We start from the raw sequence: 72,089 nt of genomic DNA, 5'->3' as shown, positions 1-72,089 counted from the left end.
GAACTGCTGGTCTTATTGTATCTCTCTTAGAACAAATCCTCATTTGCTAGACATAATTTTACAGAAACAAGTCCTATAATCCGCCCTATTACCGCTCATACCAGGTCTTATGGAGAGGGTCCCTCTCCAGATCCTGCCCTCTTACCACCGGTGTCCCCCAGGGCTCAGTCCTGGGCCCCTTACTTTTCCTTCTCTATATCAGATCTCTTGCCCATGTGATCTCATCTCATGGCTTTTCTTATCACTGCTATGCTGATGACACCCAGCTTTTCCTTTCCTTCCCCCCCTCTGACACCCAAATCGAGGCTTGCATCTCTGCATGCCCCCCCGGAAGAAAATTTTGTACAGTTTCAAGTAAAAATGGATCAAACTGGCGCACTTTGAGATCAAAATGAAGAGACTAGATCTATGAAGAACTACACACATCAATATCTTCTTTACCGTTCTGTGGTTTTACAGCGATGAAAAAATAATTGTTTCCCTATATATACTATATATTCTGCATACAGGTTACTATATGGTAGAATTATGCTTGCATAAATAATACGAAAATCACTTCAGGGGAGTTTCAAGTAAAGTAACATTTTGCTTTGTAGGCAAAACAAAAGTAAAATTAAATCAAAAGGGAACTTCCTAATTTATTGGCTGGAATAATATTCTGACAAGATAATAATATACTGTAAGCACTAAAGCAGGAGTTTGCAGTCAACTAGTTGAAATTAATATGTGGCAGTATTTGTGAGGGTCAAAATCTATGTAGGGTGTACCACCACAAATAGATCAGTGTATGGGAAACACTGACTATTAAATTGTGTGACTAGAAAGACACCAATAAATCTGAGAAAATGTACTTTAATTTTGAACAACAGCAATACAACGGTGGAATTACAAATGGTATTATGAAATTATTGTGGGGAAAAACAAGAATGCCACTTTTTTTAATTAACTTTAAGCAGAAAATTAAAAAATAGTTTTAAAGCAAAAATAAATAATAAATAAAGATAATTTTAACAGAAACTGCTACTAATGACCACCATGGATTTGGAGAGAATTTTTTTTTTTTTTTTTTGGATGGGCAAGATGGAGGCATTGGTGACAGCACTGGTGACATGATTCCTGAGTTTTTGGGCCGAGGTCACAGAGCATGTCAGCAGAGACTAATGTCATCAGCAGGGTTCATTAAAGGGGCGGTCATGGGCGTCGTCAGCCCTGGGCTTCCGGGTCTAGAGCCCCGGATGTTTCTTTCCTAGCCCCGGAGGTTATGAACAGCCTCTCAAGTCAGCGAAACCCCCCTCTTTCCCCCATCGAGTTGGTTTTCCCCCCAGTAACTCCTGTGAAGGTATTTTATTAAGGTACACGCTTCCTGTAAACCTAAATTCTGATGGTGCCGTTTTTGTATCATATGGTACTTTTATTTTGAAACTTAGAGCGGACGTAGTGATGTTATATCTACGCTACTTGACGTAAGGTGTGCTCACCGGCCGGAAGTGAATTGACATGAAAAAGTTAAACAAACGGTCGCAAAACACATGTCGCTCTTCAACCTACGGTTCTTTATCTAATCAAAAGCGCCTAGCTGGAATTGGGAACAAGGTATTGTTTGTTGTAATGGTTTAATGAAGCAGTGATGTGTGGTTTTGCTTAATGTAACTGTGAAGTGAAGGCATTGTTATTGTGACAGTCATGCTAACGTTAGCTTCTATAGACATTGGAGTGGATGGCTGTGGCTTCATGCTGATGCTAGCGTTGTAGGTTGTAGGTTGTATGGTTAATAATATTCTGTGTGAAGATATTTTCTGAGATAAATGGGCCTTGAGCATCAAGGCCCATTTATCTCAGAAAATATCTTCACAACTAAACAACTAAATAACATAAGATAATTTCATAGTTGTAGCTACTGTGATGCTGTGCATGTTGGTGCATGTCATTTGTTTGAATAATTTCATAGTGAGATGATGAGCTCGTGTGGAGAGGAGGTGGTGAGGAGTGAAGCAGAAACATTATGTAATGACACACTATGACAATAGTAACTGATAATTTGGTCCTGCATAGCCTACTGATATTTTCTGTTTGTTTTTTTCTGGAGCAGAGCAAAACAGAGGACACCAGACCACAGCAGAGGAGAGGAGAGGAGAGGAGAGCAGAGTTGAGGAGACCAGACCAGAGGATGAGGAGGGGAGGTGGTGAGAACTTCTTGTAAGTGAAAGAGGCTAATGCTGACATTTATCAATTCATGAATTTGCTAAGTGGACTCCCGCCAGAACCCTATCAAGGACCTCTGGTGGTCCCTGGACCTCTCTTTGAGACCCACTAATCTTGTTCTTCTGTATTCATCTCAAATGACTCACAACATGGGTATTTACGGATTGGAAAAAAACATTTTTAGAATGTTACCCCCCCTCCCCGTCGGGGTACCTGGCTAAAGCCCCCAATGTCTTCAGGACCTAGAAACGCCCCTGGGCGGTATGTGATTTTTTAAATAAGACACAGTGTTATTGCTCTACATTTCCACAGCCATCACTGATATAGAGTGTTTCAGTAACATGTGTCTCCCAGTCCCTCCGCTCTGTCAACAGAAAATACATTTGTGGAATCCTCTCTCCTGATTGGATAAAAGTGGGAACGGGATACGGGATGTCTTATTCGGACAAGCTTTCAACGGAGGTGGTCGCATTTCTTCTCTCTCCAGTCCTCCCTCCCTCTCCCTCTCCCCCTCATCCCTCTGCTTCTGCTACCTGGAGCCAATCTTGCATTTGTCTCTTCGAAACTACAAATATGGATTATATGGCTGGTCTCTCAACGAATTCGACAAAACTATTGTGGGGTCCGGAGAACCCCCCCTCTGCCCAGTCGGGACCGCCGCGGGATACGGGAAGACAGCAGTCATTGACCCTAGGCTGCACGTCACGATAAACGAGATGAGCGGGGCAGTGAGTACTTGGACTATTGCGATTTCTGATCTGAATTGTAAAAATGGATTACTTCTTGGAGATATCACTGCCGCTGCGCCGAAGTGTTTTAAAACCGAGGATCAGGACTGACTCGTGTGAGGAATGTTGTTGATCCTACACCCACCGGGGAAAACCAAAACAAACAGATTTAATCTGGCCACCTGCTAAGCTGTCAAGGACACTAGCAGCTAAACTCTCCTGAAGCCCTGAGTGTAATCTGCGTCTCCAACGTCACCCCTCCGCCCCGACAACTGACGCCTGAACTCTGGTCTGAATTGACGAGGCCATCTCCGCAGCAACGCTGTGTTCAGCCGAAGAAGGCTCAGACTACACACACACACAAACACCCATGGACCCTAAGGACTCACAGGCCTACACACGGTCACGCACGCACTCCCCCTAACCCCCCCCCCTCCCGCCCCCCTCCCCTAAACCCCACCCCCGCCTCCAGCAACTTCCCCCCGCTTTGCAACACCCCCCCCCCCCCCCCCCTACCCCCCCTTCCCTCCCACGATGAACCAAACCGGCGCTGTAATGGCAGCCTCCCTGGTGTCGTGGTGTGGGTTGTCTTTGCTGGTAACCCTGTACATTTACAACAAATGTATCTGTATTGTATAATATTGAAGTGTGCCTTTATTACTTTTTCTAACTAGTAATAATGTGAATTCTGAGTTATTTATATGCTTTGTCCAATCCAAATTGCTGGCGCTGTTCAATGGCGACCCGGTTTTGCTCTCCGACTCTGAGAGCGAACCAAGCAGAATTTCGCTCGTGATACTTGTACCATGAAGTGACAATAAAGTTAATCTCATCTCTCATCATCATCATCTCATCATCATACCAGAAAATGTATTTTCTGTATACTGCAGAGTGGAGGAGCCATGTTACTGACCAAACACTCTATTGCTGTGTCTGAAACGCAAGGAAGCTGCCTATATAGGTGGCATTTCTAGCTAGGAATTGTTGTAATTAGGCTGAAACAGTGTCTGAAAAAATATGAATGGTGGTGAACGGAGACAGATGTTACTCTTTTTGATCGAATGTCAAGAAAGTCGCAGTTTGTCCTGAAACGTTTGTCAATCGACTACATCTGTCGTGTCGCACATTATACGTCACACCATCAACAACATGGACTGGCGGGACAGACGTCACTTATGTGACTGGTTGTGCGTAGTCTTTCTGATTTATAACTTATAGTGCCACAGTTTTACCACAAACTGTGACTTTCTCAACTTGCAGAGTTATCTTTTACATCAACAAACATGATATGTGTACCCCGTGGCACAATTCAAACTGGATCAAAATGAGTCATGTCTACTGTATCTCCCGTTCACCACCATTATTTTCTCAGACACTGGTATGCTGAGAGAGGCAGGAAGTGACGTTCACTTTGGCTCCCTATACAGGAGTGAGCCCAAAGCAAGACATTGAATACATGTTGAACATTTGAGCCATGCAAGGCTGAACTAGAAAGGTGGAGGCTGGGGTGGTGGAGGCAAAGCTTGCCAGAAGCAGCAGCAGCGATGTGTGGCAGCAAAGGTGAAGCGACAACACGTAGCAAACAAACCGTTTAAACGAAAACGATGGTGCTTTGAACACCCTGTTGTGTGACACAAGCATTGCACCTATCTGTTGGATCCACTGTGCCTCTTCAAACCGCAGGTTTTATAGAAACCTGGCTGCTGATTGGGTAACACCTCTGACACGCCCACCAAACAAGATACAACGTACCTCAAAGCACCGTTACACACCATTTCGAGTAAACGTCAACCCGAAAACCGTATTACACAGTGCACACTGTTTCGCAGATTGAATACCCCAGTGTAAAAGGAGGCCATTATTTAAATTGGCGCCCTGTTGTGAGAATAACACTGATTGGTGAATGACTAAACACTGGTCCAATCAGCGGCTGTCAGCTGATTACAGCTGGGGTGCAGGCCTATGACTTCTGTGTCCTGCATGAACTAACTTGATGCTTCATTTTTAGGCCAGGTTCTGAGCTGTCCTAAAGTTCACACACACACACACACACACACACACACACACACACACACACACACACACACACACACACACACACACACACACACACACACACACACACACACACACACACACACACTTTAATACCTTTATTTGTGTTCATATTTAGACAAAAAAACAAAAAACAAAAAAAACAATAATAGATGCACAAACAATGGGAAATATCATAATGACAAATGTATCTAGTCTGAATCTATGGATAAAGGAAACAGCGCCTCCTCCAAATGTGGCGACTGCCAAATATTGCAGAAATGGAGCAGAATTTGGCCAGAGCCATGGCTCTTGGTCTGTGCAGTCCTGCCCTCTGCAGCAGTAGCGGCTGGCCACTAGAGGGCGCCAGGGCGCTGCCCCACCTACTGAATCCACATCATTGACAGTAAATATCCACATGAAGAAGAGGGAAATAAAACGTTATATATATTTTTTATGAGCGAGGTGAATATTAGATAGTGAGTATATAATCTGGAATAAATATGTAGATTCATAATTATCTACATGTGTACTGTTTTTGGGTCAATATTTTCTTGCACCGAATTGCCACGGACGCCGTCTGGGGACTTCCGGTTTACTTCCGGTTTCCACCAGTGCAGAGTATCTGTGTAGTTGCACATGCGCTGTTCACTCTCAAAAACAAAGGGATTTGGGTGGGCTCTGGGCGCACGTATCTAGCGACCGGGTGGAGGTGGGGTCAGGTAGAGTGAGGGTCGTGACGTAGGCTAGGCTGCTACGTAGATGGGTAGCGACGCAGTATATATAAACACTAGTAGAGAGTAGCAGTCCCAGCCGACGGCTTTGTTGTCTCCCTGCGGCACGCGCGCGAAGCAAAGAAGTTTGTTTTCAACTGCCATAAAACACAAAAGACTTTTTGCAAGAATGGAGAAAGAAAATTCTGTGAAGTCACTCAAAACGACGCCGTTTGAGAGACAGACTTTACAGGAGAAGCATCGAGTGAAAGAGCTTGGACCAGATCACCCTGAGCTCGCCATTAAACAACAGGCTACAGACAGAGGAAGAAAATACACTTTTTCAGACGTTTCTAGTAGCTAGTAACGTCCGTTACTACTTGCTTGATTTAGGGCTGGAGTGGACGATAATTCAATAGCCTATTATTGTTGTCTTTCAGTGGAATCATCGTGATGATATGAAGTTATTTTAATAGTGACATTTTTGCTGTCAAAATTGATGATGACAAGCAAATGTTACTTAAAAACTGATCAAATGAAGTATGGCAGGAATATTATTTGAAAATATATTAGGTTTGTTTGACATCACCATTCAGTTCAATGAGATGAACACTGATTTTGCATACGTGAAACATATTGATATTGAGAAGAATCCTTATGATTATATTGATTTCAACCCCATCGTCCAGGCCAGCAGGCCTATATATAGCCCTCCCTGGACAAAAATGCAGGAGCCGCTACTGCTCTGCAGGCCACTTACGACCAGCCTATGGACATTACCAAGGCTTCCAAATATGAATACAAGCAATTTACAATTGTACCCAAGCTGTATAATAACATCCTTGAGCAGTTGGTATTTCAACACACACACACACACACACACACACACACACACACACACACACACACACACACACACACACACACACACACACACACACACACACACACACACACACACACACACACACACACTTTAATACCTTTATTTGTGTTCATATTTAGACAAAACAAATAAATCCTTGAACACAAACAATAATAGATGCACAAACAATTGGAAATATATTGACAAATGTATCTAGTCTGAATCTATGGATAAAGGAAACAGCGCCTCCTCCAAATGTGGCGAATGCCAAATATTGCAGAAATGGAGCAGAATTTGGCCAGAGAGTTGGCTCTTGGTCTGTGCAGTCCTGCCCTCTGCAGGCCACTTACGACCAGCCTATGGACATTACCAAGGCTTCCAAATATGAATACAAGCAATTTACAATTGTACCCAAGCTGTATAATAACATCCTTGAGCAGTTGGTATTTCAAACACACACACACACACACACACACACACACACACACACACACACACACACACACACACACACACACACACACACACACACACACACACACACACACACACACACACACACACACACACACACACACACAATTTAGGATTTCCTTAGGACCTTCTGTAGTTTCCAAATCCTAAATGCCTTTGAGATAAGACAAAGGATCTACTTATAAAACCTGGTTCTGTCATGGCAAAAGTCTACTTTTCTAAAGTCAGGATTTCAGACTTTGTACGTTTCTGCAATATTCACCCAGATGAACATGCTTACCTCACAATTTGGATATCCAGCTGTATAATTCCACGGTTTGGTCTGATGTACCATACACAGTCTGCGTTGTCTGGGTAGTTTCCTGGATAGTTGGGGCTGTCAAAGCCGCCTGTGGGGTTGTCCAGGAGGCCACCACAGGGTGCACCTGAAGAGACATAACATTTCTGATCAATTCAAAATCAAGTAGGCCTACTGGAAATGAAAACGCGGACACAGATTAAAACATGTTGTATGTTACTGGTCAAGATGTGTGGTGTGACAGTGAGTCATTTGCTCATAGGGTTCATATACTTCAACACATTATTATATCAGCGACAGCTGAAATTAGTTACACGCTTGACAAAAAGCATCATCAGTAAGACAGGCATATTGCTGACCAACATTTGATCAGAAGTCACAAATCAGAAGCTTCAGAAAGAATGAGACGGACCAAAATTCCTCCTAAAGAATAAAGAAAAATATATTATATTTGTTTTAAATGGATACACTGTGAAAATAAAGTTGGAAGAATGTGTGAGAGAGAATGTCGGCTGTAAGACTCCAAAAAGCGCCGGCTGTAACATCTGTTGAGCAACGATACCAGCGCCTGCCTTAAGACACCGAGGCCAAGTTGAAGGCCAGAAATAATAGTCAAAGCACCGGCTTCCTGACTGGTCGATCAGGAAGAAGATGTCTGCTTCATATGTTTGTATACAGCCTGGAAAGGAAACATAACAATAGTTTTTTTCTCCACACATTCTTTCATTCACTATAGACGGTTTTAACTTGACAACAAAAACATTTGAAATTGAACCCCAGCTCACTTCCTGTTACAGGGTGAGTTGTCACTTCTACTCGGCCTCTGATTGGCTCAGAACAACCTCAACCACAAATCAGAGGCAGAGTAGGGTAGGGTGACCAGACGTCCCCGATTTTCGGGGACAGTCCCCGATTTCGGTGCTCTGTCCCCGGCTGGAGGTGTCCCCGAAAATGTCCCCGATTTTGGCCACAAACTCAAATAATAATACTGGCAAGAAACTCGATAACAGAGCATTTGCGGCACCACAAAAGCCTGTCGTTGTGCGCACGTTGTGCAAAGTGCTGCCTGTGTGTGACAGAGTAGATCACAGAGTAGATGTTCTCCCTCTGCCCGTGCCGTGGTTTTCCCAGGACCCAGCCGCCCGCAACCGAAGCCCCACAGGTGGCGAACGAGAGGCGGCGTCTGCTTGCTGCTTTTGCTACCGTCCTTGTTTACCGGACCCCATTCAGCGGGTTATCCATCCCAGTTGTTTTGAATAGTTAAAAGTACAGTAAAACTATCTGGTAAGTGCAGTAACTAACTCAAAACGTTTTTGCAGAGAAGTCAGTAACGTTTTTATGTACACCAAACTTCATGGAAAAAAATGTCAATTTTTAACATGATTGGCGATGGATCATTGTTATCTAGTCATTAGCCTACTGTTCCCTAAATTGGCCTTCAGCCATCAAAACTTTGATAACCCCTGGTTTAAATTAACACAATAGGTCATATTTATCTCTAGATTACAATTTTAATCATTAGAATTGCCTTTTAGTATTAACATGATCTTTTTTTTTTTTTTTGTCAGCATTTAATATTAAATTAACAGTTAATATGGTCATGTGGCCATTGAATACTTGAAACTGGTGAGCGACACCCTAAACTCAAGGAAAGTGTTTACTGAGGTAATAAATCATTACTGTAATGTTTTTGTTTTGTAGAAATAAATTATCCACCAGTTGGTGAGGTCAAAGAGAGAAGTTGTCCCTCTCTATGTTCCTGCCACTCTACACAATACACCAGTAGCCTATTTCCCATGAATTACCTAGGCTGTCTAATTTGTGGTAAAATGTGCCAGATAACTAGTAACCATTGTAAACTGCTTCTTTTTCAATTGTTTCAAAATCACAAAGTTCTTCATAGATATAGCCTCTTACTTTTGCTCTCAAAGTGCACCAGATTTATGCATTTTACTGTAAAATGTACACAATTTTCTAAAAGCCCTGGGCCCCCTAGCGGACCACAAAATGTCCCCGATTTTCATTTGAGAAATCTGGTCACCTTAGAGTAGGGTGAGTCTTGAGTCGGACTTCACATCACTTCTTCGTATAAACTAGTACTAGCCACAGGATTAGCAAGTTCCTCTCACCATGAAAGCCATACTGCGGCAACTTTAAGTACCATGGTTACATGCTACTGAAAAGTCACCTTTTATGGTGGAATAAATCATGTTGCTGCATTTCTATATTGTTAAAAAGACTATATACTGTACTGACACTAGGCAGCGCACTTGATTGGCTCGCTACCGGGCTCGGTAGCTCGGCCGCTATGCGGCCTCACCCGCCCTGCAGCTCGCATACGCAGCTCGGCTGCTGCGTGGCCTCGCCTGCTGTATTGGCATACGCAGCGCACAATTGCTCAACTTCGCATGCCTATGACATCATCAGTGATGTCATAAGATGATTTTAGTCAATAATGATGTCACTGATGACATCAATGATGATGTCATAGCCATTGTGACATCATCAGTGGGATAAAAATTGAAAAAAACAAACAAAGTCCACTGGCTCCCTTTCATATGATGATGATGATGGTGGATGTGAAGTTGTTTAATGGGGACCTACTATGTTTTTTCTAGATTTCAGTTATATATATGTACAGTATATACTATTATGATGTCAGATATCTATGGTCATGCAAGCCAAAATTCTGAGGGGCTGACATTCGGCAGCGGCTAAAAGCAGGAGAGACCACATAACATTTCACTCCGACCAAAACGTTAAAAAAAATTGCGGATTTAAATAAAAACAATATTTGATGTAGTTTTTTAAGTTTTGGTCTCAGTGAAATGTTCTATGGTCTCCCCCGGGCCGATTCTAAATATAGCTGAACCGTTTGGTTTGACCAACTATTTTTATAAGCATTTTACGAAATGTCTATGGGAAAATAAATGGCGGATAAAAATCTCTGGTACAGTGCTGAAGTATTGGGTGAAATGCTGAGGGAAATGTTCACCACAGGGATAACGTATACAAAAATAAAATGTTCTACTCAGAAGACGCATTAAGTAAGCCATCATGCATAGCGAGTTTGGTCCTTTGGCTCAAACTGCATTCTCACTGCCAAGGAACCTTGCCAGAGTTCGTTTGGAAGCAACCAGCCTCTCAACATGGTCTCAGTCCATTTGTTTGGTCCACACCCGAGTGCAACTGCTGCACTCATATACTGTATGGCTCTAAACGAACTAAGTGTGAAAACACCGTCATTTCCATTCTTGAAGCCAGAGGCATAGCTATATGTGAGATTACAGTAGGCTACATGCATCTAAACACCACAGACTCCCCACCTAAGCAAGCTAACCAAGAAATGATTGATAACAAATAATAATGTTAACAAATAATAATAATAATAATAATAATAATAATAATAATAATAATAATAATAATAATAATAATAATAATAATAATAATTTAATATTATTAATAATAATAATAGTTTGAGCTTCATCATTAAGTGCCAGATTTACAGTTCATGTCATGTATGTTTATTATTTTTGTACACAAATGTACAGTAGGCCTATGTGGTATGTGGTGTCAAGTGTTTTCTTGTTTGTTCATACATGTAGGTGAGTTTTTTACAATTAGTATAACATTAATCATGGATTATTCTAAAGAAAGAAATAATTTTCAGTGTTATTAAAGCTTTTACATGGTAATATGCAGTAATCTGATGTCACTCTTAAACACCGTCATGACTCAATAGCCTACCTCCTTGGCAGAGGTTAGGCGCTCATGAGCGCATTGCCATAGAATTGAATAGAAATGAAAGAAACATATTCTATGAATGTACTTTTTTTTTTTTTGGCTATACAGCTGAAAAAAAACATGTAGAAGTAAGACGGCAGGGAGCCTTCATTTACACTTAATTTTTGTAATGCAAAAATAATCCACTGCAAACAATATCCACCTTAACCAGTGTTGACATCTGTAAATAACTATTACCTTACACTGGTCATAATGATCATAATAAAGACACCTCCAATATAAATAAACATTAGATTAAATCTTCAGAAACACATCAGGTTATGCTTTTCCCTCCTTAAAATATTCTGTCCGGATATATAATATAAATACAGTAAATTATGACTGATTACATGACTAGTCTATGCGTACTGTATCTTGATCGCTGCATCACAGTATGTCTGTTATACAGTTTTACAGTTCTTACACACATTATTAATACAAATATTTTTTTTTCTGTTCTCTGGTACATGTTAGGGATGCAAATCTTTATCAATTTCCTAATCGATTAATTCATGTTAACGATCATATATGGAATATAATGGCCCATTCCTTTATCGCAAAATAACTGGGATGTGGAGGCTAAATGACGTCACATCCGTTTTGTTAGCGTTCCATTTGGAGAAAACTGGAGCTGGGAAGTTCACTGTTGAACGGTCAGATCCACTCGCTAGCCAGGATAGCCATTGTTAGCAATAACAGTTGATAACAAGGCATTTCGCGGAATTTTGCGCATACAAACACTGCAGCCTCATGTCCACACAGATAGAAGTTAGGCAGTGCTGTGTGTACAGCTGATTTAATGAGACACAAACAAGACAGAAGTGCTAATAAAGAGCATTTACTACGATTATAACTACTGTTGTTGCGCGGAGCAGCTATCTTGGATTTTTGAGGTCTGGGCTGCTGAGGCTCCTACGAGTTTGGAATGGGAAATACCAGCTTTGGTGACGTCACCGTCCCAGCTCATGACCTTTGAACCGTAAGATTACCAGTTCCCAGTTATAAAGGAATGCACGATAAGGTCTGACTTGGTTTCTCTCTCTCTCTCTCTCTCTCTCTCTCCCTCTCTTTATAGGAGAGAGAGAGAGAGAGAGAGAGAGAGAGAGAGATTAGAGAACAATAGCAAGTGACATTAACGTATGGTTATGTAATATAATATATCACATGGCTGATGAAACAGTGAACTGGAGGCTGAATACGTTACCATGGGTGGTAGTTGTTAAAGTGGATGCCTGGGTTGAGTTTGAGGTGCGTGGAGGTGAGCCTACTGAAGTGGCAGGTTCGGTGCGTGGAGGTGAGCCTACTGAAGTGGCAGGTTTGGTGCGTGGAGGTAAGGTCGTATGTGAGTTGAGGCTTGTAGGGTGAGCTGCATTCCAAAAAAAAAAAAAAATCATAAAGACAATAATATCACAGATTCTTAATGTGTTGCAGACCACATTTCCCATAAACACCGTTCCTTCTCGGAACAAAAAAGATATTGCTATTCTGACTTGGTTTTTCTCTCTCTCTCCCTCTCTTTCTTACTAGAGTAGTCTCACCTGTGGTGTCATTGTCGTTGGTACTTTGCTTCGTTGGTGCTGGAGCTGTAAGTGGTGTTGGAGTTGTAGGTGGTGCTGGAGCTGCTGTAGGTGGTGCTGGAGTTGTAGGTGGTGCTGGAGCTGCTGTAGGTGGTGCTGGAGTTGGTTTTGCTGTAGGTGGAGGTGTTGTGGACAGAGGTGGCAGAGTGAGTACAAGAGGGCTGTTCTGAAGGGAGGTGAGTAGATATACTTTGTCATTGAGGAGACGAGCTGTGAATGATTGCGAAACCCTTGTGGATCAAGTAGATCTCATGTAACAACACCTCAGGCTCCAGCAACAAAGGGTCTGGAGAATTTCTGATTATAAAATATAAAATGCAAGTTTTTACACCTGTCTTTAGGCCTACCCAACAAGTTGATCAACCAACTAAACGTCCTGCATTAGCTGTCATTGTGCTTGTGGACGTGAGATATTTCAACATTGTATTACAATGTTTACAATGATTACTGTTGTCTTTTTGGGTGTAATTCTCCCACACTGGACTTTCTGCCTGCTAGCTTGGCTTTCTTCTTCCTCTGTATGAGCAGTGAAAGTTAAATTTCACCCTTGTGGTGTTAAATCATTTCAGTACAAAATGAATAAAAAGCTTGCACACTGCGTGGGCTCCAGTTTCAGTGTTTTTTGTTTTAACAACCAAAAAGTGACGTTTCGAGCGTCAAAGCCCTTCATCAGATGTCTGATGATTGATGAAGAGCTTTGACGCTCGAAACGTAACTTTTTGGTTGATGTCATAGCCATTGTGACATCATCAGTGGGACAAAAATTGAAACAAACAAAGTCCACTGGCTCCCTTTCATATGATGATGATGGTGGATGTGAAGTTGTTTAAAGGGGACCTGCTATGTTTTTTCTAGATTTCAGTTATATATATGTATATACTATTATGATGTCAGATATCTATGCTAAACATGATCAACTTGAGGTTAACATGTAGAAATGCTGCCTATACTGTAAGTCAAAAGCCCTCACAGAAGGCCAGGGGCGTCATGCAAGCCAAAATTCTGAGGGGCCGACATTCGGCAGCGACCAAAGGTCCCCGGCTAAAAGATTTCGGTGGCGACCTAAGATCTGAATAGATCTGCAATTATTCAATCAGTCTGCCCAGATAAAGTGTGCTGAATCCACTCATGATTGATTGATTTATCTATCAATGGGTCCATTTAGCTATTTCTAAAATGTTGGCCATTTGAAGCCAGATTTAGAGGAATATCTCATTTTATATTAAAGGAGAATTTCGTTTTTTTTTAACCTGGACCCATCTCCTGGCATTAATTATGATCTGACGACTCACCCAGTGATCTCCGCGGCGTTTCTGGCCGTCCTAGCGTTGTTTTGAGATCAATAGCGTCCAAGTCAGTTGTAAAATGGAGCTGATTTGGGGCCAAGTGTGAGCCTGTCTTTACTGCATCTAAATAGCTATTTTTACTCCCGTTTTCGCCAAATATCGTCAGAATCTGATCCCTCAAGAAGCACCACAGTGATATTTCGCCAAAGGCTGTTTCCTGGAGTCCCACAGGGATCAAATTACCTCAAACGTGATCTCAGTCACCAAGTCTCGTGAAGTCCCGCGATACTTTCCTGCTGACTGGCCAAGTACAGGCAGGACGCTTTGCGGTGGTGGTTTTAGCGTAACCTATGTGGGATTGAAATAACGAATAAATCCAATCATTATTATTATTATTATTATTATATACCGGTAAATAAGAATTGACTGTTTGGTTGAATAGACCAGGGGTTCCCAACCTTTTTTGTGCCGCGGACCGGTAGATAGATGGAAAAAAAAGTCGCGGACCGGTTGTCAATTTTAATAATAATAATAATAATATATTATTATTTTTAAATAAACATTGGCTATAATATTATAGGCTGTGTGGTAGTTGAAACATAGTTTCAAGTTGACGTTTATTTATGTTTGTAGTTTGTAAAAAAATATATATATATTTATATATATATATATATATATATATATATATATATATATATATATATATATATATATATATATATATAATTATTATTATTATTTATTTATTTTTGACCGGGCTCGCGGCCCGCTACCAAATGCGTTGCGGCCCGGTACCGGTCCGCGGCCCGGTGGTTGGGAACCACTGGAATAGACTATAGATGAAAGCTAACTAGGCCATATAGATTTTTTTATTTTATCTTTTATTTTTTACTGTATTGCACTGTATTGTATTGTATTGTATTGTATTGTATTGTATTGTATTGTATTGTAGTGTAGTGTATTGATTTATTTTGTGAGGACCCCATTAAGAGTAATGGGGATCCTAATAAACTAAACTAAACATGAATGTGCCACCTCCTCATCATACGCTACAACTTCTAGAAAGCAATTCCTGAAGTTAACAGTTTGGATCAGAATATTAGACCTTATTATCTGCGGTACCGATTTCTTTTTTACATCATTCATAGAATCCGCTTTTTTGCTTCTAGAAGACTTTCAGATGATAGAATACAAGGACACAACTTCACAAACCATGATCGTCTTTCCACTGTCCTTTTTTTCTGTAAATAAAGAAGCTGTTGCCATCTCAGGCGGCTACTTACATTGAGCCAAACCAATCAGCCCGGCAAAGAGCAGCAAGGTCCTCAGTCCACCGAGACCCGCCATATCCAGGAGTCAGGCTGTGTGTGGCCAGACAGACACCATACGTCCTGCGGGGACCAACAGAGCACAGTCACACAGCAGCAAAAGAAGAAGAAAAAAAAAGCTTTTCCTATTCTTAAAGGATCGCGAAGACAGAAAGAAGTTGAAATGCTGTATAATTATTTTAAAGCTATACGTACACTTTCTGTCTGGACTTATCAGTTGATACAGCTTCCTGAACTTGTTCCTCAAACCCTAGACGTTGCCTCTGGTTTTAAGTTGAGTGAGTAAAAAAAAAAAAAAAAATTTAGTGAGTCAGAGTGATGTCACAGAAGCTGCTTTCACACCGGCCAGTAACGCTTTAGAATACAGGCCGCAAATAACCATGTAACTACAGGGTAACAAGACTGTAGTTATAGTGTAACTACAGGGTAACAAGACTGTAGTTATAGTATAACTACAGGGTAATGTTAGACTGTAGTTATAGTGTAACTACAGGGTAACAAGACTGTAGTTATAGTGTAACTACAGGGTAACAAGACTGTAGTTATAGTGTAACTACAGGGTAACAAGACTGTAGTTATAGTGTAACTACAGGGTAACAAGACAGTAGTTATAGTATAACAACAGGATAATGTTAGACTGTAGTTATAGTGTAACTACAGGGTAACAAGACTGTAGTTATAGTATAACTACAGGGTAACAAGATCTGTACTTATAGGCTAATTACGAGGTACCACACCTGTACTTACAGGGTAACTATGCGGTCGCGGGCTGTATTCTGAAGCTGTGTCAATTTGCCCACACTTACCGGTACATAGTAGCTAGAGTGTAACTACAGGGTAACAAGATCCGTACTTATAGGGTAATTACGGGGTACCACACCTGTACTTACAGGGTAACTATGGGGTCGCAGGCTGTATTCTGAAGCTGTGTCAATTCGCCCACACTTACATAGTATGGTGTGGTACCCTGTATTTGGCCTGTAAGTGCAGAATTGGTCCCCTGCTTTAGAATACAGCCCACGCCCCTGTAGTTACACTATAAGTACAGGTGCGGTACCCTGTAATTACCCTATAAGTACAGATTATGTTACCCTGTAGTTATACTATAAGTACAGTCTTGTTAGCCTGTAGTTATACTATAAGTACAGATCTTGTTACCCTGTAGTTATACTATAACTACAGTCTTGTTACCCCCTAGTTATACTACAACTACAGTCTTGTTACCCCGTAGTTATACTATAACTAGTCTTGTTACCCCATAGTTATACTATAACTACAGTCTTGTTACCCCGTAGTTATACTATAACTACAGTCTTGTTACCTTGTAGTTATTCTTGTTACCCCATAGTTATACTATAACTACAGTCTTGTTACCCTGTAGTTACACTATAACTACAGTCTTGTAGTCCTGTAGTTACATGGATGCATGTAAAATGGGATCCGCGCCTCCGATGTGAAAGTTGTGGGGGCGGGTTGGTGGGTAATTACTGTACACCTTTCGTTCCACCAGTGGACCTAGTCACAGCGCCGGGTTACCCTGCAACCCGCCTCCACCTGAAAGCGTAGGAGCGACAACACGGAAAAGAGGTGCGAATGGTCAGCTCATTCATTAAAAAAAATACAGGGGAAACCACCTCATGCAGCAAGAAAGGCATAAGTGAAAGTAAAAAAGAGTAGCCTGTACAGTCATGACTGCAGGGGCACCAGGAGGAATGCTCTGTGTCTAGTAGTAGGTTAGGCTTTATACTCAAATGATGTTGACATTAGTAGGTACAATTAACGGATATAATAATAAGCTTCAGAGGACGTATAGCTGTCTGTGGCGAGTTGGTCTGAGGATGTTCCCTCTGGAGACCAGCTCCAGAGCTGCAGTCTGTCTGGCTAGCCAGTTGTGCGTTCCCTTACAAAAACGACTAACGTTATAGTAGTCATGTGCATTTATAGCCTATACTATTCCCCCGACGAACGTTATGCAGACTGCAGCTGTTTGATTTGCGGGCGTCGTCTTTCAGAGCGGACGCTAATTAGGCTACTTCATGGGAATAATTTGCTTTACAAAAAACTGGAACCAAAAGAGAAGAATGAGTCGATCAGATGAATATTGAAAGCCTTGTTACCATGCTGCATGTGGACAACACTTTCGTGTTTTATCACTTTGATCCTTAACGACCGCAACACGTTGGCTGGCGTACATTGGCGATGTTTGGTTGTTGAATGAATTTGTTCATCATACAGTAGCCTAGGCTACACTGACCTATGAATATATTAATTTGGGCTACTAGAGGAGCTGGGTGGAAATGCCTCCGCTCGCCTTTCAATCCGGGAGCAGTGGCTGTCACCTGAAAGCACACCCCAGGACGGGAATGTGGTGGTGCTGCTTGGCTGTGTGTGAAAGCAATTTCTGTGGCGAGGCTGCCGGCTTTGCGGGCCTTCTGAACTGCAATTTTGCGTGATCTGTGTGTGAAAGCGGCTAGAGTCTTGCTCTCTTACCTTTTCGGCACACCACTCAGATTTGCCACCCTGCGCTGAGGTCAAAGGTCAAATTGTTTCAACTGACCTTTCTCTGCTCTACCTTGCGGTGAGAGAAGAGAAGATGGCTTCTGATGTGAAGGCAGCTTTAGGCTTAGAGGCCCCGTGTGGTCATGCATTAAAACACCACACGAGGAGCTATAATGTAGCACTGCAATGTACACACACACACACACACACACACGAGGAGCGATACTGTAGCACTGCAATGTACACACACACACAAGGAGTGATACTGTAGCACTGCAATGTACACACACACATGAGGAGTGATACTGTAGCACTGCAATGTACACACACACACACACACACACACACACGAGGAGTGATACTGTAGCACTGCAATGTACACACACACATGAGGAGTGATACTGTAGCACTGTAATGTACACACACACACACATGAGGAGTGATACTGTAGCACTGCAATGTACACACACACACATGAGGAGCGATACTGTAGCACTGCAATGTACACACACACACGAGGAGTGATACTGTAGCACTGCAATGTACACACACACAAGGAGTGATACTGTAGCACTGCAATGTACACACACACATAAGGAGTGATACCTAGCACTGCAATGTACACACACACACGAGGAGTGATACTGTAGCACTGTAATGTACACACACACACATGAGGAGTGATACTGTAGCACTGCAATGTACACACACACACATGAGGAGCGATACTGTAGCACTGCAATGTACACACACACACACACGAGGAGCGATACTGTAGCACTGCAATGTACACACACACACACACACACACACACACACACACGAGGAGCGATACTGTAGCGCTCTCTCTCACACTTTGTTCGGCCCTTTTTCTCTCAGTCTAAAGGAAGAAAGACGCACGCTCCAGAAGTGGATTTCTTCAATTCTGCTGTTCCCTGTGTGAAATGCGTTTATGTGGACGTTAGATCTCTTCAAAGTCATTGATGGCATGAGGGGTTTGATCAGCACACTTCTGCCTCGAGGGTTTGATCAGCACACTTCTGCCTCGGAGGGGTTTGATCAGCACATTTCTGCCTCAGAGGGGTTTGATCAGCACACTTCTGCCTCAGAGGGGTTTGATCAGCACATTTCTGCCTCAGAGGGGTTTGATCAGCACACTTCTGCCTCAGAGGGGAGAGGGGTTTGATCAGCACACTTCTGCCTCAGAGGGGAGAGGGGTTTGATCAGCACACTTCTGCCTCAGAGGGGTTTGATCAGCACACTTCTGCCTCGGAGGCCTAAATGCTTTACTTCTGTTTACATACACAATAAAATAGGGGGGCGATAAAAGAGGAAAGAGGGGAGGAGGAAGCTCTCCAGGGAGTGAGACAGCCGCTTTAGAGAACAAGACACACACAGGGTGGCGAGCGCCTGTGAATCTGGATGAAACACAGTCAGCTATTTCAGACACTTATCCAAAATAATACATATAACTAAACAGACCCATTACCAGCATTTGGCTGGTGGCTGGTGCTAATTTTGGACGCCGTCTCAATAACACAGGATTTACAGCACAGGTACACTCAATTAAAGCCAAAAGCACAATTACCCTCTAATTGTCCATAAACGTATGGAACATTTTGTCAAAATAAGGGATCATTTTGGTTCTGCCCTTCGCTAACGGGATTCTGGTGACTCGCCCAGCTGGTTGCTCGTGGACCACTTGCGTGGGATCCTTTGGACAATATCTCTTATGAGCACATAAGCGGCTTGTAGCACCACATGGTAATATTGAATGTTGATGTTTCTGTTGTTGTTTTTTGTTTTCTCTGTCCGAGCCTGTTCGTGTGTTTTGTTTGTGTACTGTTAAGAAATATATATATATATATTGGGGGGGGGGGGGGAAGAGCAACAGAAATAGTGGATGTGATAGATAAAATTATTACATTCCCTCAAAGAGAAAGAAAAAAGGGGATAATTTTGTCCTGGGCAAGAGATGTGGTGGGTTTCACTTCAGAGCTCCAGTTTGTTGGATTTAACATCAAATGTCTGTTGTTGACCTAATTGAGGTGTAATTACCTGCATGCAACATGTTTATTGTTTATCATTTATTTCACTCTGATCAAATTGTTGAATTCAACAGCTATTTTACCAATGCTGGCATTGTGTGTGGTTACTATGGCTGAACAAACTAACTAACATGCAACTCGCACCATAAGCGACTTTGACCGCGGCACGGCATGGTTGTTGGTGCAACCCTTCTGAAACTGCTGATATAACAACAGTCTCAAGAATTTACACAGAATGGTGCAAAAACAACAACTTTGGTCAGCAGAAAGGTATCTGAGAATGCAACAACGTCTGTCACTTTGGTAGCCGGTTAACACCGAGCTGAAAGCTGATACCTACCCATTAGTCTGGCACCAACCATTCTGAAACTGCTGATCTCACAACAGTCTCAAGAATTTACAGGTTTCAAAATACATGCTACAGTATGCGCTGGGACGCGTCATCAGTGATGTTAGCTGGGGTCGTAAGGTGTTTCTGGTCTCTCCACATCATACGCCCTCGCCCAGTAGACACAGCCGAGGCCAAACCAGACCCGCGTCCCAGAAGCAGCCGCTCACAGATCAGCCTTCCTACTCTGTCTGCAACGTTGCCCGCGGAAGGGTTGATCACGCCCAATCCGCTGCAATCGAGTTAGTGCTACACCGCAGTATTGTAAGACCCTTCGGTGCATGGAGGGTCTAAGGCCCTGTGTGGGTGACCCCAGGCCGGGCTCCTCCTACGTCTCACCAGACCCAGGGTAAAGGCAATCCTACCATGGGTAGAGAGGACGCCTCAAGAAGGCCTGTGCACTGCACGTCATTCGCCTGCGGCGAGCACCTCGCTCTAGCCTGAAGGACCCCAGGCCGCGCCGATCTTTGCACAGATTTTAAGGAGGCTAATCCGTAGCGTTTGTGGATTTCTCCCTCACGAGAGAGCCAGGATGGGGTGCTAATCCCATCCCGTACCGGATGCCGTCTCTCCGACCGTCAACTGTCTCTCCAGCTTGTCACCAAACTATACTTGGTTGTCACCTAGTCTACTCCTAAGTGCCACTGGCCAGTGGCCAGGGGAGCCAGGATTCTAGTTTTTTTTTGTGATCAATTAATTTTTATTGCAGGTCAACAACAATCTCCATCATACAATTTACAAATACATTCTTATCCCCCCGCCTGATCTCGGTAAGTAGTCACACCAGTAGTACAGATGCAGTACTACGGTACAGTACAGATGCAGTACTACAGTAGCACAGATCTATTTCCTCAATAGATCTGTTATTAGAGAGGCAGCTTCCTTCCACATTTGCAAAGTGGTTTCCTTGGCCTTGTTTACCCGGGCCGTGGACAGTTCCAGCATAACCACATCCTGAAAGTAACCCAACCATTTCTTAATGTACAGTTTATGTGGCGTTAACCAACGCTGTGCTATCAGCTTCTTAGCTGCAGTTAACCGCGCGCGCCATAACTTGCGTCTCTCACTCAATACCATGTGTGAATCATCATTGAGTAAAAGAAGGATTGGTTCGAGCGGTATGGGCGTGACAATCATATCAGATAGAATTGATGTCACTTTCTTCCAAAAGTCATAGACCTCTGGGCATTCCCATATCATGTGTTTAAACCAGGTTTATTGAGAGAGCACAAATCGCAATTAGGGCTGGCTACCAGTTTCATATGAAATCTTGCGAGTGGTGTATATAGGCTCTCTGACACAGCTTAAAGTGGATTAATTGATGGTTGGGGTTCTTTGATGAGTGAAATATGTTCTCCCAGACGTTTTCCCAATGTATGTCCCCTTCCTCCATGGCCAGGTCCCTGGTCCAAGTTTTAGTCAATGGCAGATCCTTCTTAACCTGACGCTGCCAGATGGACGGTATAGCTCCACATAGTTTCACTAAACCAGTCGATCTGGGAATGAAGTAACCAAACCCGCTGACGGAGGCGGGCACTACTTGGCAGGTGATTGGATGACCCATCTGTCCATCACCGCTGGTGCGTGTTAACTTCAACCAATCAGATCGCCATGCCTCTGACGTCACGTTTGCGACCGGAGGAAGGTGCCTGTCTATCATTGATTGAGTCCTCACCGTCCTCACGGTCGTAAAGTCACCTTCGAAGCATTTAGTTAGATTATAACGAACTAGTTGTGTGGCTTAGCCTTCCCAAATGTTGAGGGTCGTTTTTTAGAATTTAATACATAGAATTGGGAACGTTACATTCAATTTCATTCAGACTGCCTGTCACTTCCGCGGCGGCAGCCATGTTGACGAGTGAAAAGAACTACAAAGACCATGTACCCACTACTTGCCCAGACGAGCCTGAGCCCGCCTACGGCTGCCGCTGATTCGTCGGGCCGGCATGGCTCGACCAATCATCGTAACTGCCTGTGCATGACAAGATGGATACGTCGAGAGAATCTCTTTTGATCTCGCGAGGTTATCCATCTTGCAAGCAAGGTTAGATCCTTTTGTGTTCGATGTTGAAGTTGTGAGTATATGGCCGACACAAGTCCTCTGGTGGGCAGTGTGGTCACCCAACTCTCGATTGGGTGTATTTGTAGTCCTGTACTCCATGGGACTCTACTTACCCCGCTAGCCGGGCGCTTCTGGCTCATACGAGCGCATTAGTGCCCGGTGAACGTCACGCATTTTCCCATTTTACACTGTGCCATTTTCACGTCTAGGTCTAAATGCCGGCTCCTACCTGAGTCTTCACGTGAAGTGAAGACGCTATCCGATGTAAAACATCCTCTTCTTTTAATGACACCTAGTTGTTGCATCCAAATTGTTGCATAAAATCCACTTTTCTGTCTCTCAAAAACCAAAAAGCATTTATCTGGCGCACCGCTTCTTCTTCTTCTCTGATCTGAAGCAACCCGGAACAACGACTTCCGGGTTGCTCGAGATGCTCCAGATAAATGCTTTTCGGTTTTAACAAAAAAAATTGGTAAGGCTAAGCCCCCCTCCCCTTTTGGTCTTTGTAGGGTAGAACATTTAATTTTTGGATGTTTGCCACCCCAAATATATTTCCGTAGTAAAGTGTCAACCTTTCTTTTAATATCCCTCTGGAGGAGGCAGCGGAATCATCATGCTCACAAAATGTATACGTGGCAGTACATTCATTTTAATGGAAGCAACCCTAGTCTGCAAAGAAGCCGGCAGTTTTGTCCATATGGCTATGTCACATTCCACCTCTTTGAAAATATTTTCGGAGTTAGACTTTACTATGTTGTGTAAGGAAGATTGGATCCGGATACCCAAATATGTGATCTCACTCTTAATAGGGATGTTATGAGACAATGCCACCTTTTTCGCAGCTCCGTTCAATAGCATCAGTGCTGACTTTGTCCAGTTTATCTTGTAGCTGGATAACAATTTAAATTCCTCAAAAGTAGACAGCAGGGATGTTATTGAGCTATTGATATCTGTTAGATAAATCAGCACATCATCAGCGAAGGCCAGTATGCGACGAAGAATAAATCTGGATGGGAGCAACAATCTGATTTTGCCTTAGATGCTGTGCTAGGGGCTCCAGCGAGAGAATGAAGAGGCTCGGCGAGCAGCAGTTGCCTTAAAATGTACGGCTTAAAGGAAAGCTAAGAATGTCCCCTTTAAAATAGATTGAAAAAGATTGACAAAAGATTGAAAAATGCCCTGACCACGTGCCTAACCCAGGATATGCACCAGCGTCTAAAATGCTATTTACTTTAGGGGTGGTTCACTTCACAAGCTGGTAACTGTGTCACAGCTACCACTAAGGAATGGCTATCATACCAAAACATCATCTACAGACATGTGTCTTATCAAAAATTATAAGCAAGTTTTGCCACCTTGAGTGGTACTGGAATCTGGACTGGCCCATGGACTAATTACCATTATGAATTTCCACATGATGCTCATACATAGTGCAGGGCTTCAGGGCTTTGGTCAGCCAGTTTGTGGAAAACATGATTGGGTTTCCATCTGATCCTTCTTCAGTAAGATTTACGGTGTACATGTAGTTATCATCAGTGGAGTTATCGATGTTCTCGATCATGATCTCAAAGCCAAAAGGGATGGCTGTAATATTGTATGAACCTGCACACAAGATAAAGATTCATCAGTCTCTTGGTGAATGTGAACCACCTGGTGTCATTTGAACCCCACACATTTTTGTTCATATAGATGCTGTAAATGTTGAAACAGGATCAAATCCAAATGTCCAATAGGTTCATAGTCATTGCGTTCATTGGAAAGTAAAAGAGAAATGCAGATAGACAACTACTGTCAGTAGTGCACATGTGTGAAAGGATGAGATGGATTATCAATAGTCTCTTAAAACAGACTGTCTCATCTACATCCGGCGAATGCAGCTAAACAGTCTGTACGTTACACCGCCAGAACATGCACAAGGAAGTTGGGAAAAAAACCTTCAGACTGGAAGGAGGTTCGACGGAATCCGACCAATCACGACACGTGTGTCCACGAAAAAAAATTCTGATTGGACTAATGAGCGGAAGACCCCGCCTTAAAAAAAATCTGATTGGACTAATGAGCGGAAGACCCGCCTTTCTGCTTCCCATTCCGGTTGGCGCATGCTTCTCCCCCACGAATTACAGACGGTATGGCGAAGCATTTGGAAATTGCGGAAGCCAACTCGTCTGTTCTAAGAGACTAGATTATCAATAAAAAAATGAAACTGATACTCACACGGTGGGGGGCCTGGAGGATATAATCAAATTATAAGAGAGAGAGAGAGAGAGAGAGAGAGAGAGACAGACAGAGGGAGAGAGAGAGAGAGAGAGAGGGAAAGAGAGAGAGAGAATCTGTCAATACAAAGCGTAATACGTTAACCATCCAACCAAAGGGACAATCCCGATGGCTATACTGTACCTCAAAACCGGGTTGCTACACTACCCCCGCATGCGGGAAAATTATGAGACATAATTGTAATTTACGAAGCAGAATACATAGCCAGAGCTTCCGGTTTTCTTCAGGAAAGTACTTTCAGTGCCCATCGAGCACGGACGGACCCGGATGAATTGTGAGAGCCCGATGGTGTCCATAATATCGGTCGTTTCATGACTACTATGCAATGCTCTACTCTAGAGCACAATAATTGTACTTTACTGATTTAAATAAAATGCAAGGGTAGGTTTTTGACACCTGCAAAAATTTGAAGTTAACCAATGACCAATGAGTTTTAAAGGTTCATTCCACCCAAATACTAGTTCTGTCCAAGTACTATACATTTTAAAGGTTTATTCTATCAAAATACCACATTCTATCTTGCAATTTAACTTGGTTGCTCAAAGTTGCATATCGGGCAATTCTTTGTTTTTAAACATTAGTTTATTGAGATTTCGATGGACTCAAATCAAGGATACAATACAATATAAGCAATATAAGCAATATGAACAATTGCCCCACCTCACCCCACCCCACCCCACCCTCCCCAAACATCTCATCCGTTAAATAAAAAATAAACAAAATAAAAACAGTGCATTTCTTCCTTTTAAGCAAAGTACAGCAAGTGTTGAACCAGTACAGCAGTACAACCTGAGGATTGTCATACAAATGTAGGGAATAATAGCATAAGATTAAATACTTGAGATACAAATGTACTGTGGTATCAAACACCTATAGGACAAGCAATGAGCGTTCATGAATCCAGAATGTTTTGCAAATCTTCGCTTTCAAGATGATGTAGAAAGACGCCCCAACTTTTGTAACATTAATTGAGCTTACGTTTTTCCAGTGCAAGACAGGATGATAGTTCTTTAAGCCAGAGGCTGCATGTCGGTCAATTCTACTGTATCATAATTAGCTCATTATCAGGTCAAATGCACATGCTTATAATGCAGTGCTAGAAAAAAAATAATTTTACTTGACCTAATGATTACAAGGCATACAATCAGGGATTTCTGTCATTTTCACAATGGAATGCAACATTTCCACTCCAAAATGTAAATCTAAAAAAGATGAATTTTTGAATACAGTATATGAAAATCCCATTACATTTACTTAATGGAAAACAGTGTGTCTTGAATGGTAACCTCATGCTGCACCAGGACATGTCAATAAAAACTCCAACCAATAAAACATGAACAAGCGCAGACCTCTAAGCCCACAGTGCAGTGGTGTGGCCATTCAGCTTTCATTCAGCCGAATCCCGAGTCTACGACTACCACCTTCCTATCGCTAGCTAGCCCCTTTTCCATAGGCCTCCCATCACCCACATCCCCCTACCCTCCCCTCCCCTCGAATCCCAACTCTCTACTACCTTCCTATCCCTAGCTATGGCCCCTTTTCCTTAACTCCGCCCATGCTTGCCCCCCCCCCCCCCCCCACCGCCCACATCCCCCTACCCTACCCTCCCCTACCCTCCCCTCGAGTCCCGACTCCCTACATCCTTCCAATCCCGAGCTACAACCCCTCTTCCCTAGCCACACCCCCTTCACTAAACTCACTAAACATCCATGAGTAAGTGACTGACTGACTGACTGACTAATTAACTGAGTGACTGCTGACATGACAGATTTTTTGAACAATCCCGCCCCTCCACCCCTCACATCCAATAAAACAGCCTTCCTTTCCATAACTGATCTCCCATTGGTTTACACTTTTGAATAATTCCTCCCTGCATTATGACCGGACAAACATCCTGTTTCAACAGGAAATAAGAGCAGAACATTATACAAATAATTTTGTTGTCAAATAGATACAGATACGAACTCTAGCATCTCAGCACTCACTACTATCTCGTAGGTCTGACAATAGGCTAGAGTCTGCCTTGAGAGTAGAGTATGTTTTGTCATGATGATCCATGGTAGCTGGACTGAGGCTCTGGTAGGTGGAGTCTGGCTCGAGAGTAGAGACTTTGTTCTGATCCATGGTGGCTGGACGGGCTGGACTGATATTCTGGTAGGAGGAGTCTGGCTCGAGAGTAGATTAAGTGAGTAAGTGAGTGACTGACTGACTAATTAACTGAGTGACTGCTGACGTGACAGATGAAGCTCTCGTAGGTGGAGTCTGGCTCCATGGTGGCGGTAATGAGGCTCTGGTAGGTGGGGTCTGGCTCGGATCTGGAGGCTGGATCACGGTTCTCATAGACTGGATTCTGCAACAAACAATATGAAGTTTAGCAAGGTGACAAGACATGACAGCAAACCTGAAATACAGTGGTAGCCATGGAAACAGTCCCCCATCTTGCATGTATCCTACATCTGGATAGGTGGTGCTGCATCATGATGGCGGAAGAGGGACCCGAACCGGACGGCAGCGTGTCAGTCCACGTCAGTGTTAAGTGTCGTCTGTTTTTAATAACAAGTCTTTTTAACATTCATATTGAAGTAAAGCAAAGTATTTACATGGTGCATTTGCAAACTTTATGGAAAGCGTGAGGATATCTCTTTCCTGGACCATCTAATTGGGATATAAACTGCTCCGATCCTCTGAATCCATCTCTCCAACTCCCCTGGGCCTTGAAGACATCCTGTGCCTCTCAGTCTCCACCTGCCTGGCCTCCTCATACGGCCACGCCACCGCATCTCCTCCTCCCTTCTCCCCATTTCCACTCTTCTGCATGCGGCCTGCTGTGCTGTCATTGGTGCACTTTTATAAGGCAATTCATGGTGTGCTCCCTACTACTTGCGTGTTTTTATCACGCAGAAAAGTGACGGACAATACCATTTGTGTTCTCAGGACTTCTTTATGCTATCTTATCTTTATACCCGGGAGCAGTATGGGTTAGCGCCCCAGCCTGTGTCTTCCGTGAGGAAGAAGCCCAACAAATCCACGAGAGGCCTTTTAGGAGGGCCATTCAAGCCGCAAGTGGAGCCTGCAGTACCACCACGGCCCAAGAAACATCATACCGGAATGAAATGTTTGGAGCAGGGGAGTCTGGGGCAACGCACAGGTCCTGGACCTGGTGAGACGTAGGAGGAGCCCGGACAGGGGGCAACCCACAGAGCCCAGTCCCTCCACGTGCCAGAGCCTCCCGGTCCCGGCAGAGTAGTTCCGGAGCAGCGGATCGAGTGGCCCTGTCTTTCCCTAAGAGGGCTGACCGTGGGTAGCTACTGGGACGTAAGTCGGGGCTTGATCAACCACGGCTGGGTCACCTGGGCGAGGGTGTATGATGTTGCGAGACCCGAAACATCCTATGACCCCAGGGTACATCACTTATGATACGTCCCAGTTGCATCCATGTGATGTTTTTTTTCTTCATATGCTGTCTGTCCCAAATGCCCATAAGGAAAATGGAAAAAGGGCATTTGTGGAATCGGCATGGAATATGTTGCACAATGACTCAAAATTCAATGAATTACGTAGTCTCATTTTTAAATCCAAAATGAATGAATTAGAGACAGATTCCTTAAGATGTCAATGTTTTTAATTTACCTGGTTAATTTCTTTTTAATTTTGTCTCATTTTGTCTGCAATTAGACGTGTTTATGCTGCTGCCTGTCTTGGCCAGCTCCCTCTTAAAACAGGTGCGTTGGCTCCTGCAATTTGCAAATGCTCCCACCTACCCGCTCCCACCTACCCGTCTGTACTTCAAGCAGGAGAGACTATAGGGTCTCGCTCGCACGCTCGCTCTCCCCCTCCCTGTTAGAAGCCATGGTGGAAATCAACAATGACAGTCCAAATTATAGATAGAAATAGTGAAAAAAGAAAGTCACCTGCAAGTCTGGTATCCGAGTTTCCCCTGGTGTTCTAACCTGTGAACAGACAATACAGAGGTTGTGTGTGTGTGTGTGTGTGTGTGTGTGTGTGCGTGCGTGCGTGCGTGCGTGCGTGCGTGCGTGTGCGTGTGTGTGTGTTTTTGTGTGTTTGTGTGTGTGTGTGTGTGTGTGTGTGTGTGTGTGTGTTTTTGTGTGTGTGTGTGGGTGTGTGTTTGTGTGTGTGTGTGTGTGTGGGGGGGGGGGGGGGGGGGTGATATGATTGACAGGGTGGAAAGGTAACTCACCCTCACTTTCCCTCCTTTTCTTCCATTTGTAGAGCAGCACAGCCACAGCCACAGCCACAGCAGCACACACAATAACAATCAGAGGCACAACAATCACAACCTTTTTATGATGATCTGGGTGAGAGAGATAGAGGAGGGAAGAGGAGGGAGGGAGAAAGAGAACAAGTCAGAAAGAGTGGCCTGTCAGAACAGGGTGTAAACATGGATTGAGAGATTTGTGGTATATGACAGCTCAACATAAAATAAAACACTGCACAGTATACAAAATGAATGTGTGTATCACACACACCCAACAGACATACACTGTGTATGTCTGTTGGGTGTGTGTGACCTGAAGTGTGCAAATCTAGGTTAGTCAGGAATCACTGCATTGTGAAGATCAGGCAACATATAGGCTAGCGGAGGTTAATTTATTGATGACTGTGGACCAGGTTTGATTGAAATCAGCTGTTTTATGGTCGCGGGAGGCAGGATATGATCTATTAGAAATTTTTCCACTGTAAGATGTTGAGGTTAAATTTTTTTTCACTGTGTACTCTGTAGAGTGGCTGAGACCCAGGAATTTAAACTCGCAACGTGTTTGATTTAGCGGTTGATTGTCACTACTTGGAGAAAGGCGTGCTATGAATATCTGCTTGTTGACCGGCCCATTCAATTCACTTTTATTATAATCACATTGTATTGTAAAAGCATTATTCTCTGCCATTTTCGGTTCCTTCAGGTTGACTGTCTCTGGTACTGTAAGACAAGTGAAGAGAGAAGACACATTTTCCTTCAGATACAGTATCATATGTTTACTCACAAACAACTTAGAGTGATATTTTATGCTGTTTTATTTCTTGTTCCAGCATCTCTTTCCAGCTCTGCACCTGTTGGATTCTACTGAGATGTGTGTGTTTTGAACTTTTCCCCATCACCAAATATTGCCTGTGTGTTTGGGGTTTTACAAAGTGATTTTGTCTATTTTTCCTCTACTAGATTTGGGGAGAATAAAGTCTGAACATCTGTAGAGAGTAAGCAGGTCAAGACTGACCTGAGTGAAATTCTGACTATAGAGTCACAGAACATAAGTGCTTCAAATATGATGTTGACATATTACTCTAGAGCAGTTATACCCCCCGTGTGGCCCGTGATGGAATTGCAAAAAAAAAAAAAAAAAAAACGCAGCTGAACACAACATGCAAGATACCCACTGAATAAGTGTTCAAATGTTCATGTCATTCTGGCCAATACTCCACTTCTGTTATAGCCTTTCAGTCTGGAATATGGATTATCTTTCAATAATCTATGATTTAGCTGCTAAATTGTCAAATACCGTCTGTTTGCTACCCAGGCACTTATGTATGTACTTAACCTAACTAACTTAACCTAACTAACTATCCGGTGTGCACAACATTGTCAAACTAAACTCCGGCTGACACCCCAAAAACCTACAATCCGCCACAGAAAATGGTATATTGTTTGTTTATTAACTAGTCCCTGGCCTTCTATCATTTCACAAAAGTGGCCCCCGGGCAGAGCAAGTTGAGTATCCCTGCTCTAGAGGGAGATTATCTTATCATCATTCTGAAATACTCTGTGTGGTTCATCAGAAAACTACTGAAGAAGTTTGAAATCTATCATTATATTCCCAGCTCATATACTGTAAATAGTTCCTATTTGAATAATTGGAGATAGAGATGGTGTGGATTAGTGTGTAATCTATAAAATGTATGATTGCTATAATGCATGTTGGCAATCTATCCAGGAATGAAAGACTTTCTATTGTATCGTTGGCATTCAACATTATTTTTGCTGTCTAAAAATGTTGGATGTTTTACCTAAATCTTAAGCTGAGAACTGGTGACAAAGAGATTTGTTGCAGGGACAGACACATCTAGCCTGGGTAAACCCAGCCTTCAACGTGACGTCACAGGCTATGCCTGTAGCGTACGTTTCTTCGTGACTGATAGCACATAGAGGTCACGTGGAGGCTGGGTTTACCCAGGCTAAGACACATCCACACTGATTAATGCTGAGTCAATCTTGTGCTAAGTCAATATGATTACAGTCAATGGTCACTACTCTTCCAAATGTAATGTTCCAAATGCCTATAATACCAATACTACAAATATCTATATTTGTTTATGTTACTTGAAAGCACTTTTTTCTTCCAAAATATTATTATGAAATGCCAAAGCGTTTCAGTTATCAATGTTCTCGATAACTGGCTTTATCTCAAAGCCAAAAGGGATGGCTGTAATCTTGTATGAACCTGCACACAAGATAAAGAATCATCAGTCTCTTGGTGAATGTGAACCACCTGGTGTCATTTGAACCCCACACATTTTTGTTCATATAGATGCTGTAAATGTTGAAACAGGATCAAATCCAATTGTCCAATAGGTTCATAGTCATTGCGTTAATTGGAAAGTAAGAGAGAAATGCTGATAGACAACTACTGTCAGTAGTGCACATGTGTGAAAGGATGAGATGGATTATCAATTAAAAAATGAAACTGATACTCACACGTTGGGGGGCCTGGAGGATATAATCAAATTATAAGAGAGAGAGAAAGAGAGAAAGAGAGAGAGGGAAAGAGAGAGAGATTAGAGAACAATAGCAAGTTACATTAACGTATGGTTATATAATATAATATATCACGTGGCTGATGAAACGGTGAACTGGAGGTGCATGGAGGTGTGAGGGCAATTGTGGAGGTGCGTGGAGGTGAGCCTACTGAAGTGGCAGGTTTGGTGCGTGGAGGTAAGGTCATATGTGAGTTGAGGCTTCTAGGGTGAGCTGCATTCCAAAAATATAATTCAATAATGAGAGACTAGTAGAAAGTTGAACAAGCTTTAATGATACAACAAATTCATTTTGGCGTATGACTCCATGATATGATGACGCTCTATATACTGTAAATAGTTCCTATTTGAATAATTGGAGATAGAGATGGTGTGGATTAGTGTGTAATCTATAAAATGTATGATTGCTATAATGCATGTTGGCAATCTATCCAGGAATGAAAGACTTTCTATTGTATCGTTGGCATTCAACATTATTTTTGCTGTCTAAAAATGTTGGATGTTTTACCTAAATCTTAAGCTGAGAACTGGTGACAAAGAGATGTGTTGCAGGGACAGACACATCTAGCCTGGGTAAACCCAGCCTTCAACGTGACGTCACAGGCTATGCCTGTAGCGTACGTTTCTTCGTGACTGATAGCACATAGAGGTCACGTGGAGGCTGGGTTTACCCAGGCTAAGACACATCCACACTGATTAATGCTGAGTAAATCTTGTGCTAAGTCAATATTATTGCAGTCAATGGTCAATACTCTTCCAAATGTAATGTTCCAAATGCCTATAATACCAATACTACAAATATCTATATTTGTTTATGTTACTTGAAAGCACTTTTTCTTCCAAAATATTATTATGAAATGCCAAAGCGTTTCAGAAAGACATCTACTTTTATTGTCATACACTTATCTTAATTGGACATTCAACAATACAGTGCATAATCATGAGAATCAACTCTAGTTCAGATTTTAATAGTCTGTTTGTATTGGTATTCTGTAGGGGTCACTAAACTCATTTTCCTCAAAAAGCATTTTGTTGACTTGGCTACTTACCTCCAGCCGCAGTTTTGATGACTTTGGATATCGTTGGCTTGAGAACGAGCTTGTCGTTGTACAAGGGTTGTACTTGGCAGCTATAGTCAGTGAATGGTTTCAATCCAGTCAAACTGCATGTTTTTCCTGTGACTTTTTCCTTTCTTGCTTCTTCTATAAAAATGAAATATGAAAAATGACATTGTAAGACAAATTTCATGAGGTGTTTTGGGCTGGATGAGTGAATGGGAACAGGAAAATCATGAAAAGATGTTAAGACTGAACATTACGGCCCCTATCGTTGCATCGGCGCAGTTTCTAGGCCGAGCGGCAGGCGCAGATCAAAGCAGTGGGCGTGGAAAGGCGCACTTGATATCGTCGTGCTGGCGCTAGATGCAGCCCAAAGCATTACAACCACGCCTTTTAGGCGTAAAATTATGCACCGTCATGCTCATTGGATAAGTGCAATAAACGAATCGCACGCTTGCCTTTTTAGCTCCAATTCCAGTGATCCCGCAAAACCAGACGAAAGCCAAACGCTCTGCCCCCCCCCCCCCCCCTCCCTTCATCCAGCCTGTCTGTCTGCATTATAGGCTATTATTCCATATTATTATGCTTCTCAAACCAATCTAACTGCAGTTTCAATACTGCAAGCATGTAAATATGCTACACTATAGCAAGATCAAAGTGAAAATAATGTTCTATGCATCAGCTAGAAAAATATAGCCTATTAGATTGGTGAAAGTTTGTCCAGAAAGATATCATTTTCTCTCGCCTGCTGCAGGAAGGATGATGCACATAAATATACCCTACATTATGTCAAGTCATTGCATAAATGTGTTTTTATTGTAAAACTAAATGTGAAATAGGGCCAAGTTATTGAGGGACATCACAGTATAGCAGATGCCATTAGAAGCGCGTTCCGAAGCGCGTTCCGCTGTTACTTCTCTAAATCACGTTAACTCGACAAGGGGTATATATATGCCCAGGAGGACATATATGTTTCACATAGGGTGGTGTTTTCATTTCGAGGTTTTATTTGGTCCAATATTGAAATGTTGACAATGGCAGGCTGTGTTACCATTACACATTAATTTAGAACTACCTTTTATATCTATTTTGGCTCATTTGGTGGCTATTTAGTAGGGAAATGAAGAAACACAATGCATGCTGGGAACTCAGAGAGAGAGAGAGAGAAGGGTGACAGAGAAGAAGCAGTGAAGGCAAAGAATAGGCCTGCTTTTCAAAAGCGCAAAGCGCTAAATGTACGCCAGCTCCCAAGATATCACTAGGCTGGTATTTAGCGCCGACACGCCCACTTTGGGACTGCGCCACGCCCATTCGGCCTAAAGCGCATTTGGCAGCCTAAAGCCTATTGCTATCTTGCCGAAACAGGCGCAAGGCACGTTTTTTTGCGGTTAAGGCCCGTAATAGCGCCGATGGCCTGTGGGAGAATAGAGCCCTACATTTCTAAAGTTAAAGGAACACACCAAGATGTTTGGGAGATTGGCCCATTGGTCAACTGATGAGAATATAAACAACATAATACAGTACATGTGAGCCCGATAAGGTCATTGGCACTGGTCCTCCATGTTAACACTTTAGTGCCATGTTGACTGACAGTGACTAGTATTACTTCAAAATAAGAGTCCATTCAGTACTAAACTAGTGGTTTTTACTTTGTGGCCTGTATAATACCTCTAAAGTCACGCAGCATGTTCTTGTCTTCACCACCTTACTGGCCAGGCGACTAACTCTCCTTAAGTGGAAACATGTTCACAAACATGTTCAACCTCCATCTCACAATAGATACAGGTAGGTGAAGGAGTCCCTACTGTTCATCAAACTTGAGAAGCTTAGATTCTCCCTCAAGGGCTCCCTTGATTCTTTTGAAAAGACCTCTCCTGAATCATATTGAGTCTTTGACATCACAATATATATATATGAAGAGTTCATTTGCAAAAACAGGTATCTCGGTTTGGATTTTTTATAATTTTATATATTGATGTATTTATACTGTAATCAATTTATTTTTGGGACATTTTTATTGTCAATCATAACTAAAACATATTCATCTGATAATTTTCCCCTTAATCACCTCAATAATGTTTTCTATGTGCACTCCAGGGAGTATCAAACAGATGTTTGTTCATTTTAAGAATGGCGTTTACCTGTTTTTGCAAATTAACTCTTCATACATATACCGTATATATATATATACCGTATATATATATATACCGTATATTAATATATACCATATATATATATATATATATATATATATATATATATATATATATATATATGGTATATATATATATAACAAAGGAAGATTCTGTGCACATCCAAACAAGCTGGAGGTGCTGGTCAAGAAAGGTGGAGTACTTGATGAGAGAAAAGGAATGTATCCCATATACTTCAGAGCATTTTCAGGGACCGCACTCAGGACCTGGAGTGTGCGGTCCCTCCCTGAAAATGCTCTGAAGTATATGATACATATATATATAAATATATATATATATATATATATATATATATATATATATATATATATATATATATATATATATATATATATATACAAATAAAACAGTGTATTCATTTGAAAAGGAAGAAGGAGAAATTAGAGTTACTTCAACAATGTTTACATACTGGTTTTCTGATTAGTACAGTTGCAGGTGTATGAAAGGTCCGGGATGGCATCTGTACACCTCTCGCTCTCGGTGTCCCAACTCAACTTAATGGACGTATTGGTTGTCTTATCATTCCTGATGGATATGTTAATATCATCTGTTGGAGACAGTATCATATCAGATCAGACATCTGTCAAACTGAAGTAATATCTGGTCCTCTCCGTTAGTCCACTAGAACAGAGGGTACAAACATCCAAAGGAAAACAAATTGTCAACATACCGCACTTAATCTCGACGTCGACAGTAGTCGTGTTCTTGTTTGTGCTGACATTGTTGTAATTGATCTGACCAGTGCAGCTGTACTTTGTGAAGGGCTTCAGCTCAGACTCAGTCACCACAGTGGGCTCGTCAGGTTCTGAGGGGGCAGAAAGATGACAGTAATTTCTCAACCAATTAGTAGCTGTACCACAGTGCCTATGATCAGTTCTCATTGTCTATGGATGATGACGGGGAAGATTTATGGGGCACTAATACTGTACAGAAAAATCTGCCACTTAAATATAACTAGAAGGCACTGAGGAAGCGCACGCTTCACCAACACTGAACAATTCTCCCAACTTGCTGCTACACTCAAAATCATCATTCCTATCAGGCTATCACTTCAATTTGGCATTCAATTGATTTCTCTATACAGTACATGTGTATCTGTTTATGCTCCAATAAACACATGTATTTTTTTCCTCTACGCTGTAAACCTACACTTAAAATTTCTTAAGATTTCTTTTCAAATCATGGTGGAAAAAACTTCTAATGGCAAAATGACCAACAAAATCTGCCCACTAAATTCATGGAAACAAAATCTGTCCACTAAATTCATGGAAATCTGTTTTCTAAGTTTTTGAGCCATCCTGTTGTCAGACAGATAAAAGTAACAAGGGCAGAAACAATGTCATTGGCAGAGGTCAACAACAACAACAACAACAACAACAACAACAACAACAACAACAACAACAACAACAACAACTTGTGTTTACCCTCAAATAGGCTATGAGACATTATTGAGAAGTCAAGTCTAGTCTTTCCACTTACTGTGACAGGTGTAATCGATGGTAAGATGATCACCACAGCTCTTTGGTTTTGTTGTTTCTATTTTCACAGGAAGTCGATCAGGACGAGTCTGGGGGATTTCTTTTGGATCTAAGAGATTTGCTGGAAGAAGAAAAAAAGAATAAATTAATAAATTAATAAATGAACAAATGAACAAATGAATAAATAAATAAATAAATCACTCAATAAATAAAATTGTGTACATGTAGATCCAACATGAGGCATACATACACCATAATACAAAATACAGGTGAAATGTATTGTGCGTACCGACACTGATGGTTCGAGGTACAGGAATACTTGAACAGTTTCCAACAGTAAAGTGTGTAGTCAAATCTGAGCAAAGGTCATCGTGGTTGAACTTGGTACAGAATGCTTGACCATCCTTGCATTGTTCAGGTTGAGTAAATTCTGGACGTGCAGAGCTGATATCCCATTCACTCCGATAGCAAAGACTTCCAGGGAGGCAGTCGACATTCTCAATGTCACCTTTGACTGAAACGCACAAATGTTGCACAAATATTAAAATTTCAATTCCATTTTCCCATTCTCCCAATTCTGAGGTTAAAAAGTAAGATGCCAGTGTTGTTTTTTCTGTACTCACTTATTTCATTTGTCCGAAGTTTCTTTCCGTTGGACGCACAATGTGTGGAGTCACCATTACCATTATGCATTTCCACATGATGCTCATACATAGTGCAGGGCTTCAGGTCTTTGGTAACACTCAGCAATGGGTTTGTGGGAAACATGATTGACTTTCCAGCTGATCCTTCTTCAGTAAGATTTACGGTGTAGTTGTAGTTGTTATCAGTGGAGTTATCGATGTTCTCGATAACTGGCTTTATCTCAAAGCCAAAAGGGATGGCTGTAATCTTGTATGAACCTGCACACAAGATAAAGAATCATCAGTCTCTTGGTGAATGTGAACCACCTGGTGTCATTTGAACCCCACACATGTTTGTTCATATAGATGCTGTACATGTTGAAACAGGATCAAATCCAATTGTCCAATAGGTTCATAGTCATTGCGTTCATTGGAAAGTAAGAGAGAAATGCTGATAGACAACTACTGTCAGTAGTGCACATGTGTGAAAGGATCAGATGGATTATCAATTAAAAAATGAAACTGATACTCACACGTTGGGGGGCCTGGAGGATATAATCAAATTATAAGAGAGAGAGAGAGAGAAAGAGAGAGAGAGAGAGAGAGAGAGAGAGAAAGAGAGAGAGAGAAAGGGAGAGAGAGAGAGATTAGAGAACAATAGCAAGTTACATTAACGTATGGTTATATAATATAATATATCACGTGGCTGATGAAACGGTGAACTGGAGGTGCATGGAGGTGTGAGGGCAATTGTGGAGGTGCGTGGAGGTGAGCCTACTGAAGTGGCAGGTTTGGTGCGTGGAGGTAAGGTCATATGTGAGTTGAGGCTTGTAGGGTGAGCTGCATTCCAAAAATATAATTCAATAATGAGAGACTAGTAGAAAGTTGAACAAGCTTTAATGATACAACAAATTAATTTTGGCGTATGACTCCATGATATGATGACGCTCTCCTGAGATGATGAGAGGGCGTCGTCAGTGAAGAATAGGATAGGAAATCCCCCATAGGGGGGATAGCAAACAGAGTAAAACATGGACCCTGATATACTACGCTGATTAGGTGATTTGGATCAGCTGGAGAGGAAATAGGTTGGGCTGATTGGTTATTGCCGCATGTGTGGTAAACTGTGAATAGGTGAGGAGACAGCATCAGAGAAAGGGGGCGAGCCCAACAATGAATGGGTTATACAACCTCAAAGAAAGGGGGCGTGCACTGTGATATGATGACATGGACTGGGCGTTGGCTGTTAAGTAGTCTTCATTATTGAAAATAGCCCAAGACATCATAAAAAATCATAAAGACAATATCACAGATTCTTAATGTGTTGCAGACCACATTTCCCATAAACACCGTTGCTTCTCGGAACAAAAAAAAAAGTTGTTGTGTTCAAATAAGTGTTAACTGGCTCTATATTCTGACAGCAATCACTGAAGTAGTGTGTTTGGTCAGTAACTTGGAACAGAGTATGCCTACTCTGTCTCTCTCCTGTAGCCCTGCATACAGAGTGGATGTATCTACGCAATCGTAAGTCATAGAGACTCAAGGGTGGCGGCATTGGATTCGGGGTGAAAAAATACATATAGTCCTTAATCGGCATTGTGATCGGACCTTCCGTTTCCCAGAAAATTTAAACATTTCTCTGATTGGATAGTGGGAGGTGTAAAAAAAGGAAAAATATATAAATCTACTCGCGGACCACTAGGGGGCGCCCGCGGACCACCAGTGGTCCGCAGACCACTGTTTGAGAAACACTGTGTTAGAGGACATTACACAAAGGACATTACACAAAGGAGAATACTGTCACAGAGTACTAAAGAGACAATCAGGGCCGGCCCTGTACATCTGGGGGCCCTAAGCCGGATAAGTTTGGGGGCCCTGCCTCACAGTGGATAGACAGTGAAGTAATCATAGACAGACAGTGAGTATTCATAGAACCAGCTACATTATGTAATTATAACCTGTATGCATTTTATTTGTACCTCTATCAACATGATGGGCCACAGTTATTTTACTGCTAATTAAATACACTCAATGAAACACTCAAAGTAATGCTGACTGACGGCCATTTTTACTTATATTTAGTTTTTGTCTGAATGCTTAGTGTTGAATAGTGTTGCTTATCCACTAGGCAGCTTCAAACATCACTTCATTATTGCTATTTTTTTTGCAGAAAATAATGCTAAGTGTAAATTAATGCAAAGCCAGGGGTAAATAACGTTATGCAACCATACAGCGGGTTTGGTTCCCCCTGGCGGCCAAATCAAAATAAATAAATAAATACTGTCATCACATTGAAATGAGGCCATGTTTCATCACACATGAATGCAATTGTGGATCTTTGGATTCACAAGGGTCTCAGCTTTGTTGCCATACTGAATTTCTACAATTCCATGAGTGTTTAGGGACCGCAGTGTGCAGAAATAGGGAAAGAAAAAATGGCAGACAGGCGCGGACTGCATAATCGGGCACGTCAGGCCGATGAGTGGGCCCGGGGCCGGGCGCACCCTCTGCCCCGGTGTACCCCCCAGCCACTGGTTAAACGCTAACAGGCAGCCAATGCCAGACAATCTGTTTACATCGTCTGGCACCAGCCTGCTTATTGCGTTATTGTTGTATTGATTATATTGACTTTACCTTTAACGGTGACCCTGGCTGTGTGAGAGACGACCCCCCTCTGGTTCCTGGCATAACAGGTGTAGGAGCCCGTGTTGTTTGCAGTGGCATTGTGGATGTGCAGACGGGACACTCCATCTTCCATTTCCTCCTTCACGTTGTCAGCCTGGTAATAATCCCAGCGATATTGTGGTCGCGGGTTGCCCATGGAAGAACACGTCAGCCCCACGGTAGAGCCGAGCTCAACTTCAGTGTCCTCCAGCTCGTTGATCTTCGATGGTGGGTCTAGAGACAATATGAATGAGTGTCAGAGCAAAAGTAAAGATCTCCGGCATTAAGAGTCACTCGCACTATTGATCTGTGTTACGTTCACCGATCCGCCATGTTGTTTATAACGGGTTGCCATGGTGAAGTTTGGGTGGAGCCTACAGGGGTTACGTCAGTACGGACGGCTTAAAATAGCATTTCTGGGTTAGGACGCTCTAGCCGAGTAGCATCCAAGACTGCATCAACTATGGCATTCTCATAAGCCGTGAGATAGACAAATGCATGTGTATTTCCCATGGATGTATAAAAGAAACTAGATAGCTTATCGAAAATGGCCGCCCATTCATTCGAATGTAAGCTGCTCATGAAGCATTTTGAAGGGGTTTTTCTTCCTTGTTTTACTTCCGTGATGTGCGGCCCAAGGTCATGTGCACATGTCTGCTTACGTATTCCTGCCACTCCTCCCCCACGTGAACGAGTGGCCAGAGCCATATAAAGAAAGGGAGTTCCAGAAATGTCTCTTGCTGGCTTCTGAGGAAAAATGTACCCCATAATGTAAAACTTGATAATTAAACGAGTTGTTTTTGACTTTGAATGATACCCAGAAAAAACGGGCGGAGGGCTGGTGATCCGCCAGAGGAACGGATTCGCCAAAGACAAGCAGCTGGACCGGAGCTAGGTGCTAGTAGCGCTACATCAACAGGTAAGTAAGCCTCATTTAAACTCACTAAGCTGTGGCAACCATTTTCTTTCTTTCTTAATCCTACGATCATTGCAGGTCGCTGGAAGCCCCTAGACAAACGATTGCCTAACGATATTAATAATAACGATGCCCGGGGCCGGCGGTGTTGTGACAATCTGTATAACTTACACAAGACATGAATATCCACTGTGTGACTGACGCTTGAGAGTTGGTTCGAGGCAACGATCATGTACCGCCCTGCATGACTCCTGGTTAGCTTCTCTGGGAGGTCCACCTTGTCCCCGTCTTTGTAAAAGGTGACGTTAGGTTGAGGATAGCCCTCAACAGTGCAGGTGAAGTTGTGAGTAGCGTCCTCCACCGCAGTGTAATTGGCTGTTGGACAGCTTAACTCGGGTCCATCTGAAACAAAACAATTGCTTATATGGTGGAGTCAAGGAATTCAAGCTCGCTTAGACTAATTTGAATGAGTTGGGCTTGTGGGCCATGTGGTCCTGGTTGATGCAAACACTGAATGTGAAACTCACACAACACGGAGACCCATATGTTCCTGTCGGTGATGATTCTGCCTTCAGCTTTGATGGTGTATAGCCCACCATTGTGCCTCCCAAGTGGGTCATTGGGGTCTGTGGGCTTCCCATCTTTCAGCCAGGTGACGGAGGGGGAGGGATTCCCCGCTACACGGCATCGCCCCTCCAAGCTCTCCCCTTCCAATATCTCGATCGTAGAACAGTTTATATCTGGTCCAACTAAAGGGGGGCAAAAACAACAAAAACTTATGCCACCATATTATATTTATTTCTAGAGTTCAACAGACAAAAAGCAACCAAGATGTCAATTATGGATGTGGGTTGTAACATTCATGTGTGTTAGGCTGCTCTATCTTACTATTATTTTCATATTACTAGGTAATCTAATGTTTTTTGTTAAAAATGTCTCAGGGAGTAAAACTTAATTTTGTTTCTTGGAACTGCAGAGGTCTTCAACAGCTTAGGAAAGTTAAACAGGTCATGAATAAATTAAGTGATATGGATTCCAAAATAGTGTTCTTACAGGAAACTCATCTTTTAGAGGAGGATAATAAAAAGATTATGAGGAGGTGGCAGGGTAGCGTATACATGGCATCATGTTCATCTCGGGCCAGGGGAGTGATGACACTTATCCATAAGACAGTGCCATTTCAGGTAAAAAACGTAATTAAAGACAGATTGGGAAGATATTTAATAGTCCAGGGTTTTATGCTTTCAGAAAATTTTAATTTAGTAAACTTGTATGGCCCCAATACCGATGAGCCTAGGTTTTTTGAGGATCTGTTCCTTACTCTCTCAACATTGGCAGGACAATAATAGCAGGTGACTTTAATTGCACACTGAAGCCAAGTATGGACAGATCAACAGGAATAGATCAATCACATAATAGGAGTAGAGCAGTTATTCATAATTTTATTAAAGAACTAAGGTTGATGGATATATGGAGAGAAATGAAACCACATGATAAGTCATTTTCTTGTTATTCTAGTGTATTCAAGACATTTTCCAGAATTGACTATTTTTTAATTTCTTCAGAGTTACGATACAAAATACATAACTGTTTCTATGATGCTATTGTGATTTCAGATCATGCACCTATAGTTGTTTAGTATGTGGATGCAAAATTGACCAAAGACCCTAGTAGATGGCACTTTCAGCATAGATGGTTACAAGATGAACAATTTGTGGAATATATAGGAAAACATATTGATGAGTTTTTTGTAATGAATACTACGCAAACGTCTGCAGGTATAAAATGGGAAGCATTTAAGGCTTTCCTTAGGGGACATATTATTAGCTATACTGGTTCAAAATCAAAAAAGGCACGAGAAGAGAGATTAAAGTTGGAAAATAAGATAAAGGCTTTTCAAGAGAGAGTTTATGAGAACAGAAACCCGCAATTAGAAAAAGAATTACTTATTTTAAGGGCTGAATATGATAAGCTCTCTACCTCTAGAGCTGCAGCTAGTCTATTACGATTAAATCAGGCATTTTATGAACAAGGTGATAAATCGGGAAAATTATTAGCGTGGCAGATTAAACAATTAGAAACTAAAACGTCAATTTCAACCATTATATCCAATGGGCATAATATTGTAGATCCAATCGAAATTAATAATGCCTTTAGAGGATATTATGGAGAATTATATGGGGTAGAGAATGAAGTTAATTCACAAAGTCTTAATGCGTTTTTAGATGGACAAGTTATACCAAATATCCCAAATGAATATAAAGAAAGCATGGAACTAGAAATTAATGTAGAAGAACTTGGGGGGGCCATTGATAATATGAAGTCTGGCAAAAGTGCAGGCCCTGACGGACTTCCAATTGATTTGTATAAGAAATTTAAGAATAAGCTGCTAGCACCACTCTTGGAAATGTTTCTGGAGGCATTTGAGAATGATAGCTTACCATCTTCTATGAATAGCGCCCTAATTACTTTATTGCCAAAGCCAGGCAAGCCATCTAATAAATGTGAGAACATGAGGCCCATAAGTTTGTTAAATTCTGATCTCAAGATAATATGCAAAGTTTTAGCTAGACGTTTACAATTAGTACTACCAATTGTTATTAATAAAGATCAAAATGGATTTATAATGGGAAGGCAAGGTTTTCACAATGTGAGGAGAGTATTGAATATTATTCATTGTAACAGAGGAACACCAGACACAGCACTACTATCATTGGACGCCGAAAAGGCATTTGATAGAGTACATTGGCCCTATCTTTTCAAAATATTAGAGAGATTTGGATGTGGGAATAACTTCATAAAATGGGTTCAAATAATATATAAAAATTCTACAGCTGAAATCTTAACCAACAGGAATATTTCAAAACCAATAAAGATCAGTAAAGGTTGCCGTCAAGGGTGTCCACTCTCACCTTTATTGTTTACGTTAGCCATTGAAATTTTAGCAATAGCAATACGTTCACATCCACAATTTTGTGGAATTTCGGTAGGGCCGACAGAACATAGAATTGCCTTGTACGCTGATGATGTAATCTTATTCATGTCAAATTTAAAGCAATCAATTCCAACCGTGTCAAAGCTGATAAAAACATTTGGTGAAGTGTCAGGGTATAAGGTGAATAATACCAAGTCTTCTATACTACTTCTAAATGAAAATGAAAGAAGGAACCCATTTCCAGAAGTAATTTAATTCAATGTAGTGGAGCAGTTTAAGTATTTGGGTGTACAAATCTTGCCTGAGTTAGAGCATGTTGTTGAAGCTAATTACGAACCCATATTAGCAGGAATTAAAGAATCAATTGAAAGATGGATGTCATTACCAATATCTTTAATTGGGAGGATTAATGTTTTAAAAATGAACGTATTACCAAAGCTACTTTATCTGTTCCAAAACATTCCATTGCCACCGCCTTCAGACCTGTTTTCAATTATAAAGAAGTTGTTTGTTAAATTTATATGGAACAATAGGAGGGCAAGAATTCGCTTGACTTTATTATATCTTCCGTACGATAGGGGGGGGCTAAAATGTCCAAACATTCTGTGGTATTATTGGGCTGTGCAGCTGAGATCTATTATGTTTTATTTTTCCACAAATGATTCTCCACATTGGGTTGAGATGGAATCTCACGGTCTAAAGTTACCTCTTCCCTCATATATATATTCAGATACAGTTAAAAAATTAAAAAAACGAACTAAAAATCCAATTGTAAAACATATGATAAAGGTATGGTATGATGTTAAAAAATATCTAAATGAACCACAAGTGTTGTCTCAATTTAGTCCAATATGGGGGAATCAATTTTTTATACCAGGAAGGGCAGATGCAACGTTCAAAATATGGGACTCTAAGGGACTTAAAACTATCAAAGACCTTTATATGCCCGATTCAGATGATATGATGTCTTTTGAAGAGCTGGAGAGTAAATTTGATCTTAATAGAAGGCATTTTTACAAATATCTTCAGATTAGGAATTTTGTTAGAACAAAGCAAAACAATATATTGACCAAACCTCTACAAACAAATTTAGAAGAAATGATGACAGGCGACAGTCTGAGAAAGGGAATCATATCAGGTTTTTATTGTCTACTTACATCTCGCTCACCTGAGAACTCACGATATAAGCTGAATGCGTGGAAGGAAAACTTAGAACTTGAAATTTCAGAGGAAGATTGGGAAACAGCTTGTGAGGAAGTTCATACTCTATCTATAAATTCATGACTTAAATTGATACAATACAAATGGTTAATGCGGATGTATGTGACCCCAATGGATCTAAATCGATATAACAAAAACATACCTGACACATGTACAAAATGTACAGAGGAAAGAGGAACTCTCTTTCATTGCATGTGGCAATGTAGGAAAATTCAGTTATTTTGGGAAGAGGTAAGAAGCATGATCGAGGAGATTATTTCAAAACCAGTCTCACTGGACCCTAAGCATTTTCTGTTAGGTTTATACCCAGAGAATCACAGTCATAGTAAAAGTGAAATGAAATTTATAGATCTCGGTTTGCTCAATGCTAAAAAATGTATTGCACTGTTGTGGAAAATGGTTCACAGACCAAGCTCAACTCAATGGATTAGACAGATGCTGACAAATCTTTCACTTGAAAAGATTACTTACATATTGAAAGCTAAACAACATATATTTGAAGATATTTGGATGCCTTTCATAAGTTATGTTGGTAATTTAAAGTTAGCAGAAGACGAAGCATAAGTAGGTTTTGTGATGGCAGTGCAGTTCCAGAAGCTAGAATGTCTTTTTGATACATTGTTTTTATTTTTATTTTTATTTACTTGTATGATGTTAAACTAAAAAAAAAAAAAAAAAAAAATGGTTTAAGATGACCCATGTACAAATTGGAGGAGCAGAGGTGTGGGTGTTGGTGTTGTTGTTGTGTTGTTGGTGTTGTTTTGTCTATGTATTGTAAAGATAACAAACTGTAAATAAAAACATTTTGGAAAAAAAAAAAAAGATGTCAATTATACAGTAATGCACAAGAACTGTTGCGTTCCTCTTTTAGACTTGTGCCCCACCAGTATGGGACTATTTGTTCTTATGACAGCTGTGTGTGTGGAAGATTATGAACTATGAGCTTCTCAGATATTGGTTGAGTACTAGTCTTTTTACTAAGTATGATTAAAGTTATTGGCATATAATCAGGGAGAGTGAGACAGGCTGAGTTGCTCAATTTACTGAAATTGTCGTGGGATTAAGGTGACCTTGAGCTATGATCAGTGTTGGGAACGTTACTTTAAAAAAGTAATTAGTTATAGTTACTCACTACTTGTTCCAAAAAGTAACTGAGTTAGTAACTGAATTACTCTATAATAAAAGTAACTAGTTACCAGGGAAAGTAACTATTTGCGTTATCTCCACATTGAAAATGCCAAATTTTCATGGATTGCTGCAAACCTGAGGGTACCCTCACGGGCCCCTCGAGCCGACCAAAACGGGCCGAGGCCGGGCTTGTTTTTTATTTATTTTTAATTAATAGGTCCGGGGTCGGGCCGTTTCAATAATTAAATTAAATAATGTTGTATTAGCGTACTCGCTTGATTTTACACAGCGGAGCACAGTCAGACAAAGAGGAGGAGAGGTGCACAGACACTCCCATAGCCACACACAGACCCTGTCCGTCCATGTACAGCGAGCGGACAGCTCCCGAACACAGAGAGAGAGAGAGAGAGTCAGAGAGACAGACAGAGAGAGGCTGCGCAGGACGGCCACGCGGCGACGCAGCACGCGGAACAGAGAGGGAGAGAGATGTGTCATTATATCTAATATTGGCTTCGGGCCTCGCAACGGGCTGGATCGGGCACGGGTCTGCATGTCACGGGCCGGGGAGGGCTCGGGCCGAAATTTCAGCCCCGCGCAGCTCTCTACTCCGGACTCGCCATTTCTGCTGCTTCCTCGAATCTGTTTGGTGTGTGTGTGTGTGTGTGTGTGTGTGTGTGTGTGTGTGTGTGTGTGTGTCGCCCGTGTCCAGACTCCTGGCTCGTGTGTAACACTGGCTCCGATTGGCTACCATGAAACACATGACTCTGCCTTAGCCAATCATAATCGTTTATCTCGTTATAACCCACCCGGTCTCCTCACTTGACAACACTAGTGTAGGCTACGGGTAGTTTACTCAATCATTTCATAGTAACGCACCGCATTTAGCGTTCAGTAACGATAACGGCGTTGTAACGACGGAAACAGTAATTAGTTAGATTACCCCGTTACTGAAAAAATAACGGCGTTACCTAACGCCGTTCTTTTAAACGGCGTTATTCCAAACACTGGCTATGATATGTGTCATATTTAAAAGGGAAATTGCAGAAGGCTCCAGCAGGCCTCGCCTGCTTTCAAACATCTCTTCTCGAGGCCCAAAAGACATTTTACACTACATTTGCTACCCGGATATCAGACTGAAGTGTCAACTCATGACGCTCCATTTCCAGAAGCAGCCAAAACTCAACTCAGTGGACTGGGCAGATTCGAAGGTCTGGAGCCAAGCAAGCTGTGTTGTCCAACCGAAATTAAAGTAACAGCAACCCATTGTGGGATGCAATTATCATGGATGGCTTTCTGCTGACATAATATCTCTTATAGTGCTTTAGTGCTTATTATGGAATAGTAAAAAAAACTCCAAACTCTAACTTATCAAGGATTCTATTCCATTTTCTAAAGGTCAAATGAGCTATAACACAGTAATATGCCTTTCTCTCCGAGGCCAATTTGACCTAAACCTTCCCTCCAGGAAAATAAAATTAGTAATATGTATGGTACTGTATACTTACAGTGAACTGTAACAGGATACGGTTGTGAAGTGACAGAAAGAGAAGGTCCTTCTGGCCCCAGGTCCAAATGAGCCTCACATCTGAACCGGACTCCATCATCAATCCTATTAGCTGTATAGCTGTGCACATTTACGGGAAGACCTCTGTGAAACCTGCTTTCATTTATGGTTTCATTTCCTTTGAACCACTTTACAGTGAGAGTTTGAGCCGGGGCAATATGCTGGGTGTCACATGTGAGGTCATACACTTCCCCCTCGTTCATCACACCAGCAGAGCCAGCGCTGGAGACGACACCGACGCTATCTGGAAACGCTAGAGACAAAGTAGAGGTTATCAGAAAAACAGCTGGAGAACCAACGTGTTGCTCTGTTCTGTACAAAGAGGATCAAAACAAGGCTTACTGTAAATAACCACTTTTAGGGTCTTTAGACACTGATCCCCAATTTCTGGGTTGATGAAGCATTTGGGAGTGATGTTCGAGTCTGTTAGGCTCTCCACAGTCCAGGTCACATGGTTGACATCCTCCTTTAGACCGATGCCGCTTCCAACAGAAGCCTCCCAGCCCATCCCGTCATGTGCGACTGATGTGCTGCAGTTGACTGACACGGAGCCTCCATATGGCACCACAACACTGCGGGGGCTCAGCTCAATAGGACAGGAGGCATGCAAACCTGCAGGGTGGAGGGCAGATCCATAGTATTAACACACTTGGGAAACATTTCATTTGTGCTGACACTTTGTCTTGTGTGTCTTTATACCATCAACGATGTAGGGCTAAAATAAGAAGGTATTGGTAAACTAGTCATGATGATGATAATCTTGAAATACCCTATATATATCTCTGTACAGTATCACTTACCATTTACTATTATATCGTGAATTTAGGTCATAAATGTGTATATCAAATCGCCCTGGGTAAACTGTGTTTATGTGCTTAATTTGCCCTCCCCTATAATGTGTATTATCTAAACATATTGGAGTATGACAGTAAAATATGGTTGAAATGGCATTAAAAGGATGATTGATCTAAAAGAAAAAAATCAAACCATCTTGTAACAGCAGTAAACCATGGCGTTTCAATAGACTTTCCTCTGACACTAGACTTTTAGGATTGTAAAATAAATGTAGGCTACATTGACTGGAAACTTGACTATAAGATGAGACACAAAGCAGTAAAAGGTACTTGACACAAGTTAGAGCCACATGTCCCCAAAACAGAGACACTGATCTCCCTTTAATCGTTAGAAGTTATTTGTAGGCCTACTTTATTTAAAGGTTTCAAGTGGGACTTATCTAGATTGTGAAACGTGTAGTAGGCTACTCCTGTTTGACATGTTGGCTGCTGCCTCTTGCATTGGAATAGCCCTAGGGGTAACACTTTACAATAACGTACACAAATACTGTAGTAGTTACTAGTAAACTAATCATTAACTAATAGTCAAGTCAAGTCAAGTTTATTTATATAGCCCTAATTCACAAGCATGTCTCAGAGGGCTTCACAGAAAGTATGTCTAGCTAATTCTAGCTGACACAACAATAACAAGAATATACAGAATAAAGATAACATTTGAACAATTGATAATATAGAAAATATAGGAATGAGGGGAGAGCAGAGGAGAGCGCAGGAGAAGGGAGAATAGCAGGGGGAATGTGAGAGAGTGATGGGGTGGGGAGGGTATAGGAGGTGGGGAAGGAGCAAGAGGAGAGAGCAGGAGAGGGGAAGGGAGGTGTGGGGGAGAAGAGAGCAGGGGGAGGGAGGAGGTGGGGAGAGAATGAGCAATATAGACGGAGGAGAGGAGGGAGGTGGGGAGAAAATAGGAATGTGGAGGAGGAGAGAAGGAGAGATGGGGGTGCAGGGGAGGGAGAGCCAGGGTAGAGAAGCAGGGGGAGCGTCCCACATCCCCCCCCCCCCCCCCCAGAGAGGACAGAGAGGAGGAGAGAACAGAGAAGGAGAGGTGGGAGGGTGCAGGGGAAGGAGTGCAGGGGGAGAGGAGGAGAGAACAGAGAAGGAGAGGTGGGAGGGTGCAGGGGGAATGCGGGAGGAGGAGGCGGGGGAGGGAACAGACCTCTCCGCCCCCTCCTCCCCCCTCCCCGAGAGGACAGAGAGGAGGAGAGAGCAGAGAAGGAGAGGTGGGGGGGTGCAGGGGAAGGAGTGCAGGGGGAATGTGAGAGAGGGGAGAGGACAGAGAGGAGGAGAGAACAGAGAAGGAGAGGTGGGAGGGTGCAGGGGAGGGAGAGCAGGGGGAACGTGGGAGGAGGCGGCGGGGGAGGGAAGAGCATGGAAAGAGAGGGGGCGGGGGGGGGAGTGGGAAATGTGGGAGAGGGGGGAACAGGAGGGGGAAGAAGGGAAAGGAGCGGGGGAAAGAGAAAGAGAGGGGGGGGGAAGATCAGACAACTGACTACTCTAAGCATTAACCAGAGCTAACTGGGACATAGGCCCCTATCGTTGCATCGGCGCAGTTTCTAGGCCGAGCGGCAGGCGCAGATCAAAGCAGTGGGCGTGGAAAGGCGCACTTGATATCATCGTGCTGGCGCTAGATGCAGCCCAAAGCATTACAACCACGCCTTTTAGGCGTAAAATTATGCACCGTCATGCTCATTGGATAAGTGCAATAAACGAATCGCACGCTTGCCTTTTTAGCTCCAATTCCAGTGATCCCGCAAAACCAGACGAAAGCCAAACGCTCTGCCCCCCCCCCCCCCCTCCCTTCATCCAGCCTGTCTGTCTGCATTATAGGCTATTATTCCATATTATTATGCTTCTCAAACCAATCTAACTGCAGTTTCAATACTGCAAGCATGTAAATACGCTACACTATAGCAAGATCAAAGTGAAAATAATGTTCTATGCATCAGCTAGAAAAATATAGCCTATTAGATTGGTGAAAGTTTGTCCAGAAAGATATCATTTTCTCTCGCCTGCTGCAGGAAGGATGATGCACATAAATATACCCTACATTATGTCAAGTCATTGCATAAATGTGTTTTTATTGTAAAACTAAATGTGAAATAGGGCCAAGTTATTGGACGGACATCACAGTATAGCAGATGCCATTAGAAGCGCGTCCGAAGCGCGTTCCGCTGTTACTTCTCTAAATCACGTTAACTCGACAAGGGGTATATATATGCCCAGGAGGACATATATGTTTCACATAGGGTGGTGTTTTCATTTCGAGGTTTTATTTGGTCCAATATTGAAATGTTGACAATGGCAGGCTGTGTTACCATTACACATTAATTTAGAACTACCTTTTATATCTATTTTGGCTCATTTGGTGGCTATTTAGTAGCGAAATGAAGAAACACAATGCATGCTGGGAACTCAGAGAGAGAGAGAGAGAAGGGTGACAGAGAAGAAGCAGTGAAGGCAAAGAATAGGCCTGCTTTTGAAAAGCGCAAAGCGCTAAATGTAGGCCAGCTCCCAAGATATGACTAGGCTGGTATTTAGCGCCGACACGCCCACTTTGGGACTGCGCCACGCCCATTCGGCCTAAAGCGCATTTGGCAGCCTAAAGCCTATTGCTATCTTGCCGAAACAGGCGCAAGGCACGTTTTTTTGCGGTTAAGGCCCGTAATAGCGCCGATGGCCTGTGGGAGAATAGAGCCCATAGTATCTAGCTAATCTACGGCCTAATCTGGCCTATCCTACTCTGCTCTAGTCTGATCTTTGCCTGAACACTATGACAGGTCAGCCTTAGGCTGTAGCTAATCTATCGCCTACCTAAACTGTTCTAAACCAACCGGCAGCCCTCGACCAGTGATGAAGAGCACCGATGCCCCCCGCCCCGGCCCCCCCCCCCACATAAGGCGTGGGAGAGACGGCCGGGCCGGGACACAGCGGCGTCCCCACACCCCCAGTGAACGCAAGAAAACCTTTCCACCATATGGATTGCCCCAGTGACTTGGCTTGGCTGAGGAGGAACCTTGTGAGGTCGTTGTGCTACAGGGGCCCAGCAATGGTCGCCTGGGTAAACCCACCCCCCACGCGACCCGCTCCCAGACCCGCCCCCAGCTAGTGACTGGGAACTGAGAGAGCAGGCCACGCGGGGGGCGGGCCCACCCAGGCAGTGGACCCAGCAGCGGACCCCCATCCGGGGACTCCCCTCCGAGACAGGCCGAGAGATGCCGGGCTAAACCATGTACAGAGTTTTCCGGCAGTGAAACTCTGTAAATGGTTTATTATGGAAATAAAATTTACAAGAGAACAGAAAATTGAAAATGTAAAAAAGAGTCCAACAGAGGGATATAAAAATGTAGTTTTTAAATTATCCAAAAATCAGGGAAGGGAGTTGAAAATGTAAAAAGTAGAGTCCAAAGGAAATAGAAAATGTAGTCTTTAAGTGTTCGTAGGTTTAGAGAATAATAGCTAAGAGGAGGGGAGGGGAGGATAAGAGTCGGAGGTGATGATTAAGGGGAGGGGAGGATAGGAGTTGGAGGTGATGAGGCCGGGGGGGGGGGGGGGGGCTCCCCCCCTTCCCTTAGGCAGGCAGGTGACCAGGATGATGAGGATAATAGTTAGTTAATGAGTAGCTAAGGAATAATTTGTCATTAGTCAATCACTAGTTAATCATAGTTAATTAGTAGGCTAGTCATTAGTTAATGATTAGTATCTAAGTTCCTGAGTAGAGTAGTTAATCAATACTTAATGATTACTAAATGTCAGCTCGTGAATATAATAGTTAATCATTAGTTAATCATTAGTTAAGGTCACATTGTCAGTATAGTAGTTAATCATTAGTTCATGATTAGTTGTTAGTTCCTTAATAGAGGAATTACTCATTAGTTAATGGTTAGTCAATGGTCAGTTTGTGAGTATATAGTTAATTGTTAGTTACTCATTACTTAATTATTACCTGTCCATTAGTTACTCTTTTTGTGTACCCTATTGTAAAGTGGTGCATCATACTCAGTAGTTTATGAAAACTGAATCATTACTTAATTATTACCTGTCTATTAGTTAGTCTTTTTGTGTACCCTATTGTAAAGTGGTGCATCATACTCAGTAGTTTATGAATACTGAATCATTACTTAATCCAAACAAGTTCATTTCGACTATCTATTATTAACTATTAGAGTTTTCTTATTGAAAGACTGTGTATATTTTGTCATACCTGACAGTTTCGACTGCTACTTCCTGATGTCTCTGAGGAAGACTGCAGGAAGTAGCAGTCGAAACTGTCAGGTATGACAAAATATACACAGTCTTTCAATAAGAAAACTCTAATAGCTGAATCATTACTTAATTATTACCTGTCTCTTAGTTAGTCTTTTTGTGTACCCTATTGTAAAGTGGTGCATCATACTCAGTAGTTTATGAATACTGAATCATTACTTAATCCAAACAAGTTCATTTCGACTATCTATTATTAACTATTAGAGTTTTCTTATTGAAAGACTGTGTATATTTTGTCATACCTGACAGTTTCGACTGCTACTTCCTGATGTCTCTGAGGAAGACTGCAGGAAGTAGCAGTCGAAACTGTCAGGTATGACAAAATATACACAGTCTTTCAATAAGAAAACTCTAATAGCTGAATCATTACTTAACTATTACCTGTCTCTTAGTTAGTCTTTTTGTGTACCCTATTGTAAAGTGGTGCATCATACTCAGTAGTTTTTTGAGTACTGAATCATTACCTGTCCATTTGTTACTATTTTTGTGTACCCTAATATAAAGTGAAAGATATCAAATAAACACTCAATCCAGGTGAGATTCAAACCCTGAACCCCAAGATTGTTAAATTGTAAGTCTGGTTCTCTACCATCTGAGCTAACCAGCCTGTTAGTTGGTAGAGCCATACTAGGGATCTGTAGAGCCAGAGACTAATCACAATTATTTCATCATATATATATCATTTATTCAAGTCATGACGGAGTGTGTACGACTATGCAGCAAAAACAAAAGAATAAAAAACAAAACAAAGAGAGCATTTGATTTATTTTTTTATCTGAAATAAAAGACATCAAGGCATCTATTCCGCTTCCATCCAACTCTGTTAAACTCTCCCTGCAGGGCCTAGCACACCATTTCAGAACTTGGCTAACCACTATTTCCTGTCATGCAATGCATTTCCTTGCATTGAAACCCAGCACCTCCCCACACTCACAAAATTGACTTTGTTTGAGTTTGGCCAGATCTCAGGCTCATATTTAAACACAAATACGAATAAAAAATAAGTAAATAAATAAATGAATGAATGAATGAATGAATGAATGAATGAATGAATGAGTAAAATAAAATAAAATAAAATAAAATAAAATATGTCTGACTATACATCACAACAGCCTGATGCTGTGACTATACATCACAACAGCCTGATGCTGTGACTATACATAACAACAGCCTGATGCTGTGACTATACATCACAACAGCCTGATGCTCTGACTATACATCACAACAGCCTGATGCTCTGACTATACATAACAACAGCCTGATGCTCTGACTATACATAACAACAGCCTGATGCTCTGACTATACATAACAACAGCCTGATGATGCTCTGACTATACATAACAGCCTGATGCTCTGACTATACATAACAACAGCCTGATGCTCTGACTATACATCACAACAGCCTGATGATGCTCTGACTATACATCACAACAGCCTGATGCTCTGACTATACATCACAACAGCCTGATGATGCTCTGACTATACATAACAGCCTGATGCTCTGACTATACATAACAACAGCCTGATGCTGTGACTATACATCACAACAGCCTGATGCTCTGACTATACATCATAACAGCCTGATGCTGTGACTATACATCACAACAGCCTGATGCTCTGACTATACATCATAACAGCCTGATGCTGTGACTATACATCACAACAGCCTGATGCTCTGACTATACATCACAACAGCCTGATGCTCTGACTATACATCACAACAGCCTGATGCTCTGACTATACATAACAACAGCCTGATGCTCTGACTATACATCACAACAGCCTGATGCTCTGACTATACATCACAACAGCCTGATGCTCTGACTATACATAACAACAGCCTGATGCTCTGGCTATACATCACAACAGCCTGATGAATAGACCAGGGGTTCCCAACATTTTTTGTGCCGCGGACCGGTAGATAGATGGAAAAAAAAGTTGCGGACCGGTTGTCAATTTTAATAATTATTTTTTTTCCTTTTCTTTTTTATAAACATAGGCTATAATATTATAGGCTGTGTGGTAGTTGAAACATAGTTTCAAGTTGACGTTTATTTATGTTTGTAGTTTGTAAAAAAAAATATTGTAAAAAAATATATATATATATATATATATTTCTTTTTGGACCGGGCTCGCGGCCTGCTACCAAATGCGTTGTGGCCCAGTATCGGTCCGCGGCCCGGTGGTTGGGAACCACTGGAATAGTCTATTTGTTATTTTTGTTATTTATTTATTTGTTCCGATCATGATATTACATACATGATAATACATACATGCAATTCAATTTTTACACATTCCATGCCCGGAAAGGAGCAGGAAGAAGAAAAACTTATATTACCTGCCTCCTATTCAAAACTTAAATAAACAAATTAAATGGTCTGCCGATTCCAATTACAAGATTTCAATAAGACAGCACATTTATAACTCATATGGGAAGAAATACAAATAAAGTTATGAGCCGTGAGTTTGAAACAAAATTTACCTCGAAAGATCTATGACCAGACATTTTCATATTGCCTAAATACTCTTTGTTTATACAATTTTTTGAACTGAAAAACACTTAAACCAGCCTTTACATCATTAGGTAATGAATTCCACAGTTTGATACCAGTAACTGAAACACACATCTGTTTTAAGGTGGTCCGTGCGAACTGATGCTTAAAATGATATTTCCTTCTATACTATACTATAGATGAAAGCTAACTAGGCCATATAGATTTTTTTATTTTATTTTTTATTTTTTACTGTATTGCACTGTATTGTATTGTATTGTATTGTATTGTAGTGTATTGATTGGTTTTGTGTGGACCCCATTAAGAGTAATGGGGATCCTAATAAACTAAAGTAAACTAAACATGAATGCGCCGCCTCGTCATCATATGCTACAACTTCTAGAAAGCATTTCCTGAAGTTAACAGTTTGGATCAGAATAATAGACCTTATTATCTGCGGTATACCATTTTTTTTTTACATCATTCATAGAATCAGCTTTTTTGCGGACTTTCAGATGATAGAATAAAAGGACACAACTTCACAAACCATGATCGTCTTTCCACTGTCCTTTTTCTTTTAAATAAAGAAGCTGTTGCCATCTCAGGCGGCTACTTACATTGAGCCAAACCAATCAGCCCGGCAAAGAGCAGCAAGGTCCTCAGTCCACAGAGACCCGCCATATCCAGGAGTCAGGCTGTGTGTGGCCAGACAGACACCATACGTCCTGCGGGGACCAACAGAGCACAGTCACACAGCAGCAAAACAAGAAAAAAAAAAAAAGCTTTTCCTATTCTTAAAGGATCGCGAAGACAGAAAGAAGTCAAAATGCCATCTAATTCTTTTTAAAGCTATACGTACACTTTCTGTCTGGACTTATCAGTTGACACAGCTTCCTGAACTTGTTCCCCAAACCCTAGACGTTGCCTCTGGTTTTAAGTCGAGTGAGTCAGAGTGATGTCACAGAGTCTTGCTCTCTTACCTTTTCGGCAACAGGAAGTTTCATTTCAGCGACGCCACTAAGAACAGGAAGTCCTCTCTCTCATCTCATTCTCACATCTCCTTCCTCAAGCGTGTAAACCCTCGAGCACCAAGCTACAGTACTTTTATTCATCTTCAAAGGTAGCGGCTGGCGTACTGTATTAGATGCTCGATGCACCGATGGTTTCAAAAACCACGTTTTAGTCCTATATTAACAGACACGGTAAAGAAGGGAATAGCAGGTTTGTACCTTCTTCACGCACATGGAGGCCTCCAGGATAGTGTGGTTGACTTTTTTGTTCCTACTGGGAGTTTGGATAGATACACAGCATCACAAAGGGCGGTAAAACAGCTCTGTGCCCGCTGTGCCGTTGTTTTCCTGTGGGGGGGGGGGGGGGGGGGGGAGGGGTGCCTTCCCACGATGCCGCAGCGCTACCGTTGGCGTTGCGCACCACTCAGATTTGCCACCTTGCGCTGAGGTCAAAGGTCAAATTGTTTCAACTGACATTTCTCTGCTCTACCTCGTGGTGAGAGAAGAGAAGAAGATGGCTTCTGATGTGAAGGCAGCTTTAGGCTTACAGGCCCAGTTTGGTCATGCATTAACCACCACAGAGGAGCTATAATGTAGCACTGCAATGTACACACACACATGAGGAGCGATACTAGTCTAGGGGAATCTGTGAGAAAAAATGACCCAACCTTAAACTAATTGCAACAGAAATTATTTGTGTTGTATTCAGTTCTTGAAACCTTCCAATTTAACATACTAAAAATCCCAGAAAATCCCAGTAGTGGAACATTGTCAAAATTGGTATTGTCTCCACAAAGGAGGTTATGTTTTCGGTGCCGTTTGTCTGACCGTTTGTCTGTTAGCAGGAGGATTACTGCAAAACTACTGGGCCGATTTTCATGAAACTTGGTGGAAGGGTGTAGCATGGGCCAAGGAAGAACCCATTACATTTTGGAGCAGATCCGATTCGGGTCGGGTCAATGAAGGGGGCGGGGCTAGAGAAAAGGGTCCGTTGCTAGGGATAGGAAGGTTGTAGAGAGTCTGGATTCGAGAGGTGGGTAGGGGGCATGGACAGGTGTATCGGGGGGGAGTGTATGTGGGAGGTGGGAGGGGGTGTGGACAGGAAAGGGCAGACAGCTATTTAGAACAGAATGATGATGAGCAAATTGCACTTGGAGACCTAACTGTGAAAATTGAACAATACCTTGAAGTGGTGATCAAATAATCATTACAGAAATCAATGGCAAACCAGAAGTGGTTACATTGAAGCCGAAGGCCTCAAATATTTTGAGTGCATTTTTGCATGCATCTAGGAAGGACAATAATGATGTTGCATATCCCTCAAAATATATCATCTGCCAAAGGAAACATGGAAACCCTTCAGCTTCTCCTCAAAGAACTGTTTACTGGCAAGAACTGTGAGTTAAACATACAGTATCTGCAATAGGACAGGCCATGCGGGCAGCAAGGGCAAGGGTTCTCATCACGCCATTACAGATAGGACTGACAAATGCATCACCAATTTGGATCTAGATTTTTGGTTGAGTCAAGTGCAGCTGCTTCTCAAGGAACATACCTCCCTGGCAATGTTGAAGGCCACTTCATTCAGTACATTGCTGATAATGTTGACCATAACATCAGAACCATTGATGGCCACAACACATTACATGGTATGGGCCTTATAGCTGGAGTTACACCAGAGAGCCAAACCAGTACCTCTGATAGCTGTGACATCATAGCAGCAGTTGGACACATCAATATCCACATGAGTAAATCAAGAGACCCCTGGCCTTTCATCCATGTCCTATGGGAGGATTGAGAATGCCACAGGTGGGTGATTCTCATGAACATGGTACAACTCATACTGTAGCAAAACTCAAAGATATCAAGAAGATCAAGTAGGATCTAATTTCACCATTCAAATTGAAATTATAATCCACTAGGCATCTTGCGCGCTACGCGAGCTCTCCTGCCTTGCAGCTCGCCGAGCTGGCCCTGCAGCTCGCATAAACAGCTCAGCCGCTACGCGGCCTCGCCCTGGTTGCTCCTTGATGGCATACTTCAGGGATGCTGGATCACCTGTCCTGGAGCTGTCCATGGCTGAAGACTGAAGCCAGACTCCCACTTTTTTCAGTGTCTGCCCCTGGGACTTGATTATGCTCTTATGACATCACTGATGATGTCACAACTGCTTTTATGACATCACTGATGACATCACAACCTCTTATGATGACTGATGATATCACAATGCCTCTGACATCACTGATGATGTCACCATTTATGACATCACTGATGATGTCATAATGTACAAGATGAGAGGTGCCGTTTCTTCTCTCTCACACTTTGTTCGGCCCTTTTTCTCTCAGTCTACAGACTGGCTGGATCATTAAAAGGCAAGTGGTACATCAGTCCTATACTGCAACTTACCGGTGGTGACATTGCTGCTGGGCTGTAGATGACTTCTGTAGCTAGAATTACAAAAGAGGAAAGAAATGTATGAATCATCCAGGATGTTGCTCGAAGTAATTTTTCTTAATTTTTCATTCTCGATCTAACCTGTTTCCTGCCTTGCATCGAAACCCAGCACCTCCCAAGACTTTACAGAGCTGACTTGAGACTTTCAGTTTGGCCAGATGCAGGCTCACAATTAAACACAAATACGAATCTATCTCTGAAAGGCAGGGCGAGTTTATTTGTATATAACATTTCATACACAGAGGTGCTTTACATCAAATAGAAAAAATACATAGAGCGTGCAGAAATAAGAGATTAGAGATCTTGTTCCACTACCCCCACCCCCAATAGTTTGTTTTGAGCTTTTTGATGCCTATCTTTTGATCTTTTAGTTATACCAGCATTGGTGTGTGTGTGTGTGTGTGTGTGTGTGTGTGCATGTGCGTGCGCGTGGAAGGCTTTTGCAATTGCGCAACCGATGTCACCCGAGGTTTGTGTCTGGATCGAGGCAACAAGGAGGAGGGTGAGTGTGAAATTATGTCGATGTCATTAGGGCCTCCGAATTTAATCGTACTGTATTATACTACTATAATTGGAGAGTCGCATGTATGTCTGTGTGTGTGTGTATATGTTTGTATACATACATACATTCATGCATGCATACATACAGTAGCCTACATACATAACGTGGACCGAGTGGTTCCAAGTTAAAGTTCTGTTGTCGTGACAACGCCACCTAGAGTGATAAAGGAGCCTAGGACTCCTGGTTTGTGTTTAAAGTACCACAGGGGTGAGCAGCAGTCTTTTACCCAAAAAGGAGACAATGAATAATTTAATTAAAAATCATTCAGCAAATAAGACATAGAAGTATAAATGTAAAAACAAGGCCTTGTCTAAAACTATAAAAAGGCACAGTCCAGTTAAAATGTCCCAATATAATGCAGCTAAGAAGGGGGGGTAAAAAGTCTTGCGCAGCCCGGTCTCTCCACAGCTAACGGTCCGCACACCGCCGTCCAGTCCTCGGTGAGGGTGGTCACTCTCCCCAGCGCTGCCCGAGATGCGTGGTGCTTCTCCTGAAGCCGCCGCCGCCGCTGCTGCTGCTATCTGTGGGGAAAGAACGGCACCAGTGGGAAGCTCACACCAGATTACAGCCACCTTCCCACGTACCCTCTTCACTGCACTTACACTTGGTCTGGACAGCACGTTCCAGCTGTCCAGACTGTAAGTAGTTCGCCTGGGTGGGTATCTTTGGTGTTGTTCAGCTCCTCTGTTGGTGCGTCTCAGCAGGCCCGGTGTTTGGGGGGGGCCTGACCGGGCCGGGCCCCCCCATTCAATTTTTTTTTTCTTTTTTTTTTTGCTAAAAACATTTTTCCGTTTTTCTGTTTTAAAGTTTAAAACGGAATCTGGCTGTCATTAGGCATTGATTAACTGAATGCTATTGCTAACTGTTACTTTGAACATCCATTTGCAATGATTCTGGCTGGATATTAACTATTGTAAATTTGTCACAATGAATGCAATTTGTGCACAATGTCTAAATACATTTAATATTAATTGTTCAGGCCTAATTATTTGTAAAGTCACAACACATTAGAGATGTGTGTAGTTCTTCATAGATTTAGCCTCTTTATTTTGCTCTCAAATGCACCAGGTTGACAAATTTTACTTTAAAATGTACAAAATCTTCTTCCGGGGAAAAATCCCCCCAGACCCCCCTTGGTCCCCCCAAGCTAGGGGCAGGCCCCCTCTGTAACTTGGGTCTGGAGCCAGGCCTGCGTCTCAGTCTCTGTGGTCCCGTGCAGTACTGGGTCTGTGCTGGGAGATCTCTGGTGCTGCCGTCCCGTCTGCCTGTGCCTCTGTTTGTGTCTTCTTCTTCCTCATGAGTGAGCAGATAAATGCCAGGTGCCTCTGCTTGATTGCTCCTGACACAGGTGTCCCAGATCTTACTAATTGCTGTGGCCAAAATAATACAGAACTACACACACTCAAATCTGTTACATGCAGCAAACCATAATCACTCAAATTACACTCAAATGAAAATAAGCACTTAAAGTAAACAGGAAAATAAACAAAGTATTATAATGCATGCAACTCAAAACAATCCAATCCAAAACAAAATAATGCCCACAGCCTCACACATACATACATACATACATAAAAGTATTCATAACGCTTCACTTTTTCCACATTTTGTTATGTTACAGCCTCATTCCAAAATGGATTAAATTATTTTCTTTATCTCAAAATTCTACACACAATACCCCATAATGACAAAGTGAAAAAAGTTGTTCTTTAAATTTTTGCAAATTTATTAAGGCATGGGGGCTGGGAGAGCGGAGGTCGGAACAGCGAGAGGTCGGAACAACGACATGGAACCCTATGAGAGGGCTCCCGAATTTATCGCGCTTAGGGCCCCCAGATGTACAGGGATGCCCCTGTGTGTGTGTGTGTGTGTGTGTGTGTGTGTGTGTGTGTGTGTTGTGATTGGTAAATTGTGATTAGTAAATCACAATTTCAGACACGTTGATTGACAGGTCTGACATTTAGGTTACCAATCACACGACAGGAGGCACCCAGGCTGAAGCCTATTGTCCAATGACTCACCCACTTGACATTGATGTCATTGGAAAGTGACATTGTTAGAACATTGGACTTCACCGCTCTAGTCAAACGCTTTGCCACGGCAAAAGTCAGGAAGAAGACATTTCAGGTACGAACAGACTTGAATACTGCTTGATTGATTTGTGCAATAATTGTGAGAATGTGTGTGTGCACTGTAATAATAACAGCAATAATAAATACTAAATAATAATAATAAAAGTGTTTGTTGTGACATCTCAGTGGCAATGTTTTCTTTCCAATCAGGCTGTTTATGAAAGAACATGATGGCTAAACCTACAGTTTGTGTTTGTAAGTTAGAATGCTGACGGGAGAGCAGGTGGTGACATGAAAGTTAGTGAGAAAAGGAGAAGATACTGAATAATGACATCACAACGTATAATCCTAATGTTGATTTAAAATGAGATATTCCTTTAAATACGGCTAAAAAAGGTTAAAAAAAAACACAAAAAAAAAATTCCGGCGGCGCCCGTCGGGCGGGGGGGGGCCCTGCAGAGATGAATAGCCCAGGGGCCCATGAAGTGTAAAATCGGCCCTGTCCACACACGGGCCAAAAATTGACGTATAGTCACAATAAATTGAGTTCCACAAATACTATTTTTTTCTCGAATCATCTCAACATTTGCAATCAACATTTGCAAATAAAACATTTTGCATATTCAGCGGCCATGTTTGGAAAGTAGTGCTGGCTACCTCTTTTGCTTCCAAAAATACCAATTATGTGCATTTTGGATTCTTATTTCATTGTGTGGTGAATACCCAAAGCACAACATGTATTTTGGCGCCATGAGATGTGTGTTTTGGCTGATTTTTAAGAGCTTTACCATTTCCCTGGCCTCCATTCTAGATACTAACTTCACGACTGTAGCTCACTGTAAACTGCATGGACAGTGCCGGTAAGGCATGGTGTATCTTGGTTATGTGGGGGGGGGGGGGGGGGATGTGGCAAATGAGCTAAACTCCCGAAAAAGTGGAGTATCTCTTTAAGGGTCAGGGAAAAGGTGGTTATAAGCAATGAGGTTCCTAGCAAGTGGAGATGATCAGAGCTTTGATCTAGATTTACTGGGCGAGTGCAACATTTCTCAGAGGTCCAGAATTCCCTGCAGTGAGCTGCCAAGTCATCAGATTCAAACACTCAACTACCATAATAAGTCAGAGCGACATGGCCTACTCCAAGGATGTACAAATTATGGAACAAAAAACAAACAAGTATTTGCAGTGTGTTGATTTTATGATGTTTAAATAAAAACAATACAAGAATGAGAAAGAAATCAGAGATTAACAAAACCAGGGCCGTAGCTAGCTATGAGGACGGGGAGGTCCGGACCTCCCCTAATATTTCAGAGAAAAGAGAAAAAAAAAAAAAAAAAAAAAAATTTTTTATAAAACAATCTGCATGGAAAAGCATGAAAAACACGGGATCGCTTTTATTTTGAAACGAAAGGTAGGTCAGGCAGGAAGTCATCTGACGCCGCGTCCGCGGTAACTTGATTCCGAGAGAGCAGCAGCATGGTGGTGAGTGATGACTGTCTGTCTGCCTGGCGAGATAATTGAAGGTGAGCGAGCTGCGAGACAGTGAGCGAAGTGAACGACAGACAGTGAGTGACACTGACAGATTTTTTAGCAACAACCAAGAAAGTAAGTGTCTAGTCTGTCTCTTAAGTAATGTTACCTGTGTGACACGTTGGGATGCTACTGGCTAATCATGCATGATGCCAATTGCCAAGCTCCCGAAGTCAGGTATGCAGGTGGCTATATGCATGGTTTCAGTTTCATGACCCAATAAGTAACAAAAAGAGGTGGTGTAAAGTTAAAAACAACATAATATATTTTATTTTATTTTTCAATTGTTCCTATCAGGAATAAATAAATGTCCCTCTGTATGTTTTTTTTATTATCGATGATGACTTTGTGTGTTGTGTACGGCTTGGGTTGTGTACCTGTGTTTGTAGGTGTCATTTTGATATGAATTTGGCTAAAACAGTTTGTGTTTGTTAGTTACAATTATGTTGACAGGAGAGCTGAGCAGGTGGTGACATGAAAGAGAATATACTGAATAATGACATCACAACAGTATAATCCTAATGTTGATTTAAAATTATATATTACTCTAAATATGGCTTAAAAAGGGGAGAAAAAAAAACTCATTTTTTTTCAGGGCGCCGCCGAATCCGCCTCCCCTTGCTGGACCTCCCCTATTTCGGAACCCTGGCTACGGCCCTGAACAAAACAGTTGAAAATCAATCGCGTATCCTGTGTAAATCTCGAACAGTTTCTCTGTTGCTGCAATTCTTCTCTTCAGAATGGATAGCACGTTTTCATTTCACACAGTGAAGCTCATTTCCTTGAGATGAGGCCGGCGCAGTACTTGCATCCGCCATATCATTTACAGGAGGAGGAAGTAGAGCTGAAAAATAATTTGTTTTTATTTATATTTCAATCATGAGAGGCCAGTTGGTAGGATTTGACAAACTTTATTTAGCAATCGGCATGCATGGCAAATACTTTGGCGCATGACTCCATTGGCCAGTGGCGCTCCTCTTGAGGCAAGAGGAGGGCACCTGCATAGGCTAGGAGATCCCCCCCCCCCCCGTGGGGGATCAGGAGTCAAGACTCGTTGGTGGCGGACTGGGGAGGTGGGTGGGGCAAAACAACGCTTCGGAGGACGGCTTCAAGGGAGATGGACTGCCGTGAAGCTAGCTGCTGCTATGATCAGCCAGAGAGAGAGAGGTGTGGTAGAACCCTTGCTATATATATGAGGATTAACTGACGTCATATTTGACGTCATAGCAGACGTCATACTAGGACTTTGACTGACCACGTTATGCTAGAACTTGACTGACGTCAGGGGATGATCGGATTATGCATGAGTGGCCTTCTGCTTGAAATATGGTCTGGAGACCTCACTATAAATATACATGATAATTTATTGTAATGTATGTATTGTATATAGTAGTTTATTCATATGTGAGTCGAGTCAATGTGTTTGTCAATACTTGAGGTTATAAACATCCTAGACAAATGGATTTGATTTCAGGTCTTGAATTGTCAATCTAGATTATGGAGCTCAGCTCTCCATATGTTTTCATCTTATTTTTTGCAGAGATCCGAAGTAACTAAGTACAAATACTTTGTTACTGTACTTAAGTAGGGTTTTCAGGTACCTGTATTTTACTATTTATTTTTCTGACAACTTTTTACTTTTATTCCTTACATTTTTAACACAAGTGGAGTTTTAACGAAGGTTCAGACAGGACGATCTTGATCCTCACCGGTTCCACAGTCACTGCACTTCTCCTGCTTGCTCACCTGTTAACCTGTCAGCTTCCTGGTGATAATTTAATAATCAGTGGTTGCCTCCCAGTTTCCCATAAGCCAATAAGCCACACTGGACAAGCTTTCAACGGAGGCGGTCGCATTTCCTCTCTCTCCAGTCCTCCCTCCCTTTCCCTTTCCCCCTCATCCCTCTGCTTCTGCTACCTGGAGCCAATCTTGCATTTGTCTCTTCGAAACTACAAATATGGATTATATGGCTGGTCTCTCACGAATTCGACAAAATCATTGTGGGGTCCGGTGAACCCCCACTCTGCCCAGACGGGACCGCCGCGGGATACGGGAAGACAGCAGTCATTGACCCTAGGCTGCACGTCACGATAAACGAGATGAGCGGGGCAGTGAGTACTTGGACTATTGCGATTTCTGATCTGAATCGTAAAAATGGATTACTTCTTGGAGATATCACTGCCGCTGCGCCGAAGTGTTTTAAAACCGAGGATCAGGACTGACTCGTGTGAGGAATGTTGTTGATCCTACACCCACCGGGGAAAACCAAAACAAACGGATTTAATCTGGCCACCTGCTAAGCTGTCAAGGACACTAGCAGCAAAACTCTCCTGAAGCCCTGAGTGCAATCTGCGTCTCCAACGTCACCCCCCCGCCCCGACATCTGACACCTGAACTCTGGTCTGAATTGACGAGGCCATCTCCACAGCAACGCTGTGTTCAGCCGAAGGAGGCTCAGACTACACACACACACAAACACCCATGGACTCTAAGGACTCACAGGCCTACACACGGTCACGCACGCACTCCCCCTAACCCCCCCCCCCTCCCGCCCCCCTCCCCTAAACCCCACCCCCCGCCTCCAGCAACTTCCCCCCGCTTTGCAACACCCCCCCCCCCCCCACACCCCCCTTCCCTCCCACGATGAACCAAACCGGCGCTGTAATGGCAGCCTCCCTGGTGTCGTGGTGTGGGTTGTCTTTGCTGGTAACCCTGTACATTTACAACAAATGTATCTGTATTGTATAATATTGAAGTGTGCCTTTATTACTTTTTCTAACTAGTAATAATGTGAATTCTGAGTTATTTATATGCTTTGTCCAATCCAAATTGCTGGCGCTGTTCAATGGCGACCCGGTTTTGCTCTCCGACTCTGAGAGCGAACCAAGCAGAATTTTGCTCGTGATACTTGTACCATGAAGTGACAATAAAGTTAATCTCTCAATCTCAATCTCAATAGCATAGCAACACATCACCTCATACACCTTTGCTCACCTGCACTTTTAGCCTATCACATTGTGGCACTCCCCTTTAGGCAGCCTATCACATGGTTGCTGTGTGCATAAATATGCTTTTCTGTGTCTCATTCAGTCTCTCTCATCCTGCTGGCTGACACACACCCACCACCTCCCCGTCTCCGCCAAGTCCCTGATCCATAAGTCATCAAGAGGTTTCACCAGCACCAGTATCCTGACTCCACAGGGGGGTATATATGGCTATGCTGCTCGAGCTGATCCAGCTCGATCTCGATATCTCCCTGTGGTGTCAAGCTCCAAAGACTAATTAACTTTCTCATCATAATATTCTGTAAAGATCATTCATCATCATTATAATAAATCATTGTTTATCCATCAAGTCTCCTGATTGAAATATCTGTAGCCTATGTTCTACTCCTGACATTTCCAAAACAGGCTAGTTACTTTCTGAAAGCACAAAAAAGACAGACAAAAAAGATGTAACGTTGTTTGTCTGTCTCTCTATCACACTCCCCCAGCTTTCACGCATGTGCACCTTTTTTGTGGAAAAACCATATCACACAAATTATTCATCAAAGTATAGGATGAATCAGTGTGACATCACAAGAAAAAAAGCCAACACTTCCGGGTGCCACTGTAGCAGATGAGTGGTGCCAAACAAACATTAATATCTGAAAAATACATTGCATCGCTTATATTTTGACTTTGTGAGTGAGAGCAGAAGTAGCACTATGTAGGCTATGTAGTGTTAAAGTTGTGTGAACTGTCGCAAAAGAGCATTTAACATCAACTGTGATTTCTCAAACAGTACAAAAGATAAATTAAGGCTGGGCGTCCGGGTAGTGTAGCGGTAGATTCCCTGCCTACCAACACGAGGGTCGCAGGTTCGCGCCCCCATGTTACCGGCTTGGTTGGGCATCCATACAGGCATGATTGGCTGTGTCTGTGGGTGGGAAGCCGGATTGAGGATGATGTGCCCTGGTCGCAGCACTAGCGCCTCCTCTGGTCGGTCTGGGCGCATGGTCAGGGCAGAAGGGAACTGGTGGGAATAGCGTGATCCTCCCACATGCTACGTCCTGCCTGCCAGTGAAGCTCCCCCCTGTCAGGTGGAAAGAAGCAGTCTACGGCTCTCCCCAGATCGGCAGAGGGTAGCAGGGGGAAATTGGCCAAGTACAATTGGGGAGAAAATGGGGGGGTAAATAAATAAATAAATAAATAATAATAATAAATTAAAGCTGAATTAAGGTTAGTCCGAAAAGTGGCCACTAATTTAAAGTTTAAATGCAGTGTCTAGTATGAAGGAGCAGGCATGGTTTCATATTGAACTGTTGTTTAATACTAATTATGTTAAATTATCTCTGTCTTAACCTGTTGGCACAGGAAAAGCAAATTTGAAAACATACAGAAATACCCATTGTAATAGGTGAGCACATCAATAAACTATGTGTCATTATTTATTTATGTAGAAATTACATTTTTGATGGCACAAGGGTTTTCTGACTATTTTTCCCCCCGCTTTCAGTGAACAGGTTGAAAACTGACATGCTTAACTCATTGAGTGCCAGCCACTTTTGGAGAACGGCCAGTGCCAGAGTTTCAGAGCTTTTTTCAGTGATTTCTCGAGGCCCACAGAATATTGTGTGATATTACTATGTAAACACTGAACACGCAAAAAGAATGATGAGACTCTTTTCTATCATCAGCAAAAACAGGTTTATTGATATAATTTTCCGTTCTTTAGTTATCAGCCGGAGAAGATAGCTTGATTTAACCAAAAAGAGCCGTTTTTTTCTAGAAGCTGAGATAATGACCCTTTTGTGAAATTAAACATTTCAAACACATCACTGACTCTGAAGCTAATTTTCTGATGTAGTCACACCTCAAAAATAATTTCCTTCAATAAAACAGTGAAGGCCAGGGAATTTTGTTTGGCAGAATAATATTTTTAGCTGCAACCAGCAGTGCTGGCCCCTGCGTGCGCTGCTGGTTGCAGCTTCTTGCTGGTCTTGATTTGCTGCTGGTGGGCATCGGATATTCTGGCTTGCGTTTGCCAATCCTGTCCTGCTGTCTGGGTCTGTCTGGGTGTTGTGTGCTGCTCTGCGTGCCCCCCCCCCCCCCCCCCCCCCTCCCACCCCTCAACTGCACACTCCTCCTCCATATGGGAGTGTCTCTGGTGGCTCTCTGCTGAGTTTGCTGTGCACAGTGAAGGGTGCGCGACATCCAGCTTTTTTACAGCGTTCCGCGTGTGTTTGTCACCGGCTCCTATGCTTCCAGTTGAGAATAATAACAACTCCACGGCTGATCATGCGGATGGGCTGTCGCAGCGGACATGGAGGAGCTCAATTGTGGGAGCAGATTGGCTGCTGCAGGCACATCTAACGTTAAAACGCTTCATGCATATCGATGCATACGGATGCGATGCGATTTCCGTTTCCCCAACGACTTATTCTCTGTTTTTCTCTGCCTTTCTGTTAACCTGGAGAGCACTGTCGCCACCTAAGGGTTCTGTAAAATAGGTTATAGACCTCCAATAGCTACAATAGTTGTACAGGAGATGCGGAAGGCTTTGATCGACGTCCCACCGTCAAAAAACGCATTAGACGTCGAAAGACGTCCTTGGCACTCTACGTCACTATTTAATTGGATGTCGAAAGACGTCCATGGCACTCAATGAGTTAATATAGTTTGGCCCGCATCTCCTTATATTTTTCTGTATGCGGCCCACAACCAAAAAAGTTTGGCCACCCCTGGTCTAAAGGCAGATGCAGCAATACACACTTGACTGTTCAGCAGTTCTTACCCTGAACAGAGGAATATCCACGGGGCCCAGATGATCTGCGATGGTGGGGTTCACACTGTGCTGGGCTTGGAAGTGAAAGAGCAGCCATGCCACAGCATACACTGTGATGTTGGCCACTACAGTGAATGCATACCTGCACAAGGAGGAATCTTTCAACCATTCACTAATCACCATCATTTTTATAGTGTCATAATAAAGGACATTGACTAATCTTGTGCTGACTGCCTACTTTATAACTTCCATTTTTGAACTGTGTAAAAAAATATGACCAAATGACAGAATGGCGTGTTACTTCACTTTTCTTTAAAAGATGACTTCCTCTATTGTTTTCACCAGTAAAACAATAGCCCATGACTTGAGTCTGATGCTGCATCTAGCTGAGTGCAGCCACTTCCTTCCTATCAAGTTGCAGTCCTTTAGTTTGGACTGTGCATTAGAAGTTCTGATACTGTTGGATGGAAGTGACCCAGAATCTGTGATTTCACCACAACGCCGGTAACACTTTATAATAACATTCAGTCGTAACGTCATTTATAAGCCTTTAGTTAATGATGAACTAACCATTTACAAAAAATGTATATACATTTGTAGATCATTAATAAATGCTATGTTAACATATACAAATGTGTTGTAAGTCATCTATAAACCTTTAGTAAATTAAGTGTTCCTCACCTGTTGTAAATGATGTCGTGCAATGTGCAAGGATGTCGGCGTGTGTGCGATAGCGCAGTGTCTTCTCCTTGAAGTTCCTGAGACGGGGGTTGGGCATGTCATCGAGTGCTCTGTCCGCCAGGAGTTTCAGCAGTGGCTTGTGGTCAACCACGACGATCAGGTCCTCACTGCCCAACACAAAGTAGCGCGCCTTGTCTAGCGTCTGCGACGGCGAGGGCCTCGCCCTCCACGGTGCGTTTCTGGATTCCGCCGCATGTGTGAACCTGCTTCCGACCAGGGTCACCTTCCATCCATCAGTGCAGCAGAAGGGCTTTACAGGCGTGCATCGGCAGTGTTTCTGGAACAGCCAGAAACCAATGCCCTCCTTCGACCAGTCCGTGGCGAGGCATGTCGGCTTGGACTTATCGAAGATGTGAACGCCGCGCTCGATCTCCTGGACGATCACGCCCTTCGACTCACGGAAGATGTCCTCCAGCTCTGTGGACCACTCGAAGCGCGCCCCGCTCTTCAGGAGCTTCCGGAACGGCTGCATCCGTTCGGCCATGCTGAAAGCGTAGGCCACTTGGTTGACCAGCCCGAACCACGACCTGACGTCGGTCACGTTGCGCGGCCGCGGGAAGTTGTGAATCGCCTCCAGGAAGCGGCTGCACGGCTGCACGTCGGTCATGGTGATCGTGAAGCCCGCGAAGTCCACTGTGGGCGCGCTAAAATTAACTTCTCCGGGTTGAGGACGATCCCGTTCCGGCCGCAGATGTCCAGCCATTGGGCCGCCTGGAAGTAGCTCTCCTCGACCGTGTCAGACCACAGCAGAGTGTCGTCCACGCATTTGGTCTTGTTGCAGATGCCTGCGACGATACCGTCGTACCGCCATGAGTAGCCGTCCCCCGACGCCGTATATCCTTGCGGGGCCGCGAGGTACTGGTAACGTCCCCATGGGGTGATGAAGGTCGTCTTGTGGCGGTCGTCCTCGTGCAGTGGGACGCTGTGGTAACCGTTTCATGCATCGAACACAGTCTTGCGTTTCCCGTGGGGTACGCGCCTCGCCTGGTGGAACGGGGATTGCGTGTGGTGGCTCTCACGGGACGCATGTTTATTCAGGGCTTGAAAGTCGACGGTGCGCCGTGGCTTGCCGTTCTTCTTCGCGCAGATCACCATGCGGTGGCACCATCTCACCGGCGTGCCGATGGGTACCTCCTCCAACACGCCAAGGCGGACGTCCTGGTCGAGGCCCGCCTTCACTTCGTCCTGCCAGTGCACGGCCACGGGGATGGGGGTGTGATAGGCGACGGGTGTCGCATCCTCATTGAGCATGAGGCGGGGCGGCGGGCCAAGCTTCGGTAGGGGCTGGTGAGGGCACGTATTGAATGTGCTCTGAGCGTACATATCGAGCAGGTGCTTCCGTAGCGCATCTACGTTGGCCTCGGTCGCCGGCATGGGAAGTGTGGTTGGCATGTCTGGGGGCTCCGCGCGCCACGGGCAGTCGCATGGTTCTGAGGTCGCCAGGTTCACCTCCCCGAGTGTCGGGAATTTGCTCGAGATCACGCCCAGGTCCACGCAGGCCGCGCGGGAGAGGAATATGCGGTCCGAGGCGTCCGTCACGTACGCGATTTGGCGTGTCTCCAATCTCCGGGCGTCGTCGCTGATGCTGGTGAACCTGACCACCGCGGCCCCGAGGATCCGGATCCCCTTGTTGTTTGCGGCCCTCATGGTCATGGATATGGGTATGAGGTCCTCTGTACTCAGGTCCATCCATTGGGTGACCTTGACACCGATCAGGCAGCTCTGGCACCCTGTGTCGGCCATGGCGGGTAAAGTCACTGCGCGGGTGCGCCTCAGGAGGTCGAAACCCAGTGCCTCGTAGTCCTCGCGCACATTGGTGAGTGTGAGGTTGATGTACGGCTGAGGGCTAGACGCGCGTTTCATCCACTTGTCGCACATGTCATCGTACAGGTGGTGAGCGAGGGGGAGTGTCCGTAGCTCGTTGCCCGCCCTGGACACGGTGAGTGTGCATAGCTCGACGACGGCCGCCGCCTGTTCATCACGCGCCTCCGCGGTTTGGCTGGCCGGCCGCCCAGGCAGGCCCTGTCGAGGTGATTCTGACGGCCACACTTATGACATCTCTTACCGTACCCGGGGCATTCGGAGCGTCTGGTGTGCCACTGGGGAGCCTTACCGTGGCCTGCCTCGCCGCAGTAGATGCATATCTCATCGGGTTTGGTTTTCGGTCTCTCCGGCCTGGCTCCTCTTCTAGTGCGGTCGTCCTGCTGTCTTCCCCGCCGGTATGAACTGCTGATTGCGCCTGCGCTCTATGGATCGAGCAGGCGCGACGCTGAGCGCTTGCCGGACTCCTTAGCCTCAATGTATTCTATCATGTCCTTCAGTGGCATGTCCTGATTCTTTTTGCCGAGCAGGTCGAGTTGTATTTCCTGGTCCGCGATCCCGCGCGCACTCACATCGCGTAGTATCTCCTCCGTGAAGTCATTGATCTGGTCACATCCCGTTCTGGTACATTCCATGCTGTACTTGCAAGTGTCTGCCTGTCCCTTGATGCGGGCATGGAATGATCGGATGGGCTCCTCGTGCCCTTGGCACATGTTGGACAGAGCCACCCGAGCCACCATGGTGTTTTCCGCGCGGACAGCGAGCGCTTTCATGGCGGCGAGGATGTTCTTTTCATCACTGTCTATTAGGCTCTTCCCCGCCGCACGTGTGAGGTCCTTCCTCAAATCTTCCTCGCAGCACTCTAATAATTGTGTAGCCACGCTGTGCCCGGCGAGCTTGGTGCCTACCTTGTACTCGCTCCAGCGGGTCACGAAGTATGACCAGGCTTCGGCAGTCCCGGCCAGTCCTATGGAAGGGCGCCTGAGTTTTTCCGACGCTCCCGGGGCTGCTCTGTGTGTGGTCGTATGTGCGGTGAGCATGGCTGCTACTATCGCGGCCTCTGTGTGTTCGGCCACATACGTACATCCCTCGACGGGGCAGTTCACACGCATGGTCGTCATTGAAGAAGAGGAGAGGTGTGTCTGATTATAAATAAGAACGTAGTTCTATTTGTAAACTGTTTATTGACAGAAACAATAATCAGACGCGTCGTAAACAGGAACTGTACAGGAACTGACTATCAGGAAGTGTAACCAACTAAACAGTCCATGGTGCACCTATACCAGGGCACAATATTCCCTAGTAATAATCGCTGAATGTTGTCTGCAGCAAGACGCCCCTTCATGAAACCCGTCTGATCTTTATGTATTAATTTCCCCATGTGTCTCTCCAAGCGTAGTGCTAGT

At 43.1% G+C, this 72,089-nt stretch overlaps 2 protein-coding genes across 8 annotated transcripts in view; both read right to left on the bottom strand.

Annotated features, from left to right (window-relative positions):
• LOC310787011 (receptor-type tyrosine-protein phosphatase C-like) overlaps positions 1–4,705 on the bottom strand; it is a gene marked incomplete at its 5' end in the record, with an annotated part of 25,912 nt that extends 21,207 nt beyond the window's left edge. The window contains one exon of the mRNA XM_083648333.1: positions 4,683–4,705. Coding sequence (XP_083504459.1) covers positions 4,683–4,705 — 23 coding nt within the window. The remainder of the gene's footprint in view (positions 1–4,682) is intronic.
• Positions 4,706–26,283: 21,578 nt separating this feature from the next.
• On the bottom strand, positions 26,284–55,654 carry LOC310786765 (cell adhesion molecule-related/down-regulated by oncogenes-like). Of its 7 annotated transcripts, XM_083648048.1 has the most exons (19): positions 55,590–55,654; positions 55,348–55,455; positions 47,467–47,736; positions 47,066–47,377; positions 40,804–41,025; positions 40,448–40,678; positions 39,331–39,594; positions 37,230–37,241; positions 36,697–36,975; positions 36,363–36,587; positions 36,075–36,194; positions 35,266–35,400; positions 35,005–35,142; positions 32,374–32,526; positions 31,266–31,277; positions 29,433–29,495; positions 28,758–28,871; positions 28,471–28,509; positions 26,284–26,909 (listed from the first exon to the last, which is right to left on the bottom strand). In XM_083648048.1, exons 2-18 carry the CDS (start codon positions 55,409–55,411, stop codon positions 28,505–28,507), a joined length of 2,619 nt encoding a protein of 872 aa, XP_083504174.1. In that variant the 5' UTR covers positions 55,412–55,455; positions 55,590–55,654; the 3' UTR covers positions 26,284–26,909; positions 28,471–28,504. The 7 variants fall into 7 exon arrangements, 4 of the variants coding, with proteins under 4 accessions (XP_083504174.1, XP_083504175.1, XP_083504176.1 ...); XM_083648049.1 differs by lacking the exon at positions 29,433–29,495; XM_083648050.1 differs by lacking the exon at positions 35,005–35,142.
• Between the last annotated feature and the right edge of the window lie 16,435 nt (positions 55,655–72,089).

This window comes from Poromitra crassiceps, assembly GCF_964638095.1.
Source record: "Poromitra crassiceps genome assembly, chromosome: 12".
NCBI lineage: Eukaryota > Metazoa > Chordata > Actinopteri > Beryciformes > Melamphaidae > Poromitra > Poromitra crassiceps.
Note: the sequence above shows the minus strand (reverse complement) of the source record. Positions and strands in the feature narration are given on the sequence as shown.

Coding starts and splice junctions, on each gene's coding strand:
- LOC310786765 (XM_083648048.1), bottom strand. CDS start 55,411: ATGGCGGGTCTCTGTGGACTGAGGACCTTGCTGCTCTTTGCCGGGCTG. Junction 47,737..55,347: donor GCTGATTGGTTTGGCTCAAT/GTAAGTAGCCGC, acceptor TCCACCCTGCAG/GTTTGCATGCCTCCTGTCCT. Junction 36,195..36,362: donor ACCTCGAACCATCAGTGTCG/GTACGCACAATA, acceptor TTCTTCTTCCAG/CAAATCTCTTAGATCCAAAA.